The sequence below is a fragment of the Dreissena polymorpha genome, chromosome 5 (assembly GCF_020536995.1).
Source record: "Dreissena polymorpha isolate Duluth1 chromosome 5, UMN_Dpol_1.0, whole genome shotgun sequence".
Lineage (NCBI taxonomy): Eukaryota > Metazoa > Mollusca > Bivalvia > Myida > Dreissenidae > Dreissena > Dreissena polymorpha.
Window position 1 is genome coordinate 84,468,002 of NC_068359.1, and position 72,089 is coordinate 84,540,090.

General features: G+C 35.2%; 2 protein-coding genes across 2 annotated transcripts; both read left to right on the top strand.

Moving 5' to 3' along the window:
• The first annotated feature begins 2,360 nt into the window (after positions 1-2,360).
• LOC127831416 (uncharacterized) lies at positions 2,361-21,977 on the top strand. The gene is made up of 3 exons (XM_052356401.1): positions 2,361-2,508; positions 8,453-8,537; positions 19,557-21,977. Exons 2-3 carry the CDS (start codon positions 8,466-8,468, stop codon positions 21,975-21,977), a joined length of 2,493 nt encoding a protein of 830 aa, XP_052212361.1. The 5' UTR covers positions 2,361-2,508; positions 8,453-8,465.
• A 14-nt stretch (positions 21,978-21,991) lies between these two features.
• Positions 21,992-24,799, top strand: LOC127831417 (zinc finger MYM-type protein 1-like). The gene is made up of 2 exons (XM_052356402.1): positions 21,992-22,592; positions 22,799-24,799. Exons 1-2 carry the CDS (start codon positions 22,458-22,460, stop codon positions 24,797-24,799), a joined length of 2,136 nt encoding a protein of 711 aa, XP_052212362.1. The 5' UTR covers positions 21,992-22,457.
• The last annotated feature ends 47,290 nt before the right edge of the window (positions 24,800-72,089 follow it).

The following is a 72,089-nucleotide window of genomic DNA, read 5'->3' on the forward strand; positions in this document are numbered from 1 at the left end:
GGACAGGCAAACTTTTCCAGCAGCCTGTCCTGTTGACAGGCACCTTTTGGGACTTTTCAGGAAGCCTGGTATAGTATACTTACATGTACCTCGGGTACGGAATATATACTTAAACGTACCCGGTGATATTAGACTGTACTTGAGTTGTATATCCTCCCAAAATCCGATGTTGTAAAACACGCTACTGATTACCGTTAAACCATATTGTTTACCTTAAACAAACTTCTATTTTAAAATATCTGCATCATGTTGCTTTTTATCCCCACACTTGGATATTGTGGGTATCTCCGCAGCCGTCTGTCCGTCCATCTGTCCGTGCTGACCACTATCTCCTCCTACACTATATGCACTAGAACCTTGAAACTTACACACATGGTAGCTATGAGCATATGTGTGACCCTGCACTATTTGGAATTTTGATCTGACCCCTGGGTCAAAAGTTATGTGGTTGTTGCGGGCCGGGTCAGAGATTGTCTTCAAATTGATACCGAACATTTCTTATGACAATACGGTCAATCTCAACTATGCATGGCCCCATTACCAACCCTGGGGGGCCCCGCCCACATAGGCCACGCCCACAAAGGCCACGCCCACAAAAAATTGCAGTTTTACTATAATTTCTTAATTTCTACACCGATTCACTGCAAATTGATACTGATACTTATGACAATACTGTCAACCTCAGCTATGCATGGCCCCATTACCAACCCTGGGGCGCCCCGCCCACATAGGCCACACCCACCCAAAATTGCCTTTTACTATAATTTCTTCATTTCTACACCGATTTACTTCAAATTGATACTGAACCTCTCTTATGACAATCTCAACTATGTATGGCCCCATTACCAACCCTGGGGCAACCCGCCCACATAGGCCACGCCCATCCAAAATTGCCTTTTACTATAATTTCTTCATTTCTACACCGATTCACTTCAAATTGATACGGAACCTCTCTTATGACAATACGGTTAAGCTCAACTATGCATGGCCCCATTATCAACCCTGGGGCGCCCCACCCACATAGGCCACGCCCACCCGAAATTGCCTTTTACTATAATTTCTTCATCTCTACACCGATTCACTTCAAATTTATACTGAACCTCTTTTATGACAATACGATCAATCTCAACTATGAATGGCCCTATTAACAACCCTGGGGCAACCCGCTTACATAGGCCACGCCCATCCAAAATTTCCTTTTACTATAATTTCTTCATTTCTACACCAGTTCACTTCTAATTGATACTGAACTTCTCTTTTGACAATACGGTCAATCTCAACTATGCATGGCCCCATTACAAACCCTGGGTCAAACATGCGGCATGGGGATACGCGTCGGCCTCTGCCGCGCCATTTCTAGTTGAGTATGCGTGTCGATAATATAAAGGCTGTATAAAGGAAAATTGACATAAATGTGAACATAATTAATTTTTACAAATTAGCCGACAACAACTGATTTAGCATTAAAATTCTCCGTTGCGTTTGAGTTTATTTATCGTACCCAGGGTACGTGTAAGTATACTTAAGAGTACCTGAGGTGCATGTAAGTACATGTAGTACCTGTGCCAACAATGACCAATGGAGCCTTACTACATGTAACTGTATAATGATTATATCTCACCAACAACCTTAACCTTGTTGTGTTAATCAACCTGAAATTTATGTAAAACCTGGCTTTTTTACTTTAATTTTTCATTCAATTGATTATGCAATTTTTGCCTTATCTCGTGGGAAATTATTTGAATCTTTGGATTTTAATGTATTTTAATGTTGTGTGTTTGTCACGCATAATTCAGTGCTTTCCAAAAAAATTGAGTAGCCAGTTACATGGGCGGCAACTATGCAGTAAAACAAAAGCATTTGTGACATTTAACTTGATATATTTGGGAAAAGTAGCCGGCATCTAAAAGTAGTTGTTTTAATGCAGGTATTACATTGTAAATATTTATTTATTATTTCGAAGATAACCGTCATTGCAACGTGTTTAGTGAATATTACATCGATAGGCTGGCATGAAAAGAAGCTCCTTTTGAAGCACAAACTGCATCCAAGAATATATCATGGCTGACCCGGTTTGATGAGGCCTGTTTTTGATAATAATTAATTACTATTTTTACTTCCGTGTTCATAATGTTTACGGGCGCCATGCTGGAAATAGTCCGTTTCCCACAATGCATTTACTACCGGGAAAAACCACGCGCCAGTTTTGGCGCCTGACGTCATCCCGCCGAAATTTTCATTGGCCAATTCATATGTAAACGTCATTGTATTTGCAAAAAAGCGGTAAACTTTAAAAGCCAGACATTGAGGGCAAAGCGCGAAAGTAAAATGTCTCGGATATTAGGAAAAAAAAACGCGCGTGTTAGTCAGTTAAATAGTTACTTTGTTAGTTACTTATTTTGTTTAAAGTTCATAAATTAATATTGAAAAGTGTAAGGCAATAATAACTTAAACGGAATAATGCAAGATCTTCCACAAAGTGACCAACGGACTGTCGGATTACTAACGGTAAGAAAGCATGCAGTTTATTGTCAATATTGACAAAAATCTGTGCAAATTTATTGGCTTTGCGTAATGCCCCTTTTCGCACTGTTTTTAGAAACTTGTGTTTACAATCACACTCGCATATGGAAATATCATGAATATCAGTGACATGAACGCCTGTGAATGTCTTTGCTGCAACTAGTTTAGTGGAGTGTAACCTATATTATGCGCATGCGCTTCGATTGTTTTATTACATGCGGTATTTGCAGCCATTTAAAGAAATGTGAAAACAACACATTAATCTTACATGTTCTCGTTCTAAATAATAGAATTTTTCAACAGCTTGGTCGAGTATCGAGGTAAATATATTTAAATGCGTTTGCATGTAAACTGAATACCGTATGAAACGTGTAGATGATGCTTTTCTGCATTTATTAACGACTGCAATTGTTTGTGAAATACCATTGTTTTTTACTGTTATAAAATTGTGTATTTCTAATATTTGGGTATAATACGTGTGTCTGGATATATTAGATATATTATATGGTTGTTTTATATTGTGCTTATACAATGGATAACTTATGAGGGCTTAGTGTGACGATTCAGAATACAGTTTGGATCCTGATGAGACGCCATGTTTTGTGGCGTCTCATAAAGTGCAAATATTTCAAGGGAGACGACTGTTACAAGTTTCTGATCAGCACAAAGTACACAATTAACTCACTTTCTTTATGGGCTCAATGAAAATGCTATGTACACGTATAAAACTGTTTTAGCTTTGACAGATCCATGTTACTGTTTATTTGGTTTTGTGCATAATACAATCTTCTCCTTGATAATTTGTGTTAATGAAGATTGATTGTCTTTTTGCTCCATACTACTACTTGTTTGCAGTATTAATAGTGTAGTTGTATTATTGCAACCACAGGGATCGTTAGGTAAAAAATACTCTATTATACTATATACATATATACAAGGGATACAACTGTCAAATTTCCTGCACAACATCATGGTCTGAACAATAGCAAAAAAATCGCTTCCAAAAGCAATAATTACACAAAAAAAACTGTATAACAACAGCTCAGACATTTATCTATCAGATAATAACTATGTTTATAGCAGTAAAAGTGTTCATAGTTGTGTTTGAAACGAAAGTTTCATGAAAAACGGTAAAATTTTCGAAATGCGACACAGGTGTGCACACCCACTTTGACACATTTTGTTTCATAATTTAATAATTACAGAGAAGTTGAGCAAATTTTACCTTGTTTTATTATCCATAGACACTTTATTAATCAAAGTAGACACCTTCCATAATTGCATGTAACTGCATATATGCAAAACACCGTAAGTATTAAATTTGTTTACATTTCTACTATCTTCAAGGATTTGTATGCAATTTGTCAGGTAATGTTACGTGGAACGTGAATGGTTGGATTTATTACTGCAGTGGAATTTCAACCAATCAAATCGCATGTTTGAAATATATGTGAACTATCCAAAATGAAAGTAAAACATTGTCATTGTGAAATTGAAGCAGATTGATGTGAATTTCTAGCAAAATATGCTTACTAAATAGTAATTATGTTCTATTTTACTATGAAAAAAACTATCCAAGGAATATGTACCAGCAAAAGAGCTTTATAACAATGGAATACGAAAATTACTGCTAGAATTCTAAGTTTTCAGCTGTGCACACCTGTGTCCAAGTAAGGATTTTTGAGCATTTTGAATGAAACTTTCTCTCTTAGTTCAATGAAAAGCTTGTACTTTATTGTCAAGTGTATTATTTTCTGAAAGATAAATGTCTTGGCTGTTGTAATACAGTTTAATTGGTGTATTTATTGCGTTTGGAAGCAAATTTTTCGCTATTGTTTACACCATGGTTGTGTGCAGGAATTTTCACAGTTGTATCCCTTGTATATATATGTAGTATAATAGAATATTTTTACTTAACGGTCCCTATGATTGCAACTAATCGTATTCATCATGTGACTATTTTACTGGATTCCGATCTTGCGCGAGAAGGGTGTTTCGTCAATTAATTACCGGAAACCAGTCGAATTTTCTTCCGGGTTATGTGAAAGCCAAGATATAAACGTTAAAACAGAAAAAGTCTCACAATTGGCGTTCATCCACAAACAAAATAAAACGTTCCGACTCGGAAAATATTAATTGCGTTGAAGCATTTTTAAGAATGAATCATCAAAAACCGTTGAAACCCAGCAGGATTCGGAGGTACATGTAATCAACATCGATTAATACTGTCGGATTATTGTAAAATTGAAAGTAGACAATCGGCAGCTGCCGCACCTTTTCCTTCCAATAATGTAGCAGATCTAGATTGTCAACCCATTCATCATGAAATTGAAATCATAATATTGACATCATTCCCCGGCCCCAGTTGAAAACATTTCCCATTATTAGATCTACTCCTGCAACTTTATTTAGGACTTAGACTTTAATATCATACTTGTTCATGTGTTTAAGAACAAAAAGGTGAGAGAAGTGCCTCTTTTTCAAAAAAAAAACCCTAAAGTCTGTAAGCGAGTTAAAGACATTGAAATGAACAGTTTTTATTTTTTCCCAAAATATGTCTCTTTCGTGCTCGATTTTTCCCTTTTACCCAGCGTCCAGCGTCTTCCCCTTTTTCTAAAAAAAACCCTGGAATGGCAACGAATAAACACATACATCAGAAACCAGTAATTGCTCATTATATGACCAAGCGGTAGTTGACAACGCCATCTTCAGTATTTAACATGTTTAATTAACTTTACTCAGGGCAAGAGATAAGGGTCGTTTTTACAATTTTACAGAAAACTTTTGAAATGAAAAACAATCGTACAAACAACGATTATGTAAATACAAAACAGATTCAAATTAGTTAATAATCTATCGGCGCGTCCCGCGTATATAACGCTCAAATATCGAAATAGACGCATAGTTTAAAAATATTTGTGTCCCAGTGGACACATTGCTGAAAGGAATCCGTTAACGCATAAGTAATTCACGATAAGTATGAACCCTCTTGGGTACGAGTCAAAAGTGTAGCGATGTACGCTAACTGAATGAGGCTTCAATAATGCAACAAGTCTTTTAATTGGCTCTAGTTGAGCCCCAGCTGTATACGAACCAATTAGAATCAACCTTTTGAATAGAGTGTGTTATGATATTTTCTTGGGTCCCCGGATAATTGCCTGTTTTTAACTTTTTGTACTTTATAGTCATAAATAATACAGAAATAATGCCCCCGAAAAAGGCCTTGAAGCTAGATCCAAAACAAACAACTCTAAACTTTGATTACGGTAGGTCAACCGGTGGCATTTCGGATGTTTATTGTTAACAATAATACAGAGTTTGTGAAAACAGTTGGTCCTTCACTCAGTCCTGACTGACAAATTTTGTGAAGGACTGACAAAATATGACAGATTTTCTGACAAGAAAATCTGATGCAAATGTATCTGTTGTTCATAAATATTCCTTTAAAAGTCATGTACATATGCATCAATATAGCTAAAGATTATTTTTTCCATCGCCTATTCAACTATTTTTCAAACAAATCCGTTGACCAACAAATCGATTTGGAGTGGCCTAGGTGCAAAGTGAATAATTTCCCTTTTCTTCCTGAGTTTTCAAGTTCTCTTCCCTTAAACTACAAAACATATCTTTTCTATAATTCCATATGGTACTATACATTGTTTGTGATGTGTGCCATACAGGTACGAATCCGTACCTCTAGAATCTTGTTCTAGGGGTACGGATCCATACTTATAGCCAAAACCACTAGAGTTTTGCTATTGGTACGGACCTCCCGTTTTCACATATTATATGCCCTTATTCATACCGTATACGTGCGCTTATAAGACGCATTTTTGAGACTTAAATTAATAAGTTACAGTTGGGGTTGCGTCTTATAAGCGAGATACTGGTGAAAATAAACAAAAAAAATCAAAATATTGAGTTTACTGGGCTTATGCTAGCCAAGTTGGACACTTGTCAGTTGTTTTGAATCATCGCGGCAGCCATTTGCATTTTCTCTAAAGTCTGTATTGGCCCGTACCGTGTATCGGAACGCTATGTTCAGTTACCGATTTATTTGTGTTAAAATGTATTGTTACTGATTTTGTTGTCTATTATTTTTAATTTGAAGTTTGTTAATTTTGGGGCGTAAGACGTTATATTGTCCGTGATTATTCTTGAAAAGTTTTTATCACCTGATTGTCGGCGCGCGACGTCGTAAAATGCCATATAAATTTGCCATTATATTATACGTGTGTAAGCGGCAACACGATGCCATCATGCTTGAAACAACAGCAAAATCAATTCTCAGTTTGAAACTGTCAATTGTTTAATAAACATGCTGCCGATTACAAATGCTATTTGACAAGTTTGTATCACCTGATCGTCTTTGTTCCACGTCGCTGATTTTCAATTAAGACATAATTGGCAATTAGGGTATCCTCTGAAATAAGTTACCAGTTTGCAACTGTCAATTGTTAAACAAAACACGTTTATTCAGACGACCCACTAATGCCGATGACACATTATTTATTAGGGGCCAACAACGACGGGAGCAAAGAGTGACCGGATGCAATTATCCGCATATGGCTTTCTTCTTGACACGTGATTTCGATCTGCGCTTTAGAGTCTATCACTCTATCACGCGATTGGCTAATTTTATGAAAGTAGGCGTTGCCTATTGTTGATAGACAATGGGCGTAAAATTTGCATAATCTAGGTAATAAAACTAAACGCTTTCAAAATATCTGCCTATTAGATTTCAATACCTGTCAAACAATACAATTAAGATGACTGACACGATCAATTTTGCTTGTGCATTGATATTACAAACGTAATATGTTTGCAATTGTTAGGGCAAATGATTAATACACAATTGTTAGAAATTTTGTCAATTTGATAATTATTTTTATTGCATGAATAATACTTGAAAATAAATTAAAACCCACTAATATATCATAAAATAAACAAATATTATTTACTTTGTTGTTTGATTGTTTTATTTTTCAGACTTGCGTGAATTACTAATTGTATGCAGCGCGAGTTTGAAAAATTCTGAATGTTTTACTAATTGATGATTTTCTTTTACATTCTGCCATTTTTCGGCCATTTTCCGGCCGATGAATACGGCAAAATTTGACCGCGTCTTACACGCGGGTCAGTCTCAAATCCACCCATTATAAAGTCCGAAGTCGGGGTGCGTCTTATAAGCGAGGGCGTCTTATAAGCGCACGTATACGGTAGTTAAATTGTTCCACACGTATGTTAGATTAATAACAAAAGTATTTACCTTAATTTTAAATCAAATGCAATTTATCCGCTCGGCAGGACTCGTTTGTTTACATTGTTCAGGTCAGCATTAATAACCGAGGAACACCGGTAATGGTTTAATCTATAACTGCTTCTGTACAAAGTGAAAGCGTTGTCGTTTCGCGGATGGGAGCATTTTAATTGAATAATTGTTAAAAAAATAAATAATCTTATGATAAGACAAAAAATATTACCTTTCTGTATTTCAATACTGAATGTATTATACTTGTTAAATAAAATGCTCTGCCGCGAAATGTTCAAATTCAATTGAAGTATTTGGAGGAATTGCTGATTTAAATTTTTTTATATAATAACTTAAATTATTTGTATTAATTGCTGATTAGATTGAACTTCAAGATATTAAAATGAACAAAGGCAAACTTTACACATGGTAAGGCTTTACAACTTTGGTAGTTTGCATATGCGTGTACTCAGCTTGTCAAACTTTGAAACATCTACGGAACTAAAACAACGTCTGTTTTCCACATGTACAGTTAGTAATTGCCTTTATGCCTAGTGGTTTTGGCTAGAAGTACGGATCTGTACCCCTAGAACGAGATTCTAGAGGTACAGATGCGTACCTGTAGTCACTTCCTAAACAGTTCTACATGTAGATATAAACCCTTTTTTTTCTCAATAGATTCAAAACAATTATGAATAACAACAGAACTGGAAATACCCGCGGGCGCGGGAGACCAAAGAAACGACAGTTTCAACAGAAAAAGGTAAGAATACTTACCTTAATACTTACTTACTTGACAAGTTAACAGAGCTTTTTTTCTGATTTGTGTAGCGGCCCTGGCCCCTCATTCTGGAATAAATGAGTTGCTCATTAAAAAAAAATTTTTCTTTATTGAAATAAGCAAACACGTGTTGTTTTCTGAATGTTATAAGTAGTGTAACTGACATTTTGTTTAATTTTCAGGAGAAGCTAAAATCTGTTTTATTAACATAATAAATACTTTTGAGTATTCCAATTTTATTATCAGTGTTATAGTAAAATTTGTAAAACAAATCATTAAAAACAAAACAAAGTTAAGAAAGAAGCAGTTACCATAATTTTATCAATGAAATATTTTGAATGCAAAAAGTAGCATAAGTGCTCTTAATGTATTTCGGAAAATATGCTCTCCTGAAAAATATACAAAATGTTAGTTACACAAGTTATTACATTCAGTACACGATATGATTGTCTTCACTTAATATGTAGACTTTTTTCTGAATACTTAAAATATGTGTTAATTGATTTTTTTTTTATGATAATAGAAAATTAAACTATTTACATTTATTATGCACCCCGTCGAAGAAGAGGGGTATATTGTTTTGCACATGTCGGTGGGTCCGTCCGTCGGTTCGTCCACCAGATGGTTTCCGGACGATAACTCTACAATGCTTAGACCTTGGATCATGAAACTTCATAGGTACATTGATCATTACTGGCAGATGACCCCTATTGATTTTCAGGTCACTTGGTCAAAGGTCAAGGCCACAGTGAGTGAGTGACTCTAAATATTTAAATTGTTTCTGGTTGATAACTCAAGAATGCTTACGCCTAGGATCATCAAACTTCATAGGTACATTGATCATGACTGGCAGATGACCACCATTGAATTCCAGGTCACTAGGTCAAGGTCACAGTGACTGGACACAGTAAAATGGTATCCAGATGATAAGTCAACAATTCTTATGCCCAGGATCATGAAACTTGGGAACAGGAACATTGATCATGACTAGCAGATGACCCCTAATCATTTTCAGGTCATGAGGTCAAAAGTCAAGGTCACAGTGACTCAGACTCTAAATAGTAAAATGGTTTTAGGATGATAACTCATCAATGCTTACGCCTAGGATCATGAAACCTCATAGGTACATTGACTGGCAGATGACCCCTGTTAATTTTCAGGTCACTAGTAATATACCTGCTTTATGTTCCCAAAAAATACAAGTTGTATCAATCAGTAAAATTTATCTGCGCAGAAATAATTCCCGTATTACACTACTCACAAGTTTTCCAATTCCATATAACCATACTAGCCGGACTACTTTTAATGAAGTCACTTTGAACAAAAAAATTATAAGAGCATTCATTCTTCGTTAATTATGAATGCTTAAACTCATTTTTTATTCCCCCGAAGGAGTGCATAATTATAGTGCACTGTCTGTCCATCTGCCCTTCTGTCACACTTTTGCGTTTAGATTTAAAATTTCTTATAATTTGTATGTAACTTCACATTTAACCTTCACAGTTGGTATGCATGTGTATATGGACACCTTTCCATACACACACAAATTTTGACCCCTTTGACCTTGACCTTGAACTTAGGGTCCGTGTTTAGCTTTCAAAATCTTGGTTTAGGTTACGAAAAAGTGTTGAATGTTATAAGTAATGTAACCGACATTTTTATACATTTTCACTTTTAAGCTCACCTGATTGCTCAGGTGAGCTTTTGTGATTGGTCTTGATCCATCGTCTTTCCATCCGTCATCCATCCACATTTGATTGTAAACAGTCTAGAGGCCACATTTTTTGTCCGATCTTCATGAAACTTGGTCGCAACATTTGTCCCAATGATGTCCTGATTGAGATTGAAACCGGGTCATGCTGGGTGAAAAGGTAGGTAAAAAAAAAGAAAAACCTTGTAAACACAAAGTCACAATTTTTGCCCAATCATCATGAAAGTTGGCGAAAACATTGGTTTTATTGATATCTCGGACGAGTTCGAAAATGGTCCAGATCAATGAAAAAACATGGCCCCCAGTGCAGTCTTTCCGAAATATTGTCGGTCCTTGGATTTTTCTGATAATAATTTGGAAAATCCGGAAATGACTCTAATATTGCCAGACCTCGTGTCCGGTAGTAAAATTATGGCGAAATTTGGAATTCCACAAGCTATTTCCAGAAAAGTTTTAAGGCAAAAGAGGCAATATACCAAGTTATTTATGAATACTCCAATCATGTTAAACATTTTTTTATTTGTTGCATTTCTTGAATGACGTAGGTTGGCTACTGACAACAACAAACCAAATAATTAAGAATTAATTTGTTGTCAAATACCCACGACCACGTCTGAAAGTTTAGATGCGTAGGGATTAAATCACGAGAGCAAAGCATTTGAAACCACGCATCTAATTTTCCGGTCGTGAGATATTCAACAACAAAGTATAAACAGGGGTGTCAATTTTCCGGATTATTCCGGAAATACGGATTTGAGCCGTCCAGGGTTGATTTTGTGGTGAATGTAAATCCAATGAGTTTGTTTAAGGGGGGTGGGGGTAGGGACAAAATTCTTTTAGTGCGGGATCATTTCAGAACGAATATTGTTATAGCATCGTCGGCATTCCTGACATTTGCGCTTGGTACCGATTTTATTTATTGATTTCTGATTGGTAAGCGGCTGGCACTGACATGAGCAGTAACTGACAAAGTAAAGCACTGCAATATCATATTTTAAAACAATATGTTAATCAAATTATATATTGACTGCGTATTTGCTAGGTTACTGGTTACTGGTTTACATTTTCTGCAGTCAAATGATATGCATATTTTATTTCATTTGCAAATGATGTATCGGGACATGTTTCAGCGATTTTCCTTGTCCAATTGGGAAAAGTACCCGTACCGGTCCAATTGGGAAAAATTGAGTCGTGAAAACCTCAAAATTGGGAAAAATCGAGTCGTGAAATCCTTAAATTGGGAAAATTGCGTCGTGAAGTTTGGGTCTTATTGAATACATCATACAGTTCAAACTTAATTGAACATACCCATTAAAATAATCATTTGCAGGCATGCCTTAATGTCCATTACTAAAAGTAATAAAGTTGATATAAATAACAAAATATTATATAGAAGACACAAAATCAATTACTAGTTGTTTTAATCTCTTATAAAGCAATGTCTCTCTGTTTCCTTTTTTTTTTAAATTACAACAATCTTTGATGTTTGATCATCACTCAGTTGCTGGCATCCCTCTCTGCACAGCATCATTAGAGCTGTCAATGTGTCCTGTGATAGACGGTTCCGATTGGTTGTGCAAAGATTGTTCATTAGACTGAACAACCTTTCCACAGAGGCAGTGCTGGAGGGCATTTCAAACTACGATAAGGTTTCAAACCGACGTCAAACAGTACGCTGGCTGCCTGACAAAAGAACCGCAAACAGTAACGACTCTATTGATTGAACGCGCTGAATAATAAAACCCGATATTAATCGAGCGCGTGGTTACACACAACTATACGATTTTCTTTGTTCGCTCGCCGAAAGTTGGGTTTTGTTACGAAACTTTCGATCGTTTTGAGAAAAAATTCGGACGCCGATTGGGATTTTTTCACATGCCGATTGGGAATTTGGGAATTTTCGCTAGATTGGGAAAGTACCGTTTACCGGTACTTTATAAAGAAGGAGGAAAAGCTGTGTTTTCGGACAGTCGTTTTCGGATACGGTATGGTTTGTCCATTTTAATTTAATTTTGAAGTTCTTAATATCATTTGTTTAGAATGACAAATACACATTGCTTTGTTACGGATGGTTTGGTTTATAATATTTCGCATTGTACTCACCAGAAAATGCACCTAGAAAGACTATAAAAAAAAGAACAATAAGCTAGGGCTCGGGGGGTTGGGCCCTCCTACGGCCTCAGACTCTCTGCTTAATTTTCCGGATTTCAAATTTGGGACAATTGATACCCCTGTATAAAGTATACAAATAATTTCGATTCTAACACAGTTTTACTAAAGATTTATTCAATGTATATTATTTTTCTTGTGTACTTTTTCAGCCATTGAAATTCAGATTTAAATTTTCAAGCAAGTCGGGCTAGTACTATGGGAATTTGAACAAGCCCGAGTCAGATTTTACTAGCCCAAACATTTTTGTTAAAAATGCAGATAAACATAACATAAAACATCCAAAGAAGCATTCATTTATTCAATCTTTAGAATACAATACAAATCTCTTATTAATTTCATCTTCATCCAAGTTAGCTTCCTCGTCATCCGAGCCAGCCTCTTTCGGATCCTGAAATAAGAAGAAATTAATTTCACACACAGATTTCAATCAAATCACAATTGTAAATATATACATAAAGTTTAGGTAAAAAATTAGCAGAAATATATCCCATATATCCATGTAAAAGAGAGAGCAAACCTGAACCACCAGAAAATATATAAACAATTAAGTGCCATGTTATTCTACAAAAAGCCAGTTGACAAATGCGTCAATCACAGTTACCTCAGATTCGCATTCCTCAACGACGTACTTGAATGACAACTGTTCGACCATTACTCTCTGTCCCGAACGCAACGCAAAACATTTATTTTACATTATTATAATTAGCCGGGAACCACAAAACATGCGCTTTATTTGCAGTAATCCAATTATCGGCTGATTGCCCAGCACATGTGTGCAGTGTGTTAAAACATAAGTGGCTGTTGATTTAAGCTGCTCAAAACTTTGTTTACAAATATTGAAAATGAAAGTCACAGTGGAACTCGTTTTCTGTTTAATGAATTGTACGAGCACGTCGGGCTTGTAATAGTGGATTTCCTACAAGCACGAAAGAAAAAGTACTAGTTTTTTGCTGTCGGACTAGTGCGAATTTCGACGACTGCTATGTTATGTGAAGTTCCGCCCATAAAAATAACTTTCGGCTGTTCTGTCGATCAGGTCCGCGACTTTCATTCATAATTATATTACCGGATTATTACGCTGGTGGAAAATGTATCGGCATGTTTTGTTTAGTTACAGGGCGTGCATTAAGACGCGTCCTTCGGATGCGTCTTTAATCCACTGTTCACAAGTTTTTGATTCTTGGTCTGACGTGCAATAAACCGGTCCTGACTGGTTTAGAGACTGCAGCGAATGGTTTATTACACCTAATCGAGATAAGAATGTCATTAGGGTGTGTTAGCATGTACACTGTGTAATCGCTTTCATGACATGGGAATTTTAATAGCAAACAGAATCGAACCGACCGTTTGGGATTTTCAATCGGTCTTTCATGACCCCAATCCGTCTAGGACCGACAAAACCGAAAAAAATATGATCCCTGCTTATGACCATTCAGCAGCTATAGACAAATGGCTGTTCACATTCGATGGTTTTATGTAAAATTAAATATTTAATAAGGTTTTTACGTAACAAACTCACACCTTGTATGCTCATGATGATCTTCATCAACTTAATTATTAGCGCTCACCCAAGGCTGATGGGTATTCAACGAAAGATTTGTCAAAGGATGTGTCTTCAGTAGAGGATTCAGATATCCAGGATGAAGAGACAAATGCTAAAGAAATCTTGGCAATTCTGAATGATTAAATGCATGCTTTGTATATTAATCTGTTAATATTACAATATTGTTAAAAATGTCATCTTTGTCTTTCGTCGTCATTTTGTACTTTTTGGGCCTAAAATAATCAGTCCGGGCCGGAAATGGCTGCATGATTATAGGACTTCATTGCCGGCAATAAATTATAATTTTGAAAAGGACTGCCCAGTGGGCGTGGTATTTTTATCTTTATGTTTATAGTGAAAACACGTGAACACTTTAGAAGTAACATTTTTGGCCCAATTTTCATGAAATTTGGTCAGAACATTTGTTTCCTTGATACCAGAGTTGAGTTAAAAACTATTCTGGTCAGTTGAATAACATGGCTGCCGGGGAGGGGGCAGTTTTATTTTATTTATATACCCCGGTAGTGAAAAAAACTTATGAATACTCTAGAAGTCACATTTTTTGCCCAATCATCATGAAACTTGGTGAAAAGATTGGATTTATTTATATCTCATATGAATTCGCAAATGGTCCCGATCGGTAAAAAAACATGGCCGCCAGGGGGTTGGGGCAGTTTTCCCTATGTGACTACAGAGAAACCTTGTGATCGAACACTATAGAAGTCACATATTTTGCCTAATCATCGTGGAATTTAGTCAATTCATTGGTTTTATTGATTTGTCGGACAAGTTGGAAAATATCTCAGATTGGTGAAACACACTTTTTAGCACACCTGATTGCTCAGGTGAGTTTTTAGGATTGGTCTTTGTCCGCCGTCCGTCCGTCAGTCAACATTTGGTTTGTAAACACTCGAGCATTCACACTTCTTGAGCATTCTTTGTGAAAGTTGCTGAAAGATCTCAGTCAAGTTTTATGAGCAAAATCACATAATTAATGTTATAATTATTGCCTTTAGATTGTCCAAATTTTCATTATATTATACAAAATCCTTGAAAACACTCTAGAGGTCACAGTTTTTTTTCAGATTTTATAAATGTTGGTCAAAATATTTATTTTTGTAAGCAAAGTTTGATGTTTGGTAAGGGTTCTTAACTCAAAATATAGGTCACCAGGTCAAATGTTACAAAAACAATAACACTCCATACGCCAGAGTTTTGGTTCATTAATGATGAAACTTCACCAGGATGTTTGTCTGGACAATATCTAGGTCAAGTTTGACGTTAGGTAAAGATTGAATGAACCGACTATTTAAGGTGCACGAACTAGGGCCATATTGGCCCTCTTGTTTTTATTTTTGTGTTTATAAGATGACATTCAACAACTGTTTAAATATTATGTCAACCTTTTTGGTACAAATAATGTTTTTTACCAAATTTTCGAAATTGACATTATGAACACGTGTCATTTTCTGAATGTAAAAAGTAGCGTTACTGACATTTTGTTATATTTTCAAGAGAAGCAAAAAACTGTTCAATTAAAATAATAAACTTTTTCGTATTCAAATTTTGTGATAAGTATTATTATAACACTTGAAAAACGAAAAAAACTCCAAATTGATATGTCTTTATTTTTAATTAAAAAATTAAACAAGGAGCAGTAATTATATCATAATTTCAACACTGAAATACTTTGATTTCAACAAATAACGTAAGTGCTCTTACTGTATGTCAGAAAATATCGGAAAATATATATTCTTGAACAATTCACAAAATGTCAGTTACCCTAGTTATGACATTCAGTAGATGATATGTCTTCCGATGGAGACGGCTCTTGTTTTTAAATTAAATGATTCAATTTTGTATATAATAAAAGGAATATAACGCAAGTCAATTGTTACAAGTGCTTGTATCAGTCTCGTGGCTTGCGCTTTGATTGTAACCAACTTGTATTGCCAGCTGGAAAGAAAAAAATGCGAGTTAAAATTTTAAATTATTGGAGTCCTGAGTCTGACATGCTACGCACTTGTACCCAGAGCTCCAGATAACATTTTGGTCAAATTCTTATTTTGCCCCCTATTTTAAAAATTAATTATTATTTTATCCCCTATTTCTAAAATTTAATCTTACATAACTCCTTATTTGTTAAATTGATTATTTCAAGCCAGGGCTATTGCTATTTCCATGGCTCAGCTGTTCTCCCGGACAATGAATCTGAAGGTTTTTAACCGATTCAGAGTCACAGTCCAGTGTCCGACAAATTTCTTATTTTTCAGGTAGCCCACTGGGCTACCAATAAAAATATTTGGTAGCCCATAAAATTTTCCTTCAAAATGATAAGAGGCAGGTTTTCGTCTTTTATATATACATATTTTATTTCTTCATTTACATATACATAATATGTATATATACATATACATAATACAGCAAGTAGTCTGATGTACACAGTCAATATCGTAAATTAATGTTACAGTTCACTGAGTACAGGCACCATGTACTTAAATGTAAATGTACCAAAGAAAATCATATACTACATGTAGATATTACATGTATGTGCACATGTATGTGTACTTAAATTCGGACAGCACGTTAAGTCGGAAACGTAAATAAAGCGTTTAATCAATCAATACGATTGACTCGTATGGTGTTAATCAATGCAATTGCCCTTTTTAACAACAAATACCGAGTTTCAAGAAATCAAGAGTATTTAATCATGTATTTACTTGTGTCCGACTTTAAGTACTGTCCGAATTGACGTATTGCATCCGTATGTTACGACACTTGTGTGCAGTCAGTATACAATACAATAATTGTTTCAATAATGAAGACACTGATACAGCGTAACGGTAACGATACAGCGTGTTTACATTATATTTTATTAAGAGGAAATGTCAATGCCAAATAATTCGCGAGAAACCCCGGTACTTTAGTTGAAATTCACAACGACACTTTAATGGAAATTAATGATCTCAATGTTGTACCCGTTAGGAAAGGTTTATTTACAAATAAATACACCCACGCCAATTTTCGCGCGCTTTTTATCTGGACAAAGAAATTAATTTATTAAATGTAGAATTTTGTAACCTTAAATAGCTATACACAACGCGTGCAAACCGTGGCAGGTGATTTACGCATGTTGCAATACAACGGTCCCTGATTGGGAGCTTATTTCATCATATCTTTAAATAGAACCATATGCCGAAATTCATTTGACACTTTAGAATGTTTCAAACTTTTGTGTTTATGACTGTTATCGTCTACATGTATATTACCCACCCATAATTTGGTTTTCAAAATATAAATTGGGCATATATGGAATTATTGAATAACTGTCGATTAATCCAATTATTAATTGACTATGCAAACTAATTAGCAGGTGTTAACCGCGTTCACACCGTTGTTATTAATATTCATTTTCGGTTTCGTTACCGTTTTGAAGAATCCGCTATTGTTTTGATTTATTTAATGTTCGGCGTCCTTGGATATTTAACGACATCAAAAACGTTGTCGCTATTACTCATTGTTGCGGTTAACAAAGAATTCCAAACTGCGAAATGATGTTGCATCATGTGCGCCAACTATTTATTTTTTTTAATCAGAGTTTATTTACAGATCCTACCGGCCTTTTCACGAGGTCTTTGAGGTCCGACCTGGAATAATCGCGCCAACTATCCAACTGGCTCTCATTATATTATTAGCAGACGACAAATGTTGATTCTGATTGGATGATTAAAATACACTGTTACTGTTTCCGACATTACCGCAAGTGATCGGTGACTGATAAGATAATTGATTGCACTTTGTTATCGGATTATAAGCAATACACAGTGTACAAGCAACATGATCAGCGTGTTTATTCTACGTATGTCTGTCAATAAACCGGGCTTCCGCTCTTATAGATTTACAGTAGCCCGGCGGGCGTCAGCTGGAAAATTTCAGTAGCCCGATGAAAAAATTAGGTAGCCCCCGGGCTCCGGGCAATGGATTTGTCGGACACTGCAGTCATTTACGCATGAGCTTATAGGTTCATGAATTATTGACAAAACCATACTTTGGTTATTTGGTGCTTGAGAATCTGGTTGAAAGAATTCATGTGGTGTGAATTTTTTACACATAAAGGCTTTTTTTGCTTCCGAAGCTTAAATACACACCTTAAGTCGCCTCTTTTGATTTTTTATTAGGGATGGCAAAATTATTCGAATATTCGATTGAATGGTCAGCATTCGAATAATAAAAATGATATTCACATATTCTTATTTTTATCCAAACGTAATTTCGCCAATATTTAATGACCTGCGAACCGCTTACTAAAAAGCAACCGAAATCACCTGGGAGTAACATGTTTGACGTGACGTTCTTCATGTCAAACTGATAACGCGGCCTGTATCAGTGTTGATTGCGCAATGCAATAAACACGCTCTAAGAAAGGCCCCGACTGTTGTTTGCCAATGGGGTGCCAATTAACGGATTCAATTGACTGGCGAATAATAATTAAGTTTTGTGATCACAGTATTTACAGCCATTAGTATGTGTGAATTACTCGCATCGCGCAATGCAATATACTTACTATAAGAAAGGGCCCGAACTGTTATTTGTCAATTAGGTACCAATTAAGGGCTTCAATTAACTTGCGAATAATAATTTAGTTTTTGTGATCACAGTTTGAACAGGCATTTAAATATGTGAATTATCCAAAGTATCAGATGATATAAACTAAACAATCATCAAGGAATCATAATTCAAATCTGAAAATGCAACCAGCCCCTTCTGCAGTATGGAATACTTTACACGGTCTGTGGATAAGAAGACCGCAACGTGTAATGTGTGTAAACTTAGTTTTACATATGCGCGGTCTGCTACAAATCTGTGGAATCATTAAAAAATAAAATTCTATGACACGATGTTTTTCATTCTATTTGTGCCCGATCACAGTATCGGTCATAGTATTAGTCGACAGCGATACCATTTTTCGATAGCAACGTTAATAAACAGCCTCGTATTTAGCAAACAGACATAACTTACAAACCAATGGAAATTAACACATAACAAGGTAAAATCAATCCAGCCGTTTTATGCGAATATTCGAATATTCGATTGAATGAATTTGCGAACATTCGAATACCGATATTGGTATTCGATGCCATCCCTATTTTTTATGTAATGACCATTGGGATTCGCAAAAATGGCCCAAATTTTGAAGGAAAGAAAACACTGACATGGGTGTTTCAATTTTGTCGACAAAAATGTCCATGAAGGAGCTTCGTCTACCATGAAATTCGCAGTCAATAATACAGTTGAGATGAGAGTAGACAATGATGCACATGAAAGCTTTCCAAGTCTTGAGTTTACATTTTGAATGAAAATTACTGTGTTGATGCGCATGGTTGCTTTGTAGATTATCAAAATGAAAGAGACTTAGTATTAAATGCTGCTAAAATCTTATCTCACAGAGTGCAATTGGAATTATTCATGTTTATTTTATGCTTTCCGATGGTTTATAGAGAAATATCAGTGAATTAAAACTGATAATTTCACTGTTTCAAACAATGAAAATTATCAGTGAAAATTAATATTGCAGGAAGGAAGACCAGATGATGTTGTTAAAAAGGATAAGTATATGGTTGCTCAGTCTACCACACAGGAAAGTATAGAAATATCCAATGCTAATACAAATGTAAATAAAACAACACAAATTTTAACTTTACAAAATTTGCTTACTCTTGGCCCAATTAATGTTTTGTCCGTCACAACTGAGTTTGGTCTACAGGATTCTGTTCTTGGACCCTGGGAGTATAAAAATGATCATAACTGCATCGTAAAGTATACCATTCAAGGCTCAGACATCAGTCATTCAATTCGCCTTGATCACATGTTAACAAGAGGAATACCAACTACTAAAAGATCATCCCTCGCTTTCCGTTGGTATTCATGGATTCGTTTGAAGGCCATTGCAACTCAAAAAAATTTAACAATAAACTCAGTCCTGACAAATGAGGGTCAATTTCTTTCACTTCTACACGAAGTAAATCTTTATTACACTAAATCTTCAAAAGTTTGTAGAGATGAAGGCTTAGAGCCCAATCGTGGACCACAATCCCATGAAGATGCTTGCAATTTAGAGCGCCTTCATTATTATGGAAAGGGCACAATAAAGTACTACAGAAAAACAACTTTCTTGCAGCTAGTTGCAAAAAGATATGGAGAAAATGTAAAGGCTGAATATTTGGTAGACCCAACTACACGACTCATAAGTTGCACAGACTATGAGGAAATATTAAAGGACGTTCATTCAGAAATTATCCACAATTATTCAAGACACGAGAAGTTGTTAGAGAACTTTGCTGGGCCTCAATGTAATGAGGATCGTCTTAATAATGAAAGGGTCAACTTTGATGTCAAATTTACATCTGCCTCTTCTAAGGCAAAACAGGAACTTAAGACAGACTCGGACTTGCCTTTACAAAAAGTATTAGAACCAACAGAAGCAGACACGAGCGAATTTTACCTTAGAAAATGCAATCTTTGCAGCAAAGTCCGATGGTTAGGAAAGAGAGCAGCTGAAAAGTTTGTCTTGGGCTCATATGTATATGGTAACCTTCATAAACAAGTACAATTCTCCTGCAATCTGCTTCATGGCACTTCATGTGATGAGGAAAATGACATTATTCCTCTTCCATGTTCTGAACTAAGTCCACAACTATGGGTAGCATACAACAGTCTGCATGAGTCAAAACTTACGCCAGTTGCTTTTGTGTTGAAAACAATAAGCGAAGTTAGTGCAGGTGTTGAACATGTTCAGATAATGGCAAAATATGCATGCACGAGTCAAGAATTTAACATAATAAAAGGCATGGCAGTATACACTCAGTCTCTGCCTTCGGCATGTGTGAAGTTTGTTCAATCATTGACAACTGGTCGATTTAATTCTTATAAAGAAATCCCCCATTTTAAAAAAGGAAAGCTTAATATAACAAAACCACGCGAAGCTCTTGTTTGTCAATCATGGTTAGATCATAGCGAGCTGTCATCTGAAGACCCATCTGCTCAGCACACTGTCCTAAATCTAAGTGGAATTCGTGATCTCCATGCAACATATGGTGCCATGAAGATGATCCATTGCTCTCAATGTGGAATGTGTTCACCTGGCTTTGAAGCAGATGCAGCTAATTGTATAAACGTCCCTGAAGCTGGCCAACAGATTCCACTGTCAAACTCTTTTCTTCTGCAAGCTTTAAAGCAGTCTCAGGTCTTAGCAGGGTCTAGTGTCACTCTCGACTCAGCATTTTCAAGTGCTAGAGTTTATAATGATGAAACAGTAACAGGGGTATGTACAAATTGTTCAAAATTTTGTAAAATTAATGATGGAATTGTAACATTGCTGCACAAAAAGTCTGCTGGTGAAGAGAGTTCTCAGGGAACCACTGTTGATAGTCAGCAATCTATTGATGACAATATTTCAAATATAAACCCTTACGGTCCTGAAAATCTGATGGCTCTTGATGTTTTTCAAGATGAGGCCTCATATCAGCATGAAATGTTCATGGACACTTTATCTCAGGCTGAAAAACTTGTTCTGTCACCGATCCATGCTGTAATAGTTATATTGCGTTCTCGCACAAATAATATTCCATTCTCCAGATATGGATCAATATCTTTTGCGATAAAAGAACCAGTCAAAACTAAAGCTCTTCCATGGCACACTTTCCAAAAGTTACCATTTGTTATCATGGTCTCTAAGCAGGAAGATGGCAGCATTAATGAAGCTAAAATTAATATGGCAAAGATTGTTCATGCAAAAGAGCTTATGGAGCGTGAAGTGACTTGTCCTGTATATGGTACCAAAAGACCATTTTACAGGTACTGTGATAAGGTTCATACACCTTTTACAGTAGCTGCCATGGAGAATCTAGCAAGTCAGCTATCAGATACAAGCACAGCTGTTTACCCAAATGGTTTAAGAAAAATCAATGTTGAGCTGATCCATCAGGGGCGTAGATAATGGGGGGGCAGGGGGGGCGGCCGCCCCCCCAATATTTCGGCTAGTCATCGTTATATAAATAAATGTAAAATCCCAAAAAAATCGCCGCCCCAAAACCAGTATTTTTGTAATCACGCGCCGTCAGTGCAGAAGCCATGTGTCCCCTAGGTAAAATAATGGGATGGTTGGAACCTCTTAATGTTGATGGCAACATTATTCAGAAACTATAATGTTTATTTAACTTGCCTGGCAAAACAACCCTTCTTCGAAACTGCTTGAATCATAAACACACTGTCAGTGCTAATGTCTTCACTGTTTATCTCAGACTGCAGAACATTCCAGGAATTAGACAGTAATGACCATTAGTATCATGTCAACAGTCTCTGCAATCAAATACGCGTGAAAAACATTCATTAGTTTGAAAATATTTTTGTTCTCTAAGTACATCAGTTATTATTTGATTAGAAATCATTGAAACAATATCATATATGTAATTGTTTAATGTTCAAAATGAGTATTCCTAATCAGCCTCGAAATTTTGCGTTTCCTAAGCGTACATTCGGGAAGAAAAAGCCAGAACAGCGTTCATTCCAATCTTGTTGGTTTGATTCCTTCACATGGCTCCACTACGATGAGGTATGTATAGTAGTATTAAATTTTAATTTGCGATCGTTCTTATCTTTTCTGAACCTAACGTTGATCTAAATACAAACGAAATTTAGAAAAAAAGGCACAACATACAAAAAATACTCGTATTGTAAAAAAAAATGTTGCTTAATAATGTTTCTTATTATTATCATTAATATTTAACACAAAATTTATTACAATGTTATTCTTTTCAGAGCCGGGACCTTGCGTTCTGCCACCTCTGCATGGCGGCCAAGAAGTTGGGCAAGATCGGCAACACGAAGGTGGACGGCAGCTTCATCAGTGATGGCTTCTCCAAATGGAAAGCGGGTACCGAGAAGTTCCGGAAGCACGAAAAAAGCGAGTGCCACAAGGAGGCGGTCGAGCGACTGGTGACGCTTCCCGCCACGACGCGTGACGTGGGGGAGATGCTGTCAGCGGGGCACGCTAAGGAGAAGGCCGACAACCGGAAGCAGCTGCTGCAAATCCTACGCAGCATACGGTTCCTCGCACGCCAGGGCATCGCGCTACGTGGGCACGACGACGATGAGGGGAACTTCATGCAGCTGCTACAACACCACGGGGAGACGGACAGCTCTATTCTCGCGTGGCTGGAACGGAAGCGGGACAAGTTCGTCGCCCCTGATATCCAGAATGAAATACTCCAGCTCATGGCACTGCGCATCCTCCGTAAAGTGGCCAGCGACATCAAGACAAACGAGTTCTACACAATCATGGCTGACGAGACAACAGACAAGTCCAACCGAGAACAAGTGGTGGTAGTCTTCAGACACGTGGACGAGGACTTAAATGTGCACGAGGACTTTGTTGGGTTTCACCAAGTAAATTCCATTGACGCCACTACACTGACGTCGGTCATAGAAGACACTCTTCTTAGAATGAACCTATCCTTGAGCCAGTGCAGAGGGCAGTGTTATGACGGGGCCAGCAACATGACCGGAGCGAAGCGTGGTGTGGCGACCAACATCTTAGCAAAGGAGGAGCGAGCTGTGTTCACGCACTGCTACGGACATGCACTCAATCTGGCCGTTGGGGACTGTGTACGTCAGTGCAAGCTCTTGCGCGACACCATGGATACAGTGCATGAAGTCTCCAAACTGATTAAGTATTCACCAAAGAGGGACAGTACCTTACAGACCCTGAAGGAGGAGATGAGCCCCGATACCCCTGGTTTCCGTGTACTGTGCCCCACGAGATGGACAGCGCGTGCAGCAAGCCTGTGTAGTGTCTTAGACAACAACACTGTGTTACAGACCTTGTGGGACACCTGCTACGAGCAGACCAAAGACTCGGAGATCCGTTCCAGGATAGTAGGCGTGCGGTCCCAGATGGAGAGCTTCGACCTTTTCTTTGGTGTCCATCTGGGTTACATCATCCAGCGACATACAGACAACTTGAGCCGCACCCTTCAACAGAAGGACATGTCCGCATCAGAGGGTCAGGCAGTTGCTTCAATGACGGTGGAAACATTGACCAGCAAGCGCTCCGACGATGCCTTCGACAAGTTTTGGGTTGACGTCAACAGCCAGCTCGATGACGTCGACGTAGGAGAGCCAGTGGTTCCCAGGCGACGCAAGATGCCGAAACGCTATGACGTTGGAACCGGGGCCCACGAGTATCCAGCCACAGCACGTGATCGGTACCGCCAGGTCTACTTTGAAGCATTCGATTTGGTGATCGCGTGTATCAAGGACAGATTCGATCAGCCAGGCTACAAAACCTACAGATCCCTCCAAGACCTTCTGGTGTGCTGCGCCTGTGGTGGTGACTACGCCACTCATCTGCGGAGCGTGATGGACTTCTACAGGGACGACTTCAACGAGCAGGCGCTCACCACTCAGCTGGAGACGTACCAGGTCGCCGTACGGGACAAGAAGGTCAAGACCATCACGGACATTGTCACGTTCTTCCGCGACTTGTCTCCTGAGTCTCGCCTCTTTTTCTCGGAGGTGATGCGCGTCCTCCGCCACGTCCTGGTAATGCCCGCCACCAACGCCACCAGCGAGAGGTCCTTCTCCGGCCTGAGACGCCTGAAGACGTACCTCCGGACGTCTATGACACAGGAGAGACTCACCCACCTCATGACGCTCCACGTGCACAGGTGTGCTACCGACGCAATGGACTTGTTAGATGTTGCCAATGAGTTCGTCAGTGTGAATGAATCACGGTTAACTATCTTCGGGAAGTTTTCATAGAATGTGACACTTGGCATTAACATTACGCGAACAGTGCATGATAAATTGTGGCTTAAAAATGAATTATCCGTAATTTTTGTTTATTTAACTTAATTTAATAATATTTATTCATCCTGGTTCAGTATTTTAATAGTGCTCGAAATGTGGATACATTCTTTACTAATCATGTCATATTGTATTGGTTGTTGTGTATTTTCATGTGGTTATTTATAACACTCTCCCATTTTCAGGTGTTAAATATGTCCATCAGTAATAAAATATATCCGTTGTGAATGTAATGTTAATGTTTTTATTTTTCATATCACTTGTAAAACTCCGTCATTAAAATACATAAACATTTACTTAATTTTATGTTGTAATTAGAGTTTTTGGAAAGAAAACAATAACATTTATATCAACATGAAAGTTCCCCAAAAACGCACCATTTTAATTGTAATTGTAATTTTTTTCGGAACCACGGGAGAGGACAACCCTCTCAAACGAACCTCTTTATGTTCCCAGTACAGAAACTGGACCGCCCCCCCAATGTTGGGAGGTTATCTACGCCCCTGTCCATGAGCGTGCTTCTAAAAGATTAACTATTCAGCTGTTCTCTGAATGGATAAACTCTGGTTTTATTATCGGAAGTGGCATAAAAGATGCGATTCTAATTGAAAATCAAAAAGCCACATCCAGCTGCCTTAACATGGAACAAATTGCAAATCTAATATGGAACGATCTAGCAAAGTTCATACTAGAGAGTCAAACTAATGACAAACTTAACCATGATGAAGATCCAAATGAAACCATAAAAATAACAATCACTGATGTTGTCTTGTACGGTGTTCAGAGGAAATGGCTCAATCCTAGCACAGATGTTTCAAATGCATCACAAAAAAACATTGAACAGGTATTATTACCTGAAGATGAATTAAAAAACCTAACCTACCTATGTTGTGAAGAAGTAGAACTTCTCCTAAGGGAGAGCAGCAATGATGAAGGAGATTCAGGTAGTGTTGCACAGGGTGGAGTTTCTAACTTGTCTGAAAACCCAGAGCAAATTCTCAAGAATGGAATGCAAAACACAGTGTTACAAAGGATCTCAGCACCAGATGTGGACCGTCAGAACCCTGTTGCTGAGGATACACAAGGATACCTACAAATGGCTTTCCCGGATGTCTTCCTCACTGGTGATGCATGTCCACACCAAGAACGTCCTCGTAGCATTAAAAATAAATCGGGCAGCTACAAATTTGCTTACCTGTATTGGGTATGCGCACAAAAACGAGCCATGGTCAATACTGAGCTTCAATTTCTAGTTCATAGCATGATTAAACGAGAACATAGCAAGGGAAAGGCCAAGCTCGCTCTGAAAAGTGATGCCTTTGAAACAACTGGAATACCTGTAAAAGAGGATTTAATGCAAAATGCAGAGCTTCGTGACTGGACTGTATCAAACCTAATGATGTTCAAGCAGGGTTGGCATCAATCGACCACCCCCCGTTTTAACCGGCGGTTTTAACCGGTTAAAACCGCCCCGGTCAATACTCCCAAAGTGGTCATTACTGGTCAATACTGGTCGATTGAACTTTACCCCCAATTTTGATTAATATTCCATGCCTAATTAAACAATATTGATAATATAAATTAAACAGACATGTTGCCAATAATGTCTTAAGCTATTAATACCCAATATTTTATACCTATTCATGCAATTTGTAGGCCAATCTCTCAAAATTTGGCAAATTAGTCAAAGTTGGTCAATTGGATTTTTCTGATCGATTGAACTTTTTTTCAATTCTAATGAATTATGAATGCTCAGAGAAGTCTGTGCTTGATTCAACAAGAACCTGTCAATAACTGTGTATGAGTTGTTCCCCATGCGTCACTGTCCCCACAGTCTTCTCACCTATACAGGGTGGGGCACCCAAAACTGATAATAGGGCCTTAAATGGCACCTTTTTGACACCACCCTTACTTGTCATGTTTTCTTGCCTAGATTTCTTTAAATACTTTTTAAACAAAATTGTGAAAAAAAAAATTATTTCCCATTGATATAAAAGTGAAAAACATAATAAGAAATAATTATTAATAGAAAAAAAATAATTGAAAAGAAGAGTCTAGAGTACACCCACAATTGTAAAACATTTTTGTTGTCAAAATCAAGAACTTAAATTGCTTATTCGTTTGAATACCAATTGAACTTTTAAAGGAGAACAGTTAGAAGTTACTATTAAATTAAAAGCAAGTAACATCCTTTTGTGTGAGTGATATGAAATAGCCTAAGGGCAGATTTGCTTCATTGTCAATATCAGAGACATAACACTGTATGCATTTTATTACCAATTAAGGCTTAGGGGCCAGATTTATGACCCTAGAAAACACAAGAGTTCTATTTGTCCATCTGCTTATCAAATAGATATATCAATAGATAAGTGAAATACTATGGTAACTGCAAAAGTAATAATACTTTAGTAACAGATGCGATACACTGAGATAAAGATATTGCCTGAGTCCTTATGTATTTGAGGCCATTTCCATAAACAATAAAGAAGTACCATAATTTTTTACAGCTTTAAAGATTTTTTTTTACAATAAATGACTAAAAAAAAGTTTACTAGTATCAATTACAGAATAATTATTGATTTAATATAAAATCGCTCCTTTGTGATGTTTTAATGCTACAATTTTCAATCGACCATTATTGACCAGTAATGACCATTATTGACCAGTAATGACCGGTTTTAACCGGGTATTGACCGCCGGCCCGGTCAATACTCAATTGACCGGTCAATATGCCAACCCTGTGTTCAAGTCCTCAATACCGGATACAGCTCCATTCTGGAAAAGGTCAAGGGATGATGCAATAGCTGTTCAACGGGATTGGGAAGAAAGTGTTCCTTGGCGAAAAGACAAAATGCCAATGTCAATTATGCTGTTCCAGACTCGTGCTCCACCGTATAACCATCACCCGGCAATTCACAAAGTCTGTCCAGGTACAGAGACCCTCTCCATCCAGAGTGACCAAGAATTTTTGGAAGGTCGGCGAAGAAACGTACTACAGTATCCAAGCATCGTATCGTTTATGTGCGCATTGATGGCAGAGCTGGACACAACGTTTTTATCTAGAATTAGATATGATGGTGATGCCTATTTTACACGGTTTGAATGGGGTGCAAATGCCAATCCACATGCTCATAGGCTGTATTTTAGTCGTGAATTCAGTCAGCACATGGACAGCTTGAAACTAAATATACAAAACTGCCTTCAGAGTGCCAAAGACGAATGTTTAAATACTGGCCAAGATCTCGACAATCCTCTTGTTCAGGACACTATCCGTACTAGGGTACTCGACTGTTGGGATCATGCTAGGAAGGATTACATTGAATATATGCGACCATTCTACACCAACTGGAATGCAGGTTTACTAGCAGATGGTAAAAACAAGACATTTGATTTCATCTATGAAAGGACCTCCGCCATCTGCAGACTGAACATGGCAAGTGTGATAGACAATGCCCTCACAACCGGTGATTTTTCAACATTGGACACAATATATGTGACTGTTGTCAATGGAACATGTCGCCACTTAGGTCATACAGGAATAAACGATCAGCCTTCCAAGACAGATAAATGTGCAGTGGTTAAGAAAAAGCAATCGACATGCAAGGAAACTGGGAATAAACAGTCCACAGAGGTTATTACCTGTAAAAGGCGAAAACCGCAATCAATGAATAAAGTACCCACCATTGAGCCTGACAAACACAATAAGAAAATTTTTCAACTTCAGTTTGAATGTAACGACAAATGGTTTAATGGTCATGATCCTTTTGAGATTCTGCATGTTCTTAGCAATGCTGATGACAAAGCTGTTGTGCCAGAGTTTCTCAGAAAACCTCCAGTAATAGAGGTCAGTTGTTGCCAAAATAAAGACAATAGGGTGCAGGACTTAAATCTTGAGTTCTTTTCAGATACTGGTGACTCTGCTACAGAGTATGTAACTAAATATGCCTTTAAAGATGCAATTCCCACTAAAACATCTAACGAAGTGCTCATAACTGCAATGGAGAAGTTGCAAGATGGTGAACCAATAAATCAAGGTGCTGTTCAAAAAATGTACAATAGCCATGCAATTGCTGGCACAACATCTATCTTTCAGGCAACTCACCTCAATCAAAATATCCCACATGTTCTTTCAAATGTTAACATCAAAAGTTGCAGTGTATCTGGTTTGTCTCTGCTGAGAACTGACTATGATAAAAAAGATGGCGAAGATTACATTCTCCCACCTCTCATTAAACAATTTGATGGGCGACATGGCACAACAGCTGTTTTCATCGAATGTGGCAGAGTCGCCAAAACTGAAGGCAGAGATACAATGCAACATGTGTCTACATCAGTTTTGTGACTTGTTTGATGTTAAAGAAATTAAATCCAATGATGGGGGGGAAAGATTCTTACAATTTAAAAGAAGAAGTACTGCAAGAAATGGCAGATTGAATGCATTAAAGCTCATACCTTGCCATGGTATAAGAATGGCAAATCCCCGTGGAAAACAATATTGGCACTATTGTAGAACACTCTGCCTTTGGAAGATTCCTTGCCACAAAACTACTGACTTCTCACCAATTGCTGAAGATGCAGAATCTTTAAAGAAAGCTTGGATTGATCTATTCAATCAAACATTTCTTGGTGGTAATGGACTTCCACCATGGGCATACAAATTTTGGAAACATCACCATCTTCCTCGAAACAACAACTCTGATTCAGATTCATCCTCAGACGAAGATGTCGAAGAAAACCAGCAAGCTTGTGCAGTAGATGCAACTGATGACACTAATCTTAGCAAAATTAAAAGCAGTAATTACGATTCCGCTTCAAAACCGATAGCACGCCCCGGAAATGAACAGTTTTATCAAAACCCCGTTGATCGCTTGCGGTCTGCCCCGCAGCAGGGCATAGATTCCAAGCCATGTTTCAGTGATTCTGACGTTTTAGCCAATCCTGAAGGTGTTGATTTTATGAAGAGCTGGCTAGGAGAGAATGTTATACCTTCTATGGCTGAAATACATGCTCATATTTCAAATCTCACAAACACACAAGGAGTTTTGTCAAGTAATTCATTTGAAGCATCTTCATTTTAAAAATGATAAACAAAAGATGGCTCATGACATTGTTGTTGATTATGTTAAAATTAGATTAAATTGGGAAAAAAATAAACAAGCACCTCCCCCAAACCCCTTGCGTCTCATTCTAATGGGCAATCCAGGTACTGGAAAAAGCTGGACACTAAAATGCATTATAAGCAGTGTAATAAGCCTCTTACAATCTAACCCTGATTCAGATGCACAGGTAAGCACTTGGACAGACAGAATCAAACTTGCAGCTCCCACAGGAGCTGCATCAAGTCAAATGTACTTCAAGTCAGAGACTTTGCATCGACTTTTTTGTATACCTGTCCATCTAAATGAAAAAGATTTGCATCTGGAAGAAACATCTGCCACATATTCCAGACTTATGCTCAATTTTGACCCCAAAAAATTCTTTCTCCTCATTGTTGATGAGTTTTCCATGTTGTCACGAGAGATGTTTGCCTTTGTAACTGAACGACTGATTCAGTGCAACATTGATCTCGACAATATTGGCATTGTTCTTATTGGGGACCCAGCACAGATTCTTCCGATTGCAGCTGAACCTCTCTGGAGCGCTCGTTCGTACACGCATGAAAACAAAAAATGCAGTTCCCTTTCTATTAATGGTTTGATAAGGTTTAGACAGGTCTTCAAATTTCCACCGTTACAAACAATACCAAACTATGACAAATGGCAATCCTTAACATCGCCTAAAGATCGTCTTTTATCAGATGATATTACTGCTTGTCGGAAAGATCTGATGCTGGGCCAATTTGATGCTGTGTTTTTGACTGAAGTCAAAAGAACAGATGTTGATCCCATTAGTCAATGTTTCACTGGAAAAGTGCTTGTCAATATGAGGTATGGTAAAAAATGCAGGGAAAAAGAAATGCTATTCCTTAGGAAAAACTGTGCAACAGAACGTGATATGAAGATGGACGGGAAGTGGAACAGTGCACATATCATCCATGGGTATCATTTTCATTCAAAAAACCATGAAAATAGGTCAACTGTTGAGTCTGAAAACGCAAAAGCTCTTCTCAGACATCACAAAATAACAGGAAATCCGATAATGCGAATCGACTCAATACATCGTCCAGCAGCAAAAGAAAACAAGCTGAGAGCAATGTCTGCAAAAGAATTTGAAGGTGCCCCACCCAGCTGGCACGCATGCAGGGGAATGAGAGTCATGCTCTTACGTAACATTGCTCCAAGTATAGGTCTCTACAATGGATCATTACATACTTTGGTGGGACCAATATATAACAGGGACAGCATTGTTGCTTCTTTAACTAGTGCAGATTTGAAAACAGGAGAATTACAGGACTGCATTACTACAAAACCAATCGATACATGTGGAAAAGTACAGCAGATTCCCCCAAAGAGTGTATTGCTTTCTGTTGATGATGTTCCTTATTGTAAGGATACTGTTGATGAGTTTCGTTCAGGCGTACACATGACCTGTAAGTTTCAGGGTCCTAGTAACCCACCAGAAATGCCTGATTTTATGGTAATAGAAGCTTCCAATTACTCGGGCCCAAATATTTTAAGATTACCAGGATGCGAAAATTATGTCCCAATTCCTCCTGTTGAAAGTTACAAACAAAAAGCTGGGAAGACAAAGTCAAACATACCCTTGATTAGAATCGCCTTGCCACTCGAAGGAGGAGATGCAGCAACAAGTTTTAAAGGACAAGGAGCTAATTTCCCATTGGCTGAAGTTGATCTGGATGGCTGGTTTCATGTGCCTGGCATATTCCTGGTTGCCATTTCTAGGGTTAGAAGTCCCGCCCATCTTCATATACGTACTTTTCCAAATTACATGGACCTTAAAGTACAAAGGCTTAAGGAAAATGTTCTTGATGCACAAGCATTTGAAGAAGCCGTAAAAGTTAAGTCTGAACGCATGTACCGACATAAAAACTGTGGCGACCCATTTTGGACTACTCATTATAATGATTTGGCAGACAGTATCATAGATCAAGCTTTTGCAAAAAGGTTAAGTATCAAAAAGGACAAAGAGGAACTGATTCGCATCGTGCAACTTATGTTTATAGACACCGATACAAATGTTATTATGAGAGTGCTTGAAAAGTTGATCGAAACCCAGGAATATCTGGTAGCTGAAGCAGCACCACACATAAGTCAAGAGGATTATGAAACCTTGACTAATTACCAAAAGAACAAATCTGTTAAACCAAAGGTTTTAAAAAGACAATTTGACGATAAGTTATCTCTCGGAGGCCCATCATGTGACATTTTAAAGAAAAGGAAATTACCAACCCCAAAACAAAAATTGTCACCTCTTTATCCCATACCTAATGAAAATTTGCTGTCCCTAAAAACTCGACCTGATATTTCCAGACAAACATTTAAAGGTTTGCAAAACAGTGGAAATAATGTGTGCTTTTTGAATGCCCCAATTATAGCTCTTTGCCATACCAGAAGTTTTGATGCCTTCTTAAGGGAGTGTCAATACTTGCACCAGCAATGCTCTGGTTACCACCTTCAAAATGAGATTTGTCCTCTTTGTGCACTGAATGAGATTGTAAATCGTGCCTATCGGCATCACAATTTACCCCTAAGGAATCTCCCTAAAATGCCAATTATAAAACTAACAGAGTCCCTGCTCCCTGGTTGGCGCCTAGAAATAGAACACGATGCGGATGAGTTCCTTGTTAAACTTTTTGACCGTCTTGATCAAACATACGATTGCCAAATTCACAAGGGAACTGTCAAAACTACAAAAACATGTCAAAGTTGCAGTTCCTCAAAAATCAAAGAACAATTCCGATCCCAAAGAATCTTAATCAATCTTGTAGATCTAGAAGAAACACAAATACGTATACAAGAGGGCATTAACAAATGGCTAATAGAACAGAAATTGCTTAATTGTGAACATTGTGGTGAAAAGTTACATGATGTCAAACGTGAATTGGTCAGACCGCCCAGTCTCCTGATAATAAATATTCATCGTAGTGCACAAAAGAGAATCTCTCTTGATAATAACATTTTTATTAATAACGAGACCTATGAGTTCAAAGCGTCTGTCAATCATCACCACCAACACTACACTACTGTTGGGTGTGTTGATAATAATCACTATATTTTTTACAGTGATGAGCGTGTTCAATTGTGCCACGGAAATTTAGAGGAAACAGAACAACAAAATTTTTCCATAAATACAGTGAGAACACCACTTGAAGAATGTGCCATTGTTTTAATCTATGAACGACAATTGCATTTATAACTTAAAATTACATCTGGGAAATAAAAGCCATGTCTCTTATGGAACAAATTATATTCAGAAAACATGAGTACATGCATGTATGTAGGCACCTAACATACAACTGCTAGGCACATATAATCAATTTTGTTTACATAAATCTGATATTACAGACAAAATCATGTTCACCATCATATCAGAGATTTACGTATTAAATGCAAAGAGAGCCTGCAACGCAATGGATGAATCATCTTCGTCAAATCTATTTAACAAATAAACAAAAAACAAAATATCTACAAACATGTCAAACAAATATAATCCCAATAAATAGGTTGTCGGAATAAACATAGGAAATTTGTATCAAAACATAAATAGACTACTTATAACCTGTATCTTGTCAGCCCACTCTGACCCATCAACAATAGCCACGAGAGGTGTCGCCGAGCAGGGCATAGATGACAGGTCCCTCGACATGCGTCATCGGCTTCTTGTCTATTCGCCCTGCTCTGGCTGCATCTGTTGAAAGGCACATAAAATCAACAATTTTTACATAAATCTGATATTACCATTGTCAAATCTATTTAACAAATAAACAAAAAACAAAATATCTACAAACATGTCAAGCAATAACAATCCCAATAAATAGGTTGTCGAAATAAACATAGGAAATTTGTATCAAAACATAAATAAACTACTTATAACCTGTATCTTGTCGGCCCACTCCGACCCATGATTTAAATCTTACTTTACCCTCGATATATGCTGGAAAATGCTGGATAACGGAAAAGCATCTTCATGGGATTGAAGGGTGCTGAGTTACATGAAAGTTTATGTTGTGTGTTATGTAAATATACATGATGTTTGATTAGGTTTGTGTTAGCATTGGATATTAATTATTAATATATTATTGCATGTAAAATTGTAAATACTGTTAGATTAATGTTGTTGTGTTTTGTAAATATAATGTTCTCTAGTAATTAGTTTTTATGCTTTCCGAAATAAAATTTCGGCGGAGCATATAGTTGCCAGTTTGTCCTTCCTTCTGTCACACTTTTGTTACATTTTCTCATAGCACCTTTAAAACTTAACCAATCTCTTTCTTATATTTCCAATATTTCTATGAAAGTTAATAACAAATAATTGTTTTCATCATCAGTATATGTTAATCTGGCGAAACATGAATACATTTATTTATTTTTTATTATTAATAATTGTAAAACAAATCTTTATTATGTTCAACTTCTTTATTAAATTCATGTATGTATGAATATAACACTGTATTATGTGAATTTGGAATAAGACATCAAACTGCGAATGGACATCATTTTGGTGATTTTCTCAAACAAAACTATTCATTTCATGATCTACATATATTTTGTAATACATTATCTATAATTTAAGCTTAATAAGAAATTTTCCATGACTTTTTCATTAACAGTGATTGAATTTGTATCATTTAAAGTGTATTTTGAAACCGTGTGCATGCGCGGCATGGACACAGTATCATTTCATGAGTTTTTTTTTTTTATTAATAAGAAATCCAGTTTTGAAGTATATACAATTTTAATGATGCTATTATATATGCAAGTATATGTTTTAAGTATAATTTGTAAAACTAAAAAAATGCATCATATAAAACTGCATATTATGCACTTTTGATAAAACACAATTTATTCCCAAATTGATGTCTTATTCCCAATTCACATAATACAGTGTTATATGATCTTTACGCGATCAATATGATATTTAAATATTCTTATTTGTTCTCACATTGACTTAATGCTTTGTATAACTATTTTGTAAATGACAAAAAACTGTAAAGTTTACGTCAATAAAACAATCTGTGTGTCTGTCTTATTTGGCATGTAGGTACCTTGCATGGACCTCTACCTTATGATGAGGTTTGAGGTCAATGGGGTCAATGTCACTGAGGCTAATAATAGATTCTAATGTCTCACTTTTTTTACAGTTTGTCATAGCACCTTCAATAACAAACCGATCTCCTTCATATTTGGCACGTATGTACCTTGCATGGACCTCTACCTTTTGATTAGGTTTGAAGGTACTGGGGTCAAGGTCACTGAGGCTAATAATAGATTTTTCTGTCACTCTTTTGTTACAGTTTCTTAACAGATCTCTTTCATATTTGGCATGAAGGTACATTGCATGGACCTCTACCTTATGATGAGGTTTGAGGTCATTGGGGTTAAGGTCATTGAGGCTAATAATAGATTCTTCTGTCACACTTTTGTAACAGTTTCTCATAGCACCTTCAATTCTTTACTGATCTCTTTCATATTTGGCATGTAGGTACCTTGCATGGACCTCTACCTTTTGATGAGGTCACTGGGGTCAAGGTCACCAAGGCTTATAATAGTTTTTTTAGGTGGTTTTTAACACATAGATTGACAAAGCCCGTCATCGGGGAGCATCCATCAGTTTCACTGATATTCTTGTTTTTAAGGCTTTTGTCAGTTGATTTTCTTAATTTTAAGTAAAATAGCATTTGCAAGCAATATCAGAAATGGAATAATTCTTTGACCGTGAAATAAAATTGTATAACTGAGCAATTGTTAAATTGCTAATAACATTTACAGGGTGCAGCATCAACGGGGTTCAAAATAATGTTGTGGTTACGGTTCCCCAACGGGGCCTATTATTTTGCTGCGACCCTACATCATTATATTCAAAATTAAAAGCCAAAATAAAAAAAATCGCGATAAAATTAAAACTGTACTGGAGGAACGTTTTTTAGCCACGTCAACGTTTTTAACGGAGTGCGATTTTTATGCACGCACCGTTAGCATCATCGGCGAGGCACTTTATGTATTAAATGCATAGAGCGTCTGTGTTGCAATGGAGAAATCATCTTTTTTGTCAATGTTATTTAATGTTTTACGTAAATAGTAGTGCTGTGCCTCCGAACACAAGTGACACTCGGATTTTTTGTAGTGCTGTGCCTCCGAACACACGTGACACTCGGATTTTTTTAAAGTGCTGTGCCTCCGAACACATGTGACACTCGGATTTTTTTTAAAGTGCTGTGCGTCCGAACACATGTGACACTCGGAATTTTTTTTAAGTGCTGTGCCTCCGAACACAAGTGACACTCGGATTTTTAAACTACAAATGGGAGAAGAAGCCCGATAAGGTGATATAAGCCGAGCCTAGGAACATTGAATCGGATGGCGCCCGTTGATACCCCTGCCACTGAGCAGCTAATACGAGTTATAACTATAATTAAATGCATCGATTTGATTACGATGCCAATCCTACTAAATTCGATTTAATTCTTTAATATATAGCCATAGATAGTAGAGTGCCCTGCTCTCTGACTATTTGATACAGAAAGGTCAATGTTTTATCTTTACCTGAAATAACGAGGCGCGATTTGGTTAATTATTACTTTGGTCATCCAATCAATAAGCGGGTAACAGTCTACTTTCGGACAAAGAGTAAAAATGGCTGAAAAAGTTGTGGCCGAAAAATTGTAATAATCAGATGCGCCTATGAAGCTAAAATAAAAAGTGTGGCAGTATTTTGGGTTTCGTGATGGTAGCCCTTCCTATAAAATTACATGTAAACTTTGCTTCACGGACCTGATTTACTCTATTTTTAGCTTACCTGTCACAAAGTTACATGGTGAGCTCACAGTACAGGCAATATGTACTTTGACAGAAACGCGTGTCCGCGGTGTTCAATTGTCCCAATGGGTGACATTTTTGGGGGGGGGGGGCGGACACACTACTGACCGCGGTGTTTGGCGAACACCTGAAATTGCCGCGATTGCACGCTATCGTAAACGGGAACACCCGTGATCACCGCGATGCTGCGCAGCCACCGTAAACACCTGTCTGTGAGAGTCATTCACACGTTTTAAATGTACATGTACAAAATAAAATCATATACTTTATGTACATGTTGATATTATGTGCACATTTTTTATGTGTACTTAAACTCGGGCAGTACGTTAAGTCGGAAACTGAAACTAAGCATTTAGATGATCAATACTATTAACTTTTATGGTGTTAATCAATGCAATTGCCCTTTTTGTTTTCACAAAATTGGGTTTCATTTTTCCCGATTTCCAGAAAATGACTTGTACATGTTGCATGAAATCTAAATATAGCGTGTTACAGCGTGTTTGATTTTTATTTTATTCAGATGAAATGTCAATTCCAAATAATTCGCAAGCTACCCCGGTACTTAGGAAGAAATTCACTACGAAACTTTAAATCGAAATTAAAAGATCCCAATGTTGTCTGCGCTACAAAGATTTTGTGTCAAAAATAAATACACCCATGCCAATTTTTGCGCGCTTTTTATGGTTCAGAACAAAGAAAATGAAAATATCATGGGCATATATACATGTATTTATTTGTGGCTACAATTTGTAACAGAACATGAACTCTACACAAAGCGCACACTAGGCGTCAGGTGATTTACGAATGTTGCAATACACCTGTTCTGATTGGGCGCTTATTACATCAAATCTTTAAATAGAAACATGCAGAAATTCATTTGATAGTTTAGAGATATGGCGAATGTTGTGATTTTTGCGTTTCTATCACACTTATCTGTTTAAGCGAACACCGTAAAATGAACACTGCAACGAGTGGCGTTTGTCAAAGTACACGTTGCCTGTACTGTATGTGATTGTGTGTTGTCTGGCGTCCGTGCGTGCGTCTCTCAACAGTTTGTGTAAACAGTAGAGGTCACAGTTTCAATCCAGTCTTATTTGGTCAAAATGTTTATCTTGATGAAATCTGGATTGGGATTGTTTTAGGGTTGTCTGGTAAAAAATTAGGTCACTAGGTCAAAAACTAGGTAACTAGGTCAAATAATAGAACAACCTTGTGTAAACAATAGAGGTCACAGACAGACAAACAGACAGACAGACAGACTTTTTTATTCAAGACTTGCACATTGTACATCGTCTAAACACATATATTTACAACTTATATGTCAACATGTTTTCATCATATATGTATGAAATTAAGTCAGAATGTTATCTTGATGAAATCTGGGTTGGATTGTATTTGGGTCATTTGGGGTCAAAAACTAGGTCACTAGGTCAAATAATAGAAAAACGTTGTGTAGGCAATAGAGGTCACAGTTTTCATATATAATTCGATGAGAATGTTTATTTTGATGATATCTGGGTTGGGATTGTATTTGGGTCATCTGGGGTCAAAAACTAGGTCACTAGGTCAAATGATAGAAAAACCTTGTGTAGACAATACAGGTCACAGTTTTCATCCAATCTTTATGAAATTTAACCGGAATGTTTATCTTGATGATATCTGGATTGGTGGTTTATTTAGTTCAAATAGGGTTAAAAACTAGGTCAAATCAACAACGACGGGTAAGACACCCCCGAACTCAGAGTTTCGGTTCGAGGGTGGGGAGGTGCCGATGTGTCACTCCTTAATGTGGCTTCCTGTGAACGCTTTGTTCTCAGGGAACGGTCCAAAGCCCGTGTAAACACAGATGGGGGAGAACACAATTTATGTAAGTAGGAATATAAACATACTAATGAAACATTTCCAATCGATGTTTACATTTAGCATTTGTTATGCGTTATTTTGCGATTTACAGGCGACTTTTCACCCAAGAAAAACTACATCGCAGTCAGCGCACCAGGTAAAAGGCCTGGTAAATGGCCCAAATATCAGCCTCAGCGTAGTTTCTTTTCCTGTTCTTCTTAACTTTAATTTTATTTGATATTGAAATATATGTATTATATATAATATGTTTTTTACACATTTTATATAAATTCATAGATATTTAACAAAATCGTATAATCTCGCTTTAAAATTCTTGTTGTTAGTTTAGAAGTTATTTAGCAGTTTTAAAGTTGTTCTGTTGACTCAAGTTGATGGTGTTTCTCCAACTGATGAGTCCCGGAAACACGGTACGAGTCGACAAAACATTAACAGTAAGTAAAGTTTGTAACTTCTGGTCATAAGCATTATTTCAATACGACCTACTGTAAGAGAAAGACGTATGGGAACCTTTTTATGCCCTCAAAGGGTGGCATATAGTTTTTGAACTGTCTGTCTCTCTGTCAGTCTATCTGTCCGTCCGAAAACTTTAACATTGGTCAATATTTTTGCAAATTTGAAGATAGCAACTTGATATATGGCATGCATGTCTATCTCATGGACCTGCAAATTTTGACAGGTGAAATGTCAAGGTCATTCTTCAAGGTCAAAGGTCAAATATATGGCTTCAAAGTGGTGCAGAAGGGGGCATTGTGTTTCTGACTAACACATCTTTTCTTATACCCTACTTATAAGCAATTATTAATTAATGTAATTATTGTGCTTCATCCAGAAGTTCACAAGTTTACTTTCTGTAATATTGGGCAGTCTGCAAAATTAACCCAAAGCCTGATTGCCAATGCGATGAAATCTCGGCACTAGCGATAGAAAAATTGAATATATATTGCCTGAATTGCAATGAAAAAAATTCAGAGCAAATAAACCAATTACATGTTATAATCAATTACGCATTCCAGGTGTAAATTCTTACAGTGACAACGCTTAATTACTTCCCTTAGTTTTCTATCATTAGTCATATCCATTAGATATTATAGAGAGTGTAAAGTCTGGCTCGCCTATTTAAAAGTAATACTTTTGGTAAACTGAACTTGTATTCTACGCCGATAAATAAAATAATAGTGCGAGGGGTTTTATACATTAAGTAAAACGTTTAAATGTCTTTATTACAATAGCTTTGAAATAACGAAATAACCGTAACAGTGTTTATCATTCATATCATAAATAATGAAAATAATATTTCAAAATATTATATTGTAAAAATCTCTCAGTGTCAGATGTGATGGAATAAAAGTTTAAAACCTGGGATACTGATTAGTATGCAATCTTACCCCCCCCCCCCCCCCCCAATTGCAATTGATATATAACGACTGTTGATATTACTTTCATAATAATGTCACTGTAAATTATTTTTTCTGGACATGAAACTCTTCTGGCTATGACATTTTCAAAGATTCATAGCCACATTGGCTATGAAGACAAAAAACTTAGTTTTGCAGACTGATATTGGGACGAAACACACCAGACGTTCGGGTCCATAATTTTCAAAATCCTCAAATATGAAATAGTTAATACGCAAATTTACTTAAGGTTTTCCAAAATTTAGCAATTATAAATGTTTAATCATGAATTTGGTAAGTGTCTGGGGTGTCTTGGAGAGTACTTTTCTGTCAATAAGATAATAGAGCCAATGTTAGCACTATTGGTTTTATTTTCCCTAAGTATACACTGATGAAATTGAACACTTATCATAACTTATGGTTATAATAATAATATATTGTGTAGGTTGTTTAAAAAAAAGATATATACAGTCTAATAATCATATTAAGTCATAAGACATGTATTTCTTAAAAAAGAATGACATTATGTGTGTTCGCTGTAAAAATATTTTACAGAAAAAATCGACTTAAGCTCAATGTCACCCGGGTTGTTAAAGTGCATTTTGACGGTATTGCCCTTGACTTTTGCCCAATTTGTAACAATGCCCTATTTTGAGAGCCCATTCTGAATTAAGTTCATGTCAAAGGGAAAAGTTATGCCTAAATAAATGAATATTACGAAACTAAACATTGTTACACTGTCGCTAATTTTTGATATAATTTTTATGACACTTGATTGTTTATGGCTTTAAAAAGCTAGTGGTTCGGCCGAAATAACAACATCTGTAATTAAGTGGCCTAGGCTTAAATATAAACAATCTCTGCAAGAAGTACTGTATAGTTGCAATCATCATTTGCACAGAAAAAAATCTCAAATTTATTTGAACTCCACACTCATTCCATCACGCGAAACCCTTAAGGTGTCGCAATACTGGTATGGAATGAGTGATGTATTGGACGTCATCATTGATGACGTTCATTCGAACGAATGATAAAGGGGGCTAAGTTTCATTAAGTTGAGGCATATAGTCGCAATTTGAGCGCCTTGAAAACTGGTCGGTAACTTTTGCTGAAATTTGACATGAATATGGACAAGAATGCGATCTACCTGTTGGCGTAGGCGTTATACCTGGGAAAAATCTAGTTTTTTTATTAAATCACGAAAAAGTTTCGCAAGTTTGACAAAACCGGAATTACAAAATGCGCTATGTGGATATACCGAATTCCTACCGAAATCCCCGAAATCAAACTTTGATATAAAACAATATTTCATTAGTGATTTCAGTGTATTTCGCAACAATCTATATTAAAATACGCAGTTTTTCGATAAATAAACAATATTAATGGGGATTTCGTGGGATCTCGGGGATTCCTGGGGATTTTGGTAATTGCGGGAATGTCGGTATTTTTTCACACCCGTCAAAATGGCCGACTTCTACAGAAAGAACGCTTAAAAAGTATTAACAAAATAACATTATCACAAACGATGTAAAGTGAACGCTACTTATCCGTTTTGTAGATAAGTATACGATCCATTGGAAAACACTAACATTTGACATAAAAAAACGCCAGTGGATATGGAAATCTTCAGCTTTCGAAATAGCAGACGGCGTCGACCAATGGCTGCGAAAAGAACGCGAGAAAGTATTAACACAATAACATAATTCAAAATGATGTAAAGTGAACGCTAATTCGCTGTTTTGTAGATAAATATACGATCTATTGAAAAACCATAACATTTGACATAAAAACACCCGTGGATATGGAAATCTTCTGCGTAACGAAATAGCAGACATCACACAGCGTCTCATCTGACTGAGTCTACGCTGTTTGCCAAGGCCGATAGTATAATGAATGGAAATGCACAAACTCAGTAACTGGCAAGCATATATGCATAAGTAGGTTGTTTCGTGATTATTTACAAACGACTACATAATTCTTTTGGTTCAGCCAGTGCAACTTAACAGAAATAAGTATAAAAAGTTTCTACACCTGACAACAATATGCCAACTTAATACAAGGTAAGTTGTTTACATTATTTAAAATATTGCAAGCTTACAGTATAGAACAATAAACAGCTGGTACAATGTAATGTCATCGTTTTAATTTTAATAAGCCCGTGGTTAATTACCCTTTTTAATCTTATGGATCAATGCATCTCTTAACACCTTCAATTGACTTGTTTATGAAAAATATACACCCTCAGTGCATGTTATCCCATACACCATCACTCACTTACTAAGGCTCGATTGGTACTAAGGCTCGATTGGTCATTCTCGGCTCAGGTACTTCTTACAGGTACATGTACCCCGGGTACTCTTAACTTTACTTACATGTACCCCGGGTACGGTAAATAAACTTAAACATACCCGCAAATATTAGATTGTATCCGAGTTGTATATCCGCCAAAAATCCGATGTTAAACATGCTACAGATTAACGTAAAACAATATTGTTTACCTTAAACAACCTTTTTTTTTTAAATCTGCATCAACATGCTTTTTAGTATGAGTGTTGAGAGGACGCCGTAGGAATAAGCAAGTAATCAAGAATACGTCTCTGTTTCTGCTTTTATTTCCTTCATGTATAATGATGATAAGGATTGACGACTAACATTGACGACAATGATCACAAACATTTACGACTAACACTGACAACAAGCATTGGCGACTAGATGTAACATTGACGATTCTCTACAATAAATGAAATTAACAATAAAAAATGAATAATAAGATTATAGTACAACAGATATGCTTTTCAAAGTATAATATAATAGCATACACTCATTAGAATAAGAGGTTTCATAAATAACAATTTGAAACATTTTCAATCAATATCGAAATATCTTATACAATATTTATTACACAGCATGAATTAATTGTTAAAACATAATATAAATACCGAATATGGTGTTCCCCATTTAACGGACCTCGCAAACCAAATAATGTTTCTTTAAAAAAATCTATGGCGTTAAAAAGTGAACGTGCAACGTCGCGGAAAATATTATACTTGACGACGTCATACAATGATGCGACTTTAAACAATTTAAGATTTTAAATTAAATCACATTTATGATTTTAACAATTAGTTTTGATAATATAAATGCCATTTAACAGAAAATTGACATAAATGTGAACATAATTAATTTTTACAACATAGCCGACAACAACCGATTTAGTGTTAAAATTCCCCGGTATGTTTTAGTAAATTTACCGTACCCAGGGTTTGGGCCTTACTAACTGTATTATTATTATATCTCACCGACTACCTTTACCTTGTTGTGTTTATCAACCTGAAATTTATGTAAATTCCGGCTTTCTTTACTTTTATTTTTCATTCATTTGATTACACAATTGTTGACGTATCTCGTGGAAAATTATTTGAATCTTTGGATTTTAATGACGACAAGCTGGAAGTGTCAATTTATTTTAAAAACGAATCTAAGATGTATGTACATGTAAGTATTGTGTGTTTGTCATGCATAATTAAGTGTTTTCCAGAAAAAAATGAGTAGCCAGTTATATGGCCGGCAACTATGCAGTAAAACGAAAGCATTTGTGACATTTACTTGATATATTTGGGAAAAGTAGCCGGCATCAAGAGTAAATGTAACCGGCAAAATCACTGGCTGCCGGTATTTAAGTTAAGAGAACACTGATAATAGTAAACTAAATCTCTACGACAGGATTACAGCTTTGTAAAATTGTTTTTTGGGTGATAATGGTTAGCAATTCATACAAATGTTATTAAAAAATATTGTGGTTTAAAATTCATTTTGAGAATGGGATGGAAGAACAGAAAATGAAAGGGTATACAGGGATGAAAATTAGTGGTTTCCCGTGAGCCCGGGGCAAGTAGTTTTGGCCTGGACAACTCAATTTCCAAAGTTGATAGTCCGGCCGGGCAACTTGTTTTTTTTTTTTAAAGCTTAAAACAATTCAGTGCAATAAAAATTGAATAACAATTGACCACCATGGATCAATACTAGTTAAATAACATTCATTATTAAGGAATAGAAAATGATTAAATTCAGACTCATAATAAAACATCATTCATTGAGAAGTGCAATGTCAGCAAATTTATTTAATTATCTATTATTTTATTAAAAGAAAGTATAATATACACATGTACATAATTCTGGGCTGGTTATTCTTTATCTGGGCAACCAACATACTAAAGATGGTTGTCAGTGCGGGCAACCAATAGTAATAAGTTAGTTTTAATCAATGAAATATCTTTGTAACTTTATTGTTATAAGCATTGCATTAAAGTTGTGATTTAGGTAAGCTTGTCGTTTATAGTAAATTTACTTTTTAGCTCGACTATTATATATGAAATATATATAGAGGAGCTATCCTACTCAACCCGGCATCGGCATAAGCGTGCAAATGTTATAGTTTGCGTACCATCCCAAATATTTCCTATGTCCCTTGACATATTGCTTCCATATTTTGCATACGTGTTAACCAACATGACCCCAACCTAAAAACAAGAGCAGACAACTGTATCACTTGCATTTTGTAAGAATTATGACCCTTTTTCCACGTAGAATATGCATATTATTTATAAATTTACAGTGTTCGAAATTTGCACTAGCCCGGGGCTAGTTGATCTCGTTTTGGGCTACTGAATTTCCATGGGTACTAGCCCGATTGGCCTATTGATTTTTCAAACATTTGAAATAAAAAATGCTCAAAAATATTATTTTCATCCATCGCTTGAACCATATCTTGCGTTTATTTAGCGTCGTATCGCGTTTCCTCACCCTTCCGATTATGTTGACATGACGAGAGTTTGAATGACAAATTTTTTTTTGATACTGTGCGAATAAAATGCGGATCTACCCAGGTTGTTCAATTTGCTGTACTTTCAGCAAACCATACAAGTCTACAAATGTTTTTAATGTCCCCCATCTTGGATTTGTAATCATCTATTGACAAATCAACGCATTGAACTATCATATTTTAATAGAATATGTCAACCAAATTATATATTGATTGCGTAGTTGCTTGGTTACTTTTTACTGGTTTTCAGTTTAGGCAGTTTAACGATATGCATATTTTATTTCACGTGCAAAGACTTATATTGATATGTTTTTGGACAGTTGTTTCCGGATACGGTATTATCTGTCGATTTTAATTTATTTTCGACTTTCTTGATAAAAAAATATCTAGAATGATGAATACACATGCGATTTTACGGATGGTCTGGTTGATATTTTTTTACATTGTACTCACCAGAATTGGACCTAGAAAGACTATAAAAAAGAACAATAAGCTAGGGGGAGGAGACACTGCCCTCTATTCGCTTTATCATACGGCCTCAGACTTTAGGCTTAATGTTTCGGATTTCTAATTTAGGACAATTGACATCTAAAATTATTTACAGATTGGATAACAAAACCTTTGCTTCTTGACTGCATGTTAGGTATTGATTGACGAATATCGTCATACATAAATATTATAATCGTATTGTGTCATTGAAATATTATAATAACATTTCCTGCTAATTGGGATCAACTGTTAGTTGCAATCCTCATCATTACACCCTACCTGCAATAAAAACTATCCAGAACCGTCAAAAATATAAACTTATTTTAAAAACTTGTGATAAACAGTTCGGGCTAGTAAACTTTGGTTCGGGATAGTGAAAAAATCCATCTGGTAGCCCGAACGGGCTAGTGGTTTAAAAAGTGAAATTCGCACACTGACTTTATGTTAAATTGTGCGTAACACCCCAAATATTTCCTATATCACTTGATATATTGCTTTCATATCTTGAATAATGTTAACGTGCATATTTTTATTAACGTCTTGTTATTGTAGTGTACATATTTTTCGGATTTCGGACAGTTCATTCATCGAGTAGTATTGTTGTGGTTTTGTGAGTACTCTTCATGTAAAATACTGCTGTTTAGATGTTCAGTTTTAGTCGTATATCAGGATTCAATACCTATACCTTAGTGAAAATGGCATTGGAAGAACATTTGTTCATTGCATTAGATAGAATTAAACATTATTATTATCTATCTATCTTATTGTTTATTGCAGTTTCAGTAATATTCTGTCTATAAATGATTTCAACATGATATAATTATAAATCATGGCAGGCTAGGAAATGTGTATATATGAAGCAAAAATTAAAAATAGACAGTTCATTTTTTTCCCATTTACATGTATGTATATTTATCTATGTAGACATCTTTTGTGGTAAACAGTTATGCAACATGTCAGAAAACGCCCAGGACAAATATATCGACATAATGATTTTTTCACTTATGTGGGTGTATGTTGGCTCCACTTCACACGATACAGTCATTGTAGTTTAATTGAAAAATGCATCTTACAATGTGAGATGAGTTCTGGGTTCAAGCCCCAGCAGTGGCCTATCAAGTGTGAAATACGGAGCCATTATCATTAAATATACACAGTTCTTTCTTTAAACAATACAATTAAATATAAGGAATAATGTTAAAGGGGCATTGCTGCTTAGCTATTTTTGACATTGAATAACAGGGTTTATATACACCTCAAGGATAAATGCTTCTAAATTTGTAAAAAAACAAACCAGTCGAAGAGTGCAGAATATTAAACATTTGCAACTTTCTGATGTCTAAAATGTCTTAAATGCCACTTTAAGTTTGTTTTTTTTTGTACAAAATGACCCATTTTGTGCTGTCCATTATCGGTTAATGTTTTACGCTGTCAGGTCCAGAAGCGCTCATTCTGTAGCTTGTTTGGACCATAATCTATAATGCGACCAAGTTTCAGCAGATTCGGCCCAGTGGTTCTGATTTTATACCCTGTGCCTATTGAGTATAAGTACTATTACTCACTGATTTATGCATTATGAGCTCGGCTGTTTTCGGAAAAAACCTCAGGTTTTGTCATAGCCAGCTCATTGTGTCATGTCGTGTCTTTTCGCCATCCGGCGTCTGCCATGCTAAAACCTTAACATGAACCCATTGTACCCACAATTTTTTTTCGTACCCATTTGTTTGTACCCAAATATTTTTCGTACCCAATGTTTTTCGTACCCAAATGTTTTTTGTACCCATTTGTTTCGTACCCAATTTTCTTTTTTCGTACCCCAATTTTTTTTCGTACCCAATTTTTATTTATCGTACCCAAATTGTTTTCGTACCCACATGTTTTCGTACCCAATTTTTTTTTTGTACCCACTTTTTTCGTAACCACTTTTTTTGTACCCAAATTTTTTTGTACCCAATTTTTTTCCGTACCCAAATTTTTTTCGTACCCATTTTTTTTCTACCCAATTTTTTTTCGTACCCAAATTTTTTCGTACCCAATCTTTTTATTGCCATTTTTCTTCGTAACAAAATTTTTTTCGTACCCAACTGTTTTTGTACCCAAATTTTTTTATTCGTACCCATTTATTTTTTTCGTACCAAATTTTTTTTGTCGAAATAATCGGCTTTCAATTTGATTTGATCTCCCCACTCATTCCATCCCGCGAAACCCTTAAGGTGTCGCAACTCTGGTATGGAATGAGTGATGTATTGGACGTCATCATTGATGACGTTCAATCGAACGAATGATAAAGGGGGCTAAAATTCATTAAGCTCCTGGTTATAGCCGCGATTTGAGTTTCTTGAAAACTGGCCCAGCAGGTTTGCTGAAATTTGACATGTATATGGACAAGAATGCGATCTACCTGTTGGCGTTTTCGTCATATCTGGAAAAAAATCCAGTTTTTGATAAAATTACGAAAAAAGTGGTGTTTTTTATTGCGCAATCGCTATAAAATGAGTTCTCGCCGGAAGCGTTAATAGCGTTAATAGCAACCCAAACACAATTCACCCCCAGGAGACAATTCACGCGATAGACACTTCAAATTTGATTTTAATTAATACATATTGCGATTGTATTCCCAAATTAATAAATAAGTTCATATTGCGTTTAACATACGAAGCTGAACCCGTTTAGAAAATATTAAAAAAACAAACAAAAACAAACAACAGTTAAATTTCATTGATGTAAATATGGTAACCTGATTACATATCCACTAGCGTACACATGAAAAATAGTTCGCAAGTAAACAACAAACAATCAAATTTAAACGCAAATAAGTTAACAAAATATATATAATAAATCCGAGAAATCGATACTTAAAACTACCATTTTTGTACTAAAAACATTTTTGAGAGTCATTAAAACACATAATTTCGGAAGTATACAACCAACAATCAAAATGGCTGCCAATGAACGTTCGAAAAGAACGCGAGAAATTATTTACAAAATAACATCATCAAAATAATTAAAGTGAACGCTACTTCGCCGTTTTTTAGATAAGTATACGATCTATTGAAAAACACTAGCATTTGACATAAACACACCCGTGGATATGGAAATAGACATCACGCGGCTCCCGCATTTTGCGCTGTGTACGGTTGTTCAGAAAACTTGGTAAGTGTCATTGTGTTCTTGAATTTGTCCGATGAGTTGAATTTTATATACCATTACCATACGAGAAAGTTTTCAAACACATTTATTTCTTACGAAACTTACCTTGAAAAATAAACAACACAAATATTAGTGGCACGAACTGATAGTGGAACGAAACGACAATCAACCGTTAAAGTTCAAGGGCATAATTTGAATGGAAATACATGTGTTGAATATTGGATAAATTAATTGTTTTGCCGTTAAAAGGGTAAGTTTTTTTGATTTGCTTTGCTTATTTTTTTATCAAAACACAAGTTTTATAGTTTGATTTCTGTACAACAGTTCAGTTAACGTTATATCTTGAATTTATAAATATCGAAATAGATGTCGGAGTTTGCACATTTCGGACGTTGCTATGCAAGTTAGTTCTCGATAGAATGTACTGTTTTACCTTTTCGCATACAGTTGTGCAGCTGTTTTTCCATTTAATGATGCAATGTTTTACGTCTGGAATACCCCCTCGATGATTATAAATCATTAACTTCTCAAATTATAAGCATCGTCAACTTGACAAAGTTCTGTCAAGATTTAATATTTTTATTTAATTAATAATTAGTAGAATATGTAAAGCTGAGTAACATTAATTCAGGCTGATGTCTGATTAGGGCAGTGGTTCACCTGATTCTCTCATAGGTTGACCACACCACAATTTATATCAGTACAAAAACAAATAGCTTGTAATTATAATTGATAAATGTGAATGTTTAATTTATTTGTTTGCAACAATTTGGAACCTTTTGGTTTGAGCATTGTAAGCCTAGTGTATAATTGCCCCTTTGTTCAGCACACATGAATTGATATGAAATACAGCTATATCTCGTGTGGCGTATTTTCATTTAAACTCTGGATTTTAATGACTACAAGTCAGTCGTGCAGTTAAATATGTTTTTAAGCATAGAAAGAATCCAATATTATTTTGGATTTTGTGTTTGCCATGCATAATTTAAATTTTCATAGGAATAAAATAACTTACAGCGACAGGATTACGGTTTTGTTATGTTTAGCATTTGATACAAATGTAATTAAGAATTAGTGTGGTTGTAAATAAATTTTGAGAAATGGAACGCAAAAAAATCACAGAAAATGGAAGTGCGTGCATGTTACTGTGTCTTGCAACTTTATTGTTTTAAGAATTGGATTAAAGTTTAAATTTAGGTAAGCGTGTCGCTTATACTAAATTTAGTTCTTTATGTCTCCTTTGCTCTAATATGGTATGAAATGCGTATCTCGTGTAACGTAATTTCATTAAAACTCTGGATTTTAATGACGACAAGTCAGACGTGTTATTTTATTTAACAGTAAAATATTTTTTAAAGCCTCAAAAGATTGTAAAAATATTTCCGATTGTATTTTTGTCATGCATAATTTAATCTTCCATAAGAATAAAATAACTCGCTGCGTCAAAATTTCGGTTTCCTTAATCATGTTTTAGGTAAGAATGGTTAGCATTTGATACACAAATAAAAAAAAAATAGTGTGGTTTTTAATAAATTTTGACAAAGAGAAGGATGACCAAAATTGGAGGTTCATATCTTTGTAATTTTATTGTTTTAAGCAAAGGATTAAAGTTAAAATTGATGTAAATGTAAGCGTGTCGTTAATACTAAATTTAGTTTTTTTATGACTCCTTCGCTTCTGTATATACAATGTATACACTACGTGACCCGTGATTGTTGCCGTATTTGGGGAGTCAAGGCGGACAGTTTGCTTTTTGAGTGGAAAATCACCGCGATTTCACGTGATTCATCACTGCCGTCGCGCGAGAGCAAGATAATCTTCGCCCTGATTCCCCTCAGTTTTGCGGTGATTCGCCGTGATTGCAGTGGATATCGGTGACATCGATGATTCAGCAATTCATGCATATAAACCGAATTGTATCGATAACTGTATACATAACGCTTTTCTAATGTTCACAATTATCAAATAATCCAACATAAATACAACTTCACTTACGAAAAAAATAATCTTAAACATTTATGTCGGTAAATATGCTTGAGAATTTCATTAACACAACCATATGACTACGCCATTTTTCAGAAGTGTAAAGAGTACAGTGCATAATGTGGGACGAGCGTATTTAAAAAGCTTATATCATATTTCTCGTAAATTACCAAATTATTAGTTTTGTCTAAATCAAATACCATGTATAGAGAAACAAGGTATTTATAACCGACCAATGACGAAACACTATGCAACTTTCAATTTAGACAGTGCTACATGTATATGGCAACAATATGGAATTTGAAAAGTGGTAGTGTATTCGGGCCTGGAATATAATTAAATAATGTTTACATGTTATGTTCAATATTTATTGCATGATCATTCTGCGCTGTTATATTAATTTGGAGCCGTTAAAGCTTCCAACATTACTTCATCAAATTCATGTCGGAACGGGAGTATTTTAGCTAATACGCCCATTGTATACAACAACAACAAAAGCTTTATTATTGCAATGTATAATGTAAATGTATACATATATGTTACCTGTACATGCGGTGATGCGAGAATTGCAGCAAAAATCACGGGTCGCGTAGTGTAGTATGAAATACATATCTCGTGTAACATAATTTCATGTAAACTCTGGACTTTAATGACGACAAGTTGGATGTACGGTTTCCTATATTGTGTTTAAGGTCAGAATGGTTAGCATTTAATACTTTTATTATTAAAAAATAGTGTGGTTTTAAATAATTTATGAGAAAGGGAAGGAAGAACAGAAAATGGAAGTTCATATCATTGTAACTTTATTGTTTAAAGCATTGGGTTAAAGTTAAAATTGAGGTAAGCGTGTTGTTAATAATAAATTAAGTTTTTTATGACTCCTTCGCTCTTGTAAAGTATGAAATACGTATCTCGTGTATCGTAAATTCTTTTAAACTCTGGATTTTGTGATCGCCTTTTGTCTGTCGTCTGTTGTTAGTCGTCAACATTTACCTTGTTAACACCTAAGAATGTAATGTATTGCAGATTCAGAGATGTCTGTTCTGTTTTGAAGGTCATGTGAAAAATAAACTTATGGGCTGTTTGCATATTTTAATAACATATAAATATTGTTCAAATCTATGTGTTGATAGATTTAAAATAGCTAACTTTCCTCTTACATGCCCTTGTATTTCAAGATAGAATACTTTCCTTCACAGAGGAAAGAGGTCTGAGTTTGAATCTCAGTGGGGGCTTCAGAGGATGATTTATTTTTAGAAAAATGATTATATTTGCTCAACTTTGTAAATGACTTAAAGCCACACACCTAAAAATTAACTGCATGGCATAGTAAATTTATGTATAAATAATTAACATATTTTTATCTTTGCCATTTAGAATATATCTGGTGATTACAAGGTAGAAATCAATCTTTTTTGCGCTTTAAAACTTAAGAATAATTGAATTTGTCGAAATAGACGTATATGTCTACAAATCCTACTTTCGGTTTAAAAGCGGTACCATTTAAACAATAATATATTACTTTCTAACTAGGCTATAGATTTAATTTTACTTATGCCAATTACAATATACACATGTAAGGCTATAGATTTAATGACAATTTTGCACACCTTCAAATTGCATCTTTATGTATTGATTAACATGTATTTCATTTCAAAGTGTGTGGCTTTAACCAAATAACTTTGAAAATTTCTTTTAAAGAATGAGGTTTCTGAAAATTCAATCATTGAAGAAACATTTATAATTTGAGGGTACAATAAGACAGCAAACTAAGAAAAGACATCCATTTGAGTTTTTTTATCAATTGAATATGCAAAGAAGAAATTAAATATCAGCAATACAAAAGCCTGTAATATGTGCAGCGTGTGGTTTTTCTATCTATCTATGTATGCTCAGTCAAATTCAAACTAGGCAAATATTTACTGGACAGAAGGTCCTGTAAAATGGGAAAAAATACAGGACCTGCTCTTTTTTTATAGGATCTACTGGCTACAGAATATAATAGTTAGTAAAATAACTTGGTTTCATTGCCGGGATCAAGGTGTTTATGATATAAAATGATAAAATCATTGAATAGGTATTAATTTTAAGGTCACACATTTGTATCTGACGTTAAATAATAATACACGCCATACATGGTACTAGTCTTGTTTAGAAAAAATAAATAATTTAATGCTGAACGCATGTTAACAGTTAATATAAACAGGAATCTCTTCTTTGTAATATCTTAAGAACAATTTCCAAAACAAAAGTACTTTATACTTTTTTAACTAAGCTATGCTTAGCGCGCATGTCAGGTATGAGTCTGGTCAATACAGCCTAAACTTACAACGGCCTCGATAAATGACAACCGGCCTGTTTCACGCGTGGACATTGATAGCCAAGATAATAACGGTTTGAATTACAATGATCATTATTATACATTACTATTGCTATTAAAACCACACAAATTGATATCTGCATCATTTAAATTGTAATAATCAGATTTATGATTATCTTGTTAAGCGACTAGGCCGTCATGGATTTGGACCGTCCTGACCCGCACTTGTAAGATGCACATAAATAGACCAATCAGGTGCCCTCGGAAAATTCCATCAGCAGAAAGAGCGTTGGTATGGAAAAGCACATGTATAAAGACGCTATTGCTATTTTTGCACCTCAGAAAACTTTCAGAGCCATAAACAAACCTATGAATTTGTTTTTGTTTTTTTTACCGGACAATCAGTCCTGTAAATTTGACAGACAGGCCGGACCTTACACAATTTTACAGGACGTGTCCGTCGGTCCGGCCATGTTTGGCCAAGACTGTATACTGTCTAACTCCCCTTTCGGGTATTATTGACAGGTAATAGATATGACAGAATACTCTGTAAGTATAATTGTGCACTCAAATTTTTATGACAAGTTGAATTATTAGTATTGTATATACCATTTCCATGCGATAAATTTTAGAAACCCATTTATTTCTCACAAACTGGGGTTGAAAAGTAAACAACAACGGGGTTTGATTTTACATTCATGAGTTTTTTGGGGTGTTTAATACATGTATAGTCATTCAAATTACTAATGTTTGATAAGGTTTTATTAATTTTGGGTATAGTTAAAAATGTTCTGTCGGTTTAAAACCATGGTCGTTGAGGGCGTAGCAGTTTTCCTTATATGGGCCAATGGCTATAGTAAAATCTTGTTACCACTCTAGAAATCACATTTACTGTGCATCCTTCAAGAAACTTGGTCAGGTCATTTGTTCTTATGATGTCTTGGCTGAATTAGAAAAACTGTTTCGCTTTCTTTAATTTATTCTCAAATCTTAATGAAGTTTGGTCAGAAGATTTGTATAAATTAAATCTCAGCCAAGTTTGACACTGGGTCATTTGAGCTAACAAAATTGGTTAATATATTAAATAAACAAAATGCATGTTTATACCACAGAAGTCACGCTGTTAGTCTAATCTTCATCAACATCGGTATGCATATTTAACTTCAAAACAAATATTGGACCAGGGATTTCAATAGAAGCAGAATCCTGCGTTTTTACGCGAGCAAATTAAAAATGACTCATTTTTGACGCAACCCTTTTTTCTGCCGTGCGTCATTTTGACGCATCGAAAATTTAACCCGTGTGTCAGTCAGTTAACCTCTCCAGTTCCATGGTAATAAATCCCCCTGTGCTCCTAATCAAAATTAATGTTTCAGTATTTGAAACTCGGTCTATAATCGAGGGAATGGAGGTCTACCCCGGGCGTTGTTTTTTTATACTCACAAGTCATAATACTACACATAAACATTAAGAAAACACATTTTCTCAATTAGATATAAATTACCCGAGTAGAATTAAATTGCTACGTCTGACCTTTGACATTGTAAATGGCGGACGTATTGTAAATTAACATTAAACCCGCGTTCAATTAAAAAATGGCGATTCAAACAACAACAACAAATCAAATTACAAGTAATGGTGATTCAATAATGGAGATAGCATTAACTGGATTTAACAAACATTAAATAAGGTTTGTTAAACCAGATAACAACAAGGAAATTTTGGATTATTAAAGTTAAACTACTACTGGTAAGGCATTCTTAAGTGTATATATTTCCGACATGTATAGTATTCGGATAAACAGTAATAGATATACTAGATGTTCCATGCATTAAGATTGTGTTTTTGTACAAAAGCTATCATAGGGATGATGATAATATAAGTTTTATAACAAGATAAATATGTGATGAAAAGGTGCTACAGGTACATATCTTAAATTACTTAAATGTGTTATGATGAAGTAGATTTTAATGAGCATTTATTGTTTTACCAAATAAACATAGTATAGTGATAGAAATAATAAAAGTTGTAAAATGAACATGTTTTGTTTTTGAAAAACTTAAAGTCGATATTGTTCGCACAAATTATTGATATTTTGTCCTTATCTTTGTGTACCAATTCATTAGCCGGATTTTTTTCGAAAAAATCTCGGCTTATAGATTGATGTTGTCGGGGGGGCGGGGTGGCGGCGTGCTCGAAAATGTTAAAGTTCTTCAAACTTGACATGAAGGTTGGCCAGGATTAACAGATGACCACTGGTCATTTCAAGGTCATTCATTTGAAGGTCAAGGTCACTGTGACCTTCAATATAAAAAATGTTAAAGTTGTTATAACTTTGGTATGCTTGGACCTAGAGTCTTGAAACTTGACATGAAGGTTGGCCATAACTAGTTAGTAACCACTGGTCATTTCAAGGTCATTCATTTGAAGGTCAAGGTCACTGTGACCTTGAATGTAAAAATGTTAAAGTTCTTATTTCATGGTATAACTTTGGTATGCTTGGACCTAGAGTCTTCAAACTTGACATGAAGGTTGGCCAGGATTAACAGATGACCACTGGTCATTTCAAGGTCATTCATTTGAAGGTGAAGGTCACTGTGACCTTCAATATAAAAATGTTAAAGTTGTTATAACTTTGGTATGCTTGGACCTAGAGTCTTGAAACTTGACATGAAGGTTGGCCAGAACTAGTAAGTAACCACTGGACATTTGAAGGTCAAGGTCACTGTGACCTTGAATGTAAAAATGTTAAAGTTGTTATAACTTTGGTATGCTTGGACCTAGAGTCTTGAAACTTGACATGAAGGTTGGCCAGAACTAGTAAGTAACCACTGGACATTTCAAGGTCATTCATTTGAAGGTCAAGGTCACTGTGACCTTGAATGTAAAAATGTTAAAGTTCTTATTTCATGTTATAACTTTGGTATGCTTGTACCTAGAGTCTTCAAACTTGAAATAAAGATTGGCCAGTACTAGAAGATGACCACTGGTCATTTCAATGTCATTCATTTGAAGGTCAAGGTCACTGTGACCTTAAATGTTAAAATGTTAAAATTGTTATAACTTTGGTATGCTTGGACATAGAGTCTTCAAACTTGACAAGAAGGTTTGCAAGCACACTTAGATGACCACTGGTCATTTCAAGGTCATTCATTCTAAGGTCAAGGTCACTGTGACCTTGAATGTAAAAAAACACGAAAGGTACTTTCCTGTCATTTAAATCAAAAATCCGGCTTCAATGCGGTCATCTCCGACCGCGGAACTCTTGTTAAAATATGTTGTGTTATGTATCATGGTATTTTTATTTAATAACGCAGTATAACTTTTTTAAATATTGTGTAACTCTTGGAGCATGTTTTATCTAAAAAAAATTGAATAATACAGACAAAAACACAATTAACGCGCTTCAAAATTGACCCCAGAATTTTTCAATTTGACTCCTCAAAATTTCAGTCCAGGGGTCATTGACTCCTGGTTTTTATGGAATGAGTGCTATATTGACGTCATCATTTGAGGACGTTCAATTGAACAAATGATAATGGCGACTAAAATTCGATAAGCTCCAGCGTATAGCAGCGATTTGAGAGTGTTGAAACTGGCCCGACACTTGTGCTGAAATTTCTCATGTATATGGCGTTTTCGTCATATCTGGGAAAAATCCAGTTTTTGATAAAATGACGAAAAAGTGGTGTTTTTTATTGCGCAATCGCTTTAAACACGTGGATAAGCCGGAAGTACATGTAGTGTTAATAGCAACCCCAAGATAATTCACCCCCACAAGACGATTCACCCGCTAGACAATTCAAAATTGATTTTAAATATAAACAAATTCGTACCAATAATATTTCGTACCCATATTTTTTTCGTACCTATTTTTTTTGTACCCATTTTTTTCGTCCTCAAATTTTTTTATACCCAAATTTTTTTTTCGTACCCATTTTGTTCGTACCCAAATGTTTTTTGTACCCTAATTTGTTTGACCCAATTCTTTTTTTCGTCCCCTTTTTTTCGAACCCAAATGTTTTTTGTACTCAATTTTTTTCGTAACCAAATATTTTTTGTACCCAATTTTTTTGTACCCATTTTTTTTGGTACCCCTTTTTTTCATACCCAAATGTTTTTCGTACCCAAATTTGTTCGTACCCAAAAAAAATTCGTACCCATTTTTTTCGTACTCAAATTTGTTTCGTACCCATTTTTTCGTACCAAATGTTTTCCGTTCCCAATTTTTGTCGTACCCAAATTTTTTTTTCGTACCCATTTTTTTCGTACCCAAATATTTTTCGTACCCAATTTATTCGTACCCAATTTTTTTTCGAACCCATTTTTTTCGTACCCAAATGTTTTCGTACCCAAATTTGTTCGTACCCAAATTTTTTTTCGTACCCATCTTTTTCGTACCCAAATGTTTTTTGTACCCAAATTTTTGCGTACCCAAATTTTGTTTCGTACCCATTTTTTTCGTACCCAAATTTGTTTCGTACCCAAACTTTTATTCGTACCCATTTTTTTCGTACCCAAAATAGTTTTTTCGTACCCTAATTTTTTTCGTTCCCTATATTTTTCGTATTCTAATTTGTTTTCGTATTCAAATTGTTTTTTTTTCCTACCCACATTTTTTTCATACCCATTTTTTTTCGTACACAAAGTTGTTCGTACCCAAATTTTGTTCGTACCCATTTGTTCGTAGTCAAATTTTTTTCGTACCCGAATTTTTTCGTACCTAGTTTTTTAATTGGTACCCATTTTTTCGTACCTAAATAGTTTTTCGTACCCTTATTTTGTTTGTACCCTTTTTTTTGACTCAAATTTGTTTTCGTGCCCAAATTTGTTTTTTTTTCATACCCACATATTTTTTCGTACCAATTTTTTTTTCAATTTGATTTGATATCTCCACTCATTCCATCCCGCGAAACCCTTAAGGTGTCGCAACTCTAGTATGGAATGAGTAATGTATGGAATGAGTGCTGTATTGGACGTCATCATTGATGACGTTCAATCGAACGAATGATAAAGGGGGCTAAAATTCGTTAAGCTCCAGCGTATAGCAGCGATTTGGGAGTCTTGAAAACTGGCCCAACACTTGTGCTGAAATTTGACATGTATATGGACCAGAACTCGATCTACACGATGGCGTATTCGTCATATCTGGGAAAAGTCCAGTTTTTGATAAAATTACGAAAAAGTGGTGTTTTTTATTGCGCAATCGCTATAAAATGAGTTCTCGCCGGAAGCGTTAATAGCGTTAATAGCAACCCAAACACAATTCAACCCAAGGAGACAATTCACGCGATAGACACTTCAAATTTGATATTAATTAATACATATTGCGATTTTATTCCCAAATTAATAAATAAGTTCATATTGCGTTTAACATACGAAGCTGAACCCGTTTAGAAAATATTAACAAAACAAACAAAAACAAACAACAGTTAAATTTCATTGATGTAAATATGGTAACCTGATTACATATCCACTAGCGTACACAGGAAAAATAGTTCGCAAGTAAACAACAAACAATCAAATTTAAACGCAAATAAGTTAACAAAATATATATAATAAATCCGAGAAATCGATACTTAAAACTACCATTTTTGCACTAAAAACATTTTTGAGAGTCATTTAAACACATAATTTCGGAAGTATACAACCAACAATCAAAATGGCTGCAAATGAACGTTCGAAAAGAACGCGAGAAATTATTTACAAAATAACATCATCAAAATAATTAAAGTGAACGCTACTTCGCCGTTTTTTAGATAAGTATACGATCTATTGAAAAACACTAGCATTTGACATAAACACACCCGTGGATATGGAAATAGACATCACGCGGATCCCGCATTTTGCGCTGTGTACGGTTGTTCAGAAAACTTGGTAAGTGTCATTGTGTTATTGAATTTGTCCGATGAGTTGAATTTTATATACCATTACCATACGATAAAGTTTTCAAACACATTTATTTCTTACGAAACTTACCTTGAAAAATAAACAACACAAATATTAGTGGCACGAACTGATAGTGGAACGAAACGACAATCAACCGTTAAAGTTCAACTTCAAGGGCATAATTTGAATGGAAATACATGTGTTGAATATTGGATAAATTAATTGTTTTGCCGTTAAAAGGGTAAGTTTTTTTGGTTTGCTTTGCTTATTATTTTTATCAAAACACAAGTTTTATAGTTTGATTTCTGTACAACAGTTCAGTTAACGTTATATCTTGAATTTATAAATATCGAAATAGATGTCGGAGTTTGCACATTTCGGACGTTGCTATGCAAGTTAGTTCTCGATAGAATATACTGTTTTACCTTTTCGCATACAGTTGTGCAGCTGTTTTTCCATGTAATGATGCAATGTTTAACGTCTGGAATACCCCCCTCGATGATTATAAATCATTAACTTCTCAAATTATAAGCATCGTCAACTTGACAAAGTTCTGTCAAGATTTAATATTTTTATTTAATTAATAATTAGTAGAATATGTAAAGCTGAGTAACATTAATTCAGACTGATTTCTGATTAGGGCAGTGGTTCACCTGATTCTCATATAGGTTCACCACACCACAATTTATAGCAGTACAAAAACAAATAGCTTGTAATTATAATTGATAAATGTGAATGTTTAATTTATTTGTTTGCAACAATTTGGAACCTTTTGGTTTGAGCATTGTAAGCCTAGTGTATATTTGCCCCTTTGTTCAGCACACATGAATTGATATGGAATACAGCTATATCTCGTGTGGCGTATTTTCATTTAAACTCTGGATTTTAATGACTACAAGTCAGTCGTGCAGTTAAATATGTTTTTAAGCATAGAAAGAATCCAATATTATTTTGGATTTTGTGTTTGCCATGCATAATTTAAATTTTCATAGGAATAAAATAACTTACAGCGACAGGATTACGGCTTTGTTATGTTAAGCATTTGATACAAATGTAATTAAGAATTAGTGTGGTTGTAAATAAATTTTGAGAAATGGAACGCAAAAAAATCACAGAAAATGGAAGTGCGTGCATGTTACTGTGTCTTGCAACTTTATAATATTGTTTTAAGAATTGGATTAAAGTTTAAATTTAGGTAAGCGTGTTGCTTATACTAAATTTAGTTCTTTATGTCTCCTTTGCTCTAATATGGTATGAAATGCGTATCTCGTGTAACGTAATTTCATTAAAACTCTGGATTTTAATGACGACAAGTCAGACGTGTTATTTTATTTAACAGTAAAATATTTTTTAAAGCATCAAAAGATTGTAAAAATATTTCCGATTGTATTTTTGTCATGCATAATTTAATCTTCCATAAGAATAAATAACTCGCTGCGTCAAAATTTCGGTTTCCTTAATCATGTTTTAGGTAAGAATGGTTAGCATTTGATGCACAAATTAAAAAAAAAATAGTGTGGTTTTTAATAAATTTTGAGAAAGAGAAGGATGACCAAAATTGGAGGTTCAAATCTTTGTAACTTTATTGTTTTAAGCAAAGGATTAAAGTTAAAATTGATGTTCATGTAAGCATGTTGTTAATGCTAAATTGAGTTTTTTTATGACTCCTTCGCTTCTGTATTGCGACACCTTAAGGGTTTCGCGTGATGGAATGAGTGTGGAGTTCAAATGAATTTGAGATTTTTTTACAAAGTGCGTGCAGTTACCGTATCTTGCAACTTTATTGTTTTAAGAATTGGATTAAAGTTTAAATTTAGGTAAGCGTGTCGCTTATACTAAATTTAGTTCTTTATGTTTCCTTTGCTCTTATATGGTATGAAATGCGTATCTCGTGTAACATAATTTCATTCAAACTCTGGATTTTAATGACGACAAGTCAGACGTGTTATTTTATTTAACAGTAAAATCTTTTTTAAAGCCTCAAAAGATTGTAAAAATATTTCCGATTGTATTTTTGTCATGCATAATTTAATCTTCCATAAGAATAAAATAACTCGCTGCGTCAAAATTTCGGTTTCCTTAATCATGTTTTAGGTAAGAATGGTTAGCATTTGATACACAAATTTAAAAAAAATAGTGTGGTTTTTAATAAATTTTGACAAAGAGAAGGATGACCAAAATTGGAGGTTCATATCTTTGTAACTTTATTGTTTTAAGCAAAGGATTAAAGTTAAAATTGATGTAAATGTAAGCGTGTCGTTAATACTAAATTTAGTTTTTTTATGACTCCTTCGCTTCTGTAAATACAATGTATACACTACGTGACCCGTGATTGTTGCCTAATTTGCGGAGTCAAGGCGGACAGTTTGATTTTTGAGTGGAAAATCACCGCGATTTCACGTGATTCGTCACTCTGCCGTCGCGCGAGAGCAAGATAATCTTCGCCCTGATTCCCCTCAGTTTTGCGGTGATTCGCCGTGATTGCAGTGGATATCCGTGACATCGATGATTCAGCAATTCATGCATATAAACCGAATTGTATCGATAACTGTATACATAACGCTTTTCTAATGTTCACAATTATCAAATAATCCAACATAATTACAACTTCACTTACGAAAAAAATAATCTTAAACATTTATGTCGGTAAATATGCTTGAGAATTTCATTAACACAACCATATGACTACGCCATTTTTCAGAAGTGTAAACAGTACAGTGCATAATGTGGGACGAGCGTATTTAAAAAGCTTATATCATATTTCTCGTAAATTACCAAATTATTAGTTTTGTCTAAATCAAATACCATGTATAGAGAAACAAGGTATTTATAACAGACCAATGACGAAACACTATGCAACTTTCAATTTAGACGGTGCTACATGTATATGGCAACAATATGGAATTTGAAAAGTGGTAGTGTATTCGGGCCTGGAATATAATTAAATAATGTTTACATGTTATGTTCAATAATTATTGCATGATCATTCTGCGCTGTTATATTAATTTGGAGCCGTTAAAGCTTCCGACATTACTTCATCAAATTCATGTCGAACGGGAGTATTTTAGCTAATATGCCCATTGTATACAACAACAACAAAAGCTTTATTATTGCAATGTATAATGTAAATGTATACATATATGTTACATGTACATGCGGTGATGCGAGAATTGCAGCAAAAATCACGGGTCGCGTAGTGTAGTATGAAATACATATCTCGTGTAACATAATTTCATGTAAACTCTGGACTTTAATGACAACAAGTTGGATGTACGCAGGGTTTTTTTTTACTAAGAAAGTGACGCCGATATTCGCGTCTTCCCCTACCAGAATTTTTCCCCTAAAAATACCATTTCCCCTCCAAAAATATAATTTTTCACCAAAATATAATATTTTACCCTCAAAGAGTTTTTTTTTTCTTTTGGGAAGTCGACGCTTATCCAATTTGTACCATGTACAACGATCTCGCTCTCTCTCTCTCTCTCCCGACGAACACTCAAATCTGGGAATCCCAGTGATTCTATATATAGCTCTTAAATTACGTCATGGAAACCGGGCAACTAATCGTATTAATCATGTGACTATTTTACTGGATTCCGGTCTTGGGCGAGAAGGGTGTTTTGTCAATTAATTACCGGAAACCAGTCGAATTTTCATCCGGGTTATGTGAAAGCCAAGATATAAACGTTAAAACAGAAAAAGTCTCACAATTGGCGTTCATACACGAACAAAATAAAACATTCGGACTCGGAAAATATTAATTGCGTTGACGTATTTTTTAAGAATGAATCATCAAAAACCGTTGAAACCCAGCAGGATTCGGAGGTACATGTAATCAACATCGATTAATACTGTCGGATTATTGTGAAAGTGAAAGTAGACAATCGGCAGCTGCCGCACCTTTCCCTTCCAATACTGTAGCAGATCTAGATCGTCAACCCATTCATCATGAAATTGAAATCACAATATTGACATCGTTCCCCGGCCCAAGTTGAAAACATTTCCCATTATTAGATCTACCCCTGCAACTTTATTTAGGACTTTGACTTTAATATCATACTTGTTCATGTGTTTAAGAACAAAAAGGTCAGAGACATGACTCTTTTTCTAAAAAAAAACCTGAAGTCTGTAGGTGAGTTATAGACATTGAAATGAACAGTTTTTATTTTTTCCCCAAATATGTCTCTTTCGCGCTCGATTTTCCCCTTTTACCCAGCGTCCAGTGTCTTCCCCTTTTTCTAAAAAAAACCCCTGGTACGGTTTCCTATATTGTGTTTAAGGTCAGAATGGTTAGCATTTAATACTTTTATTATTAAAAAATAGTGTGGTTTTAAATAATTTATGAGAAAGGGAAGGAAGAACAGAAAATGGAAGTTCATATCATTGTAACTTTATTGTTTAAAGCATTGGGATAAAGTTAAAATTGAGGTAAGCGTGTTGTTAATAATAAATTAAGTTTTTTATGACTCCTTCGCTCTTGTAAAGTATGAAATACGTATCTCGTGTATCGTAAATTCTTTTAAACTCTGGATTTTGTGATCGCCTTTTGTCTGTCGTCTGTTGTTAGTCGTCAACATTTACCTTGTTAACACTTAAGAATGTAATGTATTGCAGATTCAGAGATGTCTGTTCTGTTATGAAGGTCATGTGAAAAATAAACTTATGGGCTGTTTGCATATTTTAATAACATATAAATATTGTTCAAATCTATTTGTTGATAGATTTAAAATAACTAACTTTCCTCTTACATGCCCTTGTATTTTAAGATAGAATACTTTCCTTCACGGAGGAAAGAGGTCTGAGTTTGAATCTCAGTGGGGGCTTCAGAGGATGATTTATTTTTAGAAAAATGATTATATTTGCTCAACTTTGTAAATGACTGAAAGCCACACACCTAAAAATTAACTGCATGGCATAGTAAATTTATGTATAAATAATAAACATATTTTTATCTTTGCCATTTAGAATATATCTGGTGATTACAAGGTAGAAATCAATCTTTTTTGCGCTTTAAAACTTAAAAATAATTGCATTTGTCAAAATAGACTTATATGTCTACAAATCCTACTTTCGGTTTAAAAGCGGTACCATTTAAACAATAATATATTACTTTCTAACTAGGCTATAGATTTAATTTTACTTATGCCAATTAGAATATACACATGTAAGGCTATAGATTTAATGACAATTTTGCACACCTTCAAATTGCATCTTTATGTATTGATTAACATGTATTTCATTTCAAAGTGTGTGGCTTTAACCAAATAACTTTGAAAATTTCTTTTAAAGAATGAGGTTTCTGAAAATTCAATCATTGAAGAAACATTTATAATTTGAGGGTACAATAAGACAGCAAACTAAGAATAGACATCCATTTGAGTTTTTTTATCAATTGAATATGCAAAGAAGAAATTAAATATCAGCAATACAAAAGCCTGTAATATGTGCAGCGTGTGGTTTTTCTATCTATCTATATATGCTCAGTCAAATTCAAACTAGGCAAATATTTACTGGACAGAAGGTCCTGTAAAATGGGAAAAAATACAGGACCCGCTCTTTTTTTATAGGACCTACTGGCTACAGAATATAATAGTAAGTAAAATAACTTGGTTTCATTGCCGGGATCAAGGTGTTTATGATATAAAATGATAAAATTATAGAATAGGTATTAATTTTAAGGTCACACATTTGTATCTGACATTAAATAATAATACACGCCATACATGGTACTAGTCTTGTTTAGAAAAAAAAAATTTTTAAATGCTGAACGCATGTTAACAGTTAATATAAACAGGAATCGCTTCCAGCGATTTTCCTTGTCCAATTGGGAAAAGTACCCGTACCGGTCCAATTGGGAAAAATTGAGTCGTGAAAACCTCAAAATTGGGAAAAATCGAGTCGTGAAATCCTTAAATTGGGAAAATCGCGTCGTGAAGTTTGGGTCTTATTGAATACATCATACAGTTCAAACTTAATTGAACATACCCATTAAAATAATCATTTGCAGGCATGCCTTAATGTCCATTACTAAAAGTAATAAAGTTGATATAAATAACAAAATATTATATAGAAGACACAAAATCAATTACTAGTTGTTTTAATCTCTTATAAAGCAATGTCTCTCTGTTTCATTTTTTTTTTTACATCAATCTTTGATGTTTGATCATCACTCAGTTGCTGGCATCCCTCTCTGCACAGCATCATTAGAGCTGTCAATGTGTCCTGTGATAGACGGTTCCGATTGGTCGTGCAAAGATTGTTCATTAGACTGAACAACCTTTCCACAGAGGCAGTGCTGGAGGGCATTTCAAACTACGATAAGGTTTCAAACCGACGTCAAACAGTACGCTGGCTGCCTGACAAAAGAACCGCAAACAGTAACGACTCTATTCATTGAACGCGCTGAATAATAAAACCCGATATTAATCGAGCGCGTGGTTACACACAACTATACGATTTTCTTTGTTCGCCTGCCGAAAGTTGGGATTTGTTACGAAACTTTCGATCGTTTTGAAAAAAAATCGGACGCCGATTGGGATTTTTTCAGATGCCGATTGGGAATTTGGGAATTTTCGCTCGATTGGGAAAGTACCGTTTACCGGTACTTTATAAAGAAGGAGGAAAATCGCTGGCTTCTTTGTAATATCTTAAGAACAATTTCCAAAACAAAAGTGCTTTATACTTTTTTAACTAAGCTATGCTTAGCGTGCATGTCAGGTATGAGTCTGGTCAATACAGCCTAAACTTACAACGGCCTCGATAAATGACAACCGGCCTGTTTCACGCGTGGACATTGATAGCCAAGATAATAACGGTTTGAATTACAACGATCATTATTATACATTACTATTGCTATTAAAACCACACAAATTGATATCTGCATCATTTAAATTGTAATAATCAGATTTATGATTATCTTTTTAAGGGACTAGGCCGTCATGGATTTGGACCGTCCTGACCCGCATTTGTAAGATGCACATAAATAGACCAATCAGGTGCCCTCGGAAAATTCCGTCAGCAGAAAGAGAGTTGGTATGGAAAAGCACATGTATAAAAACGCTATTGCTATTTTTGCACCTCAGAAAACTTTCAGAGCCATAAACAAACCTATGAATTTGTTTTTGTTTTTTTTACCGGACAATGAGTCCTGTAAATTTGACAGACAGGCCTGACCTTACACAATTTTACAGGACGTGTTCGTCGGTCCGGCCATGTTTGGCCAAGACTGTATACTGTCTAACTCCCCTTTCGGGTATTATTGACAGGTAATAGATATGACAGAATACTCTGTAAGTATAATTGTGCACTAAAATTTTTTATGACAAGTTGAATTATTAGTATTGTATATACCATTTCCATGCGATAAATTTTAGAAACCCATTTATTTCTCACAAACTGGGGTTGAAAAGTAAACAACAACGGGGTTTGATTTTACATTCATGAGTTTTTTGGGGTGTTTAATACATGTATAGTCATTCAAATTACTAATGTTTGATAAGGTTTTATTAATTTTGGGTATAGTTAAAAATGTTCTGTCGGTTTAAAACCATGGCCGTTGAGGGCGTAGCAGTTTTCCTTATATGGGCCAATGGCTATAGTAAAATCTTGTTACCACTCTAGAAATCACATTTACTGTGCATCCTTCAAGAAACTTGGTCAGGTCATTTGTTCTTATGATGTCTTGGCTGAATTTGAAAAACTGTTTCGCTTTCTTTAATTTATTCTCAAATCTTAATGAAGTTTGGTCAGAAGATTTGTATAAATTAAATCTCAGCCAAGTTTGACACTGGGTCATTTGAGCTAACAAAATTGGTTAATATATTAAATAAACAAAATGCATGTTTATACCACAGAAGTCACACTGTTAGTCTAATCTTCATCAACATCGGTATGCATATTTAACTTCAAAACAAATATTGGACCAGGGATTTCAATAGAAGCAGAATCCTGCGTTTTGACGCGAGCAAATTAAAAATGACTCATTTTTGACGCAACCCTTTTTTCTGCCGTGCGTCATTTTGACGCATAGAAAATTTAACCCGTGTGTCAGTCAGTTAACATCTCCAGTTCCATGGTAATAAATCCCCCTGTGCTCCTAATCAAAATTAATGTTTCAGTATTTGAAACTCGGTCTATAATCGAGGGAATAGAGGTCTACCCCGGGCTTTGTTTTTTTATACTCACAAGTCATAATACTACACATAAACATTAAGAAAACACATTTTCTCAATTAGATATAAATTACCCGAGTAGAATTAAATTGCTACGTCTGACCTTTGACATTGTAAATGGCGGACGTATTGTAAATTAACATTAAACCTGCGTTCAATTTAAAAATGGCGATTCAAACAACAACAACAATTCAAATTACAAGTAATGGTGATTCAATAATGGAGATAGCATTAACTGGATTTAACAAACATTAAATAAGGTTTGTTAAACCAGATAACAACAAGGAAATTTTGGATTATTAAAGTTAAACTACTTCTGGTAAGGCATTCTTAAGTGTATATATTTCCGACATGTATAGTATTTGGATAAACAGTAATAGATATACTAGATGTTCCATGCATTTAGATTGTGTTTTTGTACAAAAGCTATCATAGGGATGATGATAATATGAGTTTTATAACAAGATAAATATGTGATGAAAAGGTGCTACAGGTACATATCTTAAATTACTTAAATGTGTTATGATGAAGTAGATTTTAATGAGCATTTATTGTTTTAACAAATAAACATAGTATAGTGATAGAAATAATAAAAGTTGTAAAATGAACATGTTTTGTTTTTGAAAAACTTAAAAGTCGATATTGTTCGCACAAATTATTGATATTTTGTCCTTATCTTTGTGTACCAATTCATTAAAATATGTTGTGTTATGTATCATGGTATTTTTATTTAATAACGCAGTATTACTTTTTTAGATATTGTGTAACTCTTGGAGCATGTTTTTATCTAAAAAAATTGAATAATACAGACAAAAACACAATTAATGCGCTTCAAAATTGACCCGAGAATTTTTCAATTTGACTCCTCAAAATTTCAGTCCAGGGGTCATTGACTCCTGGTTTTTATGGAATGAGTGCTATATTGACGTCATCATTTGAGGATGTTCAATTGAACAAATGATAATGGCGACTAAAATTCGATAAGCTCCAGCGTATAGCAGCGATTTGAGAGTGTTGAAACTGGCCCGACACTTGTGCTGAAATTTCTCATGTATATGGCGTTTTCGTCATATCTGGGAAAAATCCAGTTTTTGATAAAATGACGAAAAAGTGGTGTTTTTTATTGCGCAATCGCTATAAACACGTGGATAAGCCGGAAGTACATGTAGTGTTAATAGCAACCCTAAGACAATTCACCCCCACAAGACGATTCACCCGCTAGACAATTCAAAATTGATTTTAAATATAAACAAATTCGTACCAATAATATTTCGTACCCATATTTTTTTCGTACCTATTTTTTTTTGTACCCATTTTTTTCGTCCTCAAATTTTTTTGTACCCAAATTTTTTTTTCGTACCCATTTTGTTCGTACCCAAATGTTTTTGGTACCCTAACTTGTTCGTACCCAATTCTTTTTTTCGTCCCCTTTTTTTCGAACCCAAATGTTTTTCGTACCCAATTTTTTTCGTACCCAAATATTTTTTTTACCCATTTTTTTTGTACCGATTTTTTTTGTAACCATTTTTTTCATACCCAAATGTTTTTCGTACCCAAATTTGTTCGTACCCAAAAAAAAATTGTACCCATTTTTTTCGTACTCAAATTTGTTTCGTACCCATTTTTTCGTACCAAATGTTTTCCGTTCCCAATTTTTGTCGTACCCAAATTTTTTTTTTCGTACCCATTTTTTTCGTACCCAAATGTTTTTCGTACCCAAATTTGTTCGTACCCAATTTTTGTTTCGAACCCATTTTTTTCGTACCCAAATGTTTTTCGTACCCAAATTTGTTCGTACCCAATTTTTTTTTTCGTACCCATCTTTTTCGTACCCAAATGATTTTTGTACCCAAATTTTTTCGTACCCAAATTTTGTTTCGTACCCATTTTTTTCGTACCCAAATTTGTTTCGTACCCAAACTTTTATTCGTACCCATTTTTTTCGTACCCAAATAGTTTTTTCGTACCCTAATTTTTTTCGTTCCCTATATTTTTCGTATTCTAATTTGTTTTCGTATTCAAATTGTTTTTTTTCCTACCCTAATTTTTTCATACCCATTTTTTTCGTACACAAAGTTGTTCGTACCCAAATTTTGTTCGTACTCATTTGATCGTTGTCAAATTTTTTTCGTTCCCGAATTTTTTCGTACCTAATTTTTTAATTGGTACCCATTTTTTCGTACCTAAATAGTTTTTCGTACCCTTATTTTGTTTGTACCCTTTTTTTTGACTCAAATATGTTTCCATGCCCAAATTTGTTTTATTTCATACCCACATATTTTTTCGTACCAATTTTTTTTTCAATTTGATTTGATCTCTCCACTCATTCCATCCCGCGAAACCCTTAAGGTGTCGCAACTCTAGTATGGAATGAGTGATGTATTGGACGTCATCATTGATGACGTTCATTCGAACGAATGATAAAGGGGGCTAAGTTTCGTTAAGCTGGCGAGAATCACTGCGATTTGTGGCGCTTGAAAACTGGCCCAGCACTGTGCCTGAAATTTGACATGTATATGGACAAGAATGCGATCTACCTGTTGGCGTAGGCGTTATACCTGGCAAAAATCAAGTTTTCGAGTATTTTGTGTTTAAATACTTTTATGGGAAAGGGCACGCGCACAGATAAACATTGTGACGTCACTTCACAAACAGCGTTAGACATCCGCCATCTTGTAACGCGACAAAGAAACTCAGTGTTATTAATTCAATAAACACAGAAAATATGATTGTGTTTAATTATCATTAATACAAATGTCTATATTTTGTGCAGCGGATGTTTATTCAGACGGATACGACAGAATTACGTAAGTATCATTGTGTACTTTACAGTAGATTTTACTACGGAAGAAATTTATTATATCTCACTCAGTCACTGACAAAATGAGCTTGACACATAAACAACAACCGGATCAGATTTACATCCACATAATATTGTGCGAATCCGATGCAATTCAAATTACTAATGTTTGATAACGTTTGATGAATTCGTTATATCAATATGCATTAACTTTCAAGGGGAATAATTATAATTGAAATGTGCGATTCAATGACAGTGTTATATTGGGATAATTAGTCGTTTAGCCGTATTAAACAGAAAAGTATTTAGTTTGTTGTGTTTCATTTTCAACATAGTTTTACCGTTTTTTCCTTAAAGTAAAACAGTTCAGTCGTCATTATTTCTTGAATTTTAAATATTGAAATACATGTCGGATATTTCATATTTTCGGACGTTGCTACGTAAGCTAGTTGTCAACATAATTATTAAGATACATATTTACCTTTTACCATACAGTTGTGCAGCTGTTGTCTACTTAATGACGCGCTGTTTAATGTCTATAGTAATTTTCTGCCCGTGATGATAATAAGTCTTTAAATCAACAAACCCCAGCAATGTCAATGTTCTGTCAACATTAGAAAAATATTAGCTAAAGAAACTTCAGCGTACAATTTATATGGTATTGACATACCTGTACTCTGAAGCCAACTCTGTATCGAAAGTCAACCAGAGTAGTAACATATTTATGTCACGCTATAAATCAAAGAATACTCATTTTCTTGGATACATTTCTACATATATTGGTGAATGAATATAAATTACTGCATCGAGGAATATTTTAAGGTTTAAATGTTTCAAATGCATCTAACAATAGATGAAAATAACTCTCATCAGTCTGAAATTCACAATTTTGAAGCCATTGTCGCTTTGTCCAAGACTAGTTTTCATTTGGATACTGTCGGATCATCCTTGACATCTTTTGCTGATATTGTAAACATTACCTTTGTTTTCTGAAATCTATTATTTGTGATTAACAACATACGTCTGGTGGATTATAAAACTGATTTTAGTGTGAATCGGGTAGTTTTAAATATTTACTTTGAGTTTGTATTTACACTACAATTTGTTAACAAAACAAGCCAGAATATTCTAAAATACCGGGAAATGTCATTCTGAATTTGAAAACACTTGAGCACATGGTATACAAATATACAAATACAAATTTTATTTTAAATCAGTTTGTACATAACAAGTATAACATTAGCGATGTATCGCTATTGACCGACATATGGTATGTTACTAAAAGTAGAAATACTGTGAAATCTCGGGAGATTCGCATTTCAAGAAAGTCTGTCACATCGCTGTTTTTCTCGATATGAAAGAGCAGAATAGATAAATTTTAAATGTTTAAGATAGTATTTTGTGAAAGAATGTATCGGTTAAATGTGAAAAATGTCAATCTTTCCAATCAAGTGATTGATTTGGGCCAATAACTGCATTTAAAACCTGTTTTGGACCGGTCTTTGTTAACTGTCAACTTTTCGGGATTTTCTGGTATACTTTCCTAATGGGGTTGGTTCATAACTATTAAGTCGCGCCTGTCAAAAATCATAAGCGACATTTAAAGTTATGGTAGCCAGAGTTAGAAAAATATGTACAACTGATCAATATCAATCATGACAGACTGATGTATCAGGTTAGTGCAGTGATTTTTCCACCAGATCCTCACAAAGGTGATCCCGGTTGATTTCTCCACAATTGAATATATGTCAGTACACAAATAAATTATTCAGCAGGAAATGACAATCGATAAATGTCTAAGTTTTAATTTAATTGTTTGCACAAATTTGGACACTCTTTGTGTCTGGGATCTGTTGGGTTAAATGACCTTTACAACAAAACATACATCTCTGAATCTGCGATACATTACAGTTAAAGTTTAAGACATGTAAAATACCAGTATTCAGATCTGAAAATATCCCCCAAAACTCGTATGGTATGAAATACATATATCTTGTGACGTATTTTCATTTAAAATCTTGAATTTAATGACGACTTGAATGTAATGAAGACAAGTCGGACATGCAGTTGTTAAATATTTTAATACGTATATCGTGTGACATAATTTCATTTAAACTCTAGATTTTAACGACATTAATCTGACGCGTTATTTTATTTAGCAGTAAAAAAAAAAATTAAGTAGACTATCAAAAGAATACAAAAAGTGTACTTGTAAATAAAGCTCCTTCATTCTGTATAAAGATTGTACGTTACAGCAGAGCTCCAGATAACTTTTCTGAGTAATTGGGTTAATACCCACTTCTTTTGAGTTCAATTGGGTATTTTCATATTCAATTGGGTACAAAAAAGTCGGTACCCATTTTTTAAATTGACAATTGGGTACTTTTGTTTTAAAATTGGGTATGTTCATTGTCTAACTGTCTTAAAT

Excerpts from the sequence above, each read along its gene's own strand:
- LOC127831416 (XM_052356401.1), top strand. The coding sequence starts at position 8,466 with ATGAATAACAACAGAACTGGAAATACCCGCGGGCGCGGGAGACCAAAG. Across the intron at positions 8,538-19,556 it reads GACAGTTTCAACAGAAAAAG|GAAGGAAGACCAGATGATGT; the intron begins GTAAGAATACTT and ends TTAATATTGCAG.
- LOC127831417 (XM_052356402.1), top strand. The coding sequence starts at position 22,458 with ATGTTCAAAATGAGTATTCCTAATCAGCCTCGAAATTTTGCGTTTCCT. Across the intron at positions 22,593-22,798 it reads CATGGCTCCACTACGATGAG|AGCCGGGACCTTGCGTTCTG; the intron begins GTATGTATAGTA and ends TATTCTTTTCAG.